General features: G+C 37.6%; 1 protein-coding gene across 2 annotated transcripts; it reads right to left on the reverse strand.

Moving 5' to 3' along the window:
• Positions 1-309: 309 nt before the first annotated feature.
• KYAT3 (kynurenine aminotransferase 3) lies at positions 310-56,443 on the reverse strand. 2 transcript variants are annotated; one of them, XM_054592096.1, is made up of 14 exons: positions 56,116-56,443; positions 52,126-52,225; positions 29,531-29,589; positions 28,811-28,955; positions 25,407-25,556; positions 22,184-22,270; positions 21,043-21,168; positions 20,821-20,941; positions 13,774-13,850; positions 12,698-12,787; positions 9,023-9,209; positions 5,037-5,113; positions 4,683-4,769; positions 310-490 (listed from the first exon to the last, which is right to left on the reverse strand). In XM_054592096.1, exons 2-14 carry the CDS (start codon positions 52,222-52,224, stop codon positions 428-430), a joined length of 1,368 nt encoding a protein of 455 aa, XP_054448071.1. In that variant the 5' UTR covers position 52,225; positions 56,116-56,443; the 3' UTR covers positions 310-427. The 2 variants fall into 2 exon arrangements, with proteins under 2 accessions (XP_054448071.1, XP_054448072.1); XM_054592097.1 differs by lacking the exon at positions 52,126-52,225.
• Positions 56,444-71,149: the final 14,706 nt, after the last annotated feature.

A 71,149-nucleotide genomic window follows, 5' to 3' on the forward strand; every position in this document is an offset into this window, starting at 1 on the left:
AAGTAAAATTGGCTAACATTAGTTGAGTGTTTGTTTGCCAGGCTTTACATAATTTAGCCCATTTCCTTCTCACACACCACTCATAAACTTCATATAAAGTACATGCTATTTTTATTCCCCTTTTATGATGAGGAAACTGAAGCACAGAGAGGTTAGGCATACACCAGCATCTCACAGTTCTTATCTAAATGCTATATTGATTCTCATAAAATACTAGTGGAATGTGTTTTAATACAGTTTAACTGAAAAAAAAATCACATCTCCTGAATATTGTTAGGGATTAACTTATTTGGAAAAACAATGGAAATATTTCTTTAAATTTCATTTTTACTGAAATATTTGTTTTGCAAAGTTCAGTAAGTGGCAGTACTAATAACAATTCCATACTAGGTCATTTAATAGAAACATTAAAGCAACTTTGCATTCATCAAGACTTCTGTTTATTCCATGCCTTGATGATTTCTTCAGCAGCATCCAGTGTACTGTCTTTCTGTAAATACATGAAATAATCATTATTACATATCAAAATAAATCAAGATGAAATAAAGATTTAAATAGAAAAAAATATACCAAAGTCAGTTTATCAAGAAGAGTCATGCAGTGATTTGGGACCAAGTGCTTCTCAACTCCTGGTACATTGAACCGGGCCCAGGTGAGCTCCAGCCTGACTTTGGCCTCTGCCACATGACAGAGCCCCAGAGCATTCTTTAGGGGGCACACCTTCCCAGAAAATCTAGTCACTGGAAGCTTTGCCCATATTAAGCCATAACCCCAGCAGGAGCACCGACAAAGCCTGGGAAATGATGTCTGCACTGTCTTCCCTCGTTTTGGTGGCTGAGTACACAGGTCCGAAGCTCTTTAAGGAGCCCAGTAGGAAATCAAACAAACTAATTATTATAATGCTATATCCCATTGCTATCTGGCTAGAAAAGTGAGTGAACCTCAGAAGAATTCAATAGTAGAGGAACTAGAGAAGTGTGATGCCAATCACTACCTCATACTGTTTTATGATGCTGGCTGCCAGTTCTGGGCACTTTATTGCTACTATCCTGATACCAAAAGAATTGACAACTTTTTTTTTAGATTAAAAACATTTAAAAAATTTTCAATTGCAGTTTACATTCAATATTATTTTGTATTAGTTTCATGTGTACAGTGGTTACATTAGTTACATTAGTTTCAGCGGTTGGACAATTATATACAAAGTATACCCCTTGATATTGCAGTACCCACCTGGCACCCAACAGAGTTATCACAGTATTATTGACTGTATTTCCTATACTCTCCTTTACATCCCCATGACTATTTTGTAACTACCGAGCCGTACTTCTCAATTCCTTCACTTTTTTCACCCAGTCCCCCAAGCACCCACCCCTCTGACAGCAATCCTTCTGTTCTTTATATCTATGAATCTGTTTCTGTTTTGTTTGTTTATACTGTTCTTCAGATTCCACATATAAGTGAAGTCATATAGTATTTGTCTTTCTCTGACTGACTTATTTCACTTAGCACAATATCCTCTAGGTTCACCCTAGTCTGGATATCTGATCTCAAGTAAAAAGAACTTTAAAAGTGCAAATGCAAAGGCAGACCTCCAAAAGGAAAACAATCAAATTAACATATAAATACAGAAACAAATCAAAGAGTACACTTGATACTCCCACTCTAAATCTGTGAAAGTGTATTCTGGAACTTTTAGTGGTTTTGGTTGTTTCTTATCTAACCAAATAGGTAAAATTTCACTGCAGTTTTAATATTTCTTTTACTAAGAATGAGGTGGAACATTGTTTCATAGAGTTGACAATTACTGAGGATTTTAACCATGACCATTTTAAAGTGCTGTTTTTGGCTTATTTTGCCCTAAATTCAATCTCTTTTTAAAAAAATATCGATTTTCTTGTCATGTCTTGCCATCCTTTTAATTTTAGTCTTTCCAATTGTGTTAACTTTCCCTAGGGACTTCTCAGTGCTGCTCCACTATCTTCCGATATTAAATGTTGGTGTAAAGGAGCTGAGTCCACATGGATCCTTGCATCCTGCCCCATGGGGGCCTTGACTTTTTGTCTAGATGCCAAAGGCTCATTTCTTTATCTTTAAAGTCTACTATATTAAACAGGGTATATCTCAGTGTTTATTATTCTGTGACAATTTTTCCTCAGATACAGCATTCTTTTTCAATTTTTAGATATTTGTTTTTTGAAACAAACATTCTCAAAACAAAGCTATAACATTCTTTCCTGGTTCCATTTGTTTTGCTTCTTCTTCTTCTTCTTCTTTTTTTCAGTGACTACATATTTTATTTGTCTTCCATATATAATTTTTCTAATACTTTTAAATTCTTTGTTCTTTTTCACTTCTTTTTGCTCACTCTTTTCTATCCTTAATGTGCTTACAAAAGTATTTAGTGTTCTTTGGGCTGTTTCCAATCTCAGTATAATTGCCAACAGCTTTATTTTTTCCCTTGAATTTCTTATCTGAGCTCTGACAGATACCATTTCATTTTCTTATATTACCTTACTCTATCTTCCCTGTACTTTTAAAATCTCTGGAGGAACCAGACTAGCGCTAGAAGAGAGTAGAAATTCTCCTATGCTCACATGAAAATTTAATATGATTGATATAGAGTTCTTTTAGGCTTTATTTCTTCTCAACTAATTTATTTGGCTACCTCCAATTTAATGTGTCTCAAACAACTTTTAGCAAAAATGACAAGGATGAGTGAGCAAATCTATAGCCCAACCAGAATCTCTTTTTCACCCTTCCTCACATAGGTTCTAGATGACATGCCTGTATGTTTCCACCCAGTCTCTTCCATGATGCCAGATGGATCTGCAGAAGCTCTCACTGCCAGCACACTTACTGTTCCTATTGTTCTGAATAATGAGTATGCAACCTGATGGCTCTGTCTACAATTTGAAGGTGTAGAAGCATGAGCCTGTTTAGGTGTCTTCTCTCTATCATTACCTTCACTGTTTTTGGCAACTCTTTATCATACTGAGGAATTTGTGAATTTGTTTTGCATTCTCCTAGTTGTTTTTTAAAAATACTTTCCACAAAGAGAAAAAGGAAGAGCTGTGTTTATCACTTTAAAACTGGAAGTCTAATGTTATTCTTTTCCTTCTATTAGTTCTATTTGAATTCAAATAATATACCTCTCTTCCTAGATCCACTGGAAGATGAGAATTTTGCCAGCCTTACCTTTTCTTTAGTTGACTACACGTTAGTCAATTAAATGTTGACATTGTTAGGTTGTTAACAATTATATTCTGTTATGGATAAGTCTTTCATAGACTATGGGTTGTTTCTAAAAGTTGAACACAATGTTTACATCAAGGTGACTAGCTCTACAGGTCAATGTGTTGGAATAGAGAGTGCCTTGATGTCAGTATGATTGTTTTCAGTAGCAATCCCATTAAATACTTCAAAAATTTTTTTGACAGATCTGATGATGAATTCTTCTAGCTTTCATATATCAGTGATGTATATATCATTTTTCAGTTTTAATGGATATTTTCCTAGATATAGAATTCTGGAATGATCTATTTTTTATTGCAGCATTTTGAAGATGTCATTTCATTGTATTCTAATCTCTGTTGTTTCTAATAAAAAGTTGACATTCATATCTGCTCCTGTACATGGGAAGTATAGTTTTTCTCTGGCTGCTTTCAACATCTTATCATTATATTTGTTTTTTAGCAGTTTGATTATGGTGTGTCTCAGTGTGGGGTTTTTTATTCTGTTGTGGTTCACTGAACTTTTAGATCTGTAAGTTGCTTTACACCAAATCTGGGAAAATTTTGGCCATTATTTCTTCAAAAAATATTTTTCTGCTACATTTTCTCCTCTTTTTCTAGTACTCCAATTACATGTACACTGTCACTTGTTATTGCCTCATAGATCTGAGGATCTGTTTAGTTTTCAAAAATAATTTTTCACTCTGTTCTTCAGATTGGATAATTTCTATGAGTCTATTTTCAAGAGGACCCTTTCTTCCTATCACCTTCAGTGCTCTGTGTTAAGCTACATACACTTTCATATCAGCTATCATCTTTCAGTTCTTGAATTTCCATTTGATTTTTTAAAATAGTTTTAATCTGCTCACTCATTATGACCATATTTTCCTTTAACTACTTGAACATAGTTATAATATCTGCTTTAAAGTCCTTTTCTGCTAATTTCTACAACTGAGTCACTTTGAGATCTGTTTCTATTGACTGCTTTTTTCTTATATTAAAAGTCACAGTTTCTTTTTTCAATCCTTACTCACCTGAGGATATGTTTTTAAAAAAAATTGATAGGTGGGGGACAGAGAGAGAGAGAGAAACACTGATGATTGCCTATCATACACATCTTGACCAGGAATCAAACCTACAACTTTTTTGGTGTACTGGATGATGCTCCAACCAACTGAGCCACACAGCCACGGCAGGTCACAATTTCTTATATCTTCACATGTCTAATAATTTTTGATTGCATGCTAGACATTGTAATGTTACATGGTAAGAAGTCTGATTACATTGTAAACTCAATGCTTGTTCTGGTAGGCAGTTAATTTCATGGCAACAAGACAAAATTTAAAAACTGCTTATAAACACATCATGTCTGGCAATAGGAAAAAAACAGTGATGTATAAATAAGAAGGAAGAAGATTATAAGTGTTTTTTAGTAGAACAAAAACTTACTTTAATGAAGCAAAATCGCACAAACTTCTCAAACTGTAATTTGGTCTCTTTGTTACAGAATGCTGAAACTGGGATGGCTGACAATTTCTAAAAAGTAAATAGGAAGGTAAAATAAGAAAAGTACTTGCATCTCAAATATTAATTTTAGGACCATAAACATTAGAAAAAACTGATATTTCTAAGTATTCACAATTCTCCCACCCCCAAAAATGATGTTAAAATCCTCCAAGTAGCCACTAGCGGACTCTCATGTAACAAAACTACAGTTAACATTGTTCAAAGCAGATCAGCAGGTTTCCTTCATAAATTAACTATAAAATACATCACAATGTTGCAAAGGGCAATGAGCATTACCTTATTTTTAGTCATCCATTTCACAAATTTATAGTCATAAGGTTCATTGCTGTTTTTCATATGAGAGAGGTCTGCATCTAAAACAATGAAAATTAGATAACCTATGTATTATATCTGAGGCAATATGTATTTCATTTAAGTCTGTCAAAATTCAAAATTTTCTTGGAGGATATTAAATCTTCTGGAGTTGCATACTGCACATGTTGAGATGGGAAGCAAGATATTACAGATAAACTTTACTGATACTCTACGGCAGTACTTACACACATATCTGACCGGTCAGACTTGTGCATACACTTCTCAGCACTGGAAGAGAGTAGGAAAGGAAAAGGAAAGAAGAGTGTTGCCTTTCCATCCAGAAATAATATAAGACTCTATGATCATCATTAAGGAAATGACATCTAAATTTATAGAGTATTCATCAGGAATACCTACATCTCCAGAAAGTCATTCACAAAGGTAGAGTCCCTGTATTGCCATCTTTCTTTATCTCCAACCCCTAGGTCAGTGTCTAGCACATAAGTAAAAAAAAAGTGTACTTGTCAAATGAATTAATTAATATTACTCATTATTTATGAAAGGGAAGTGTCTGTGTAGATCTTCCAAGTGATATTCTTATTGTTTACCTCTTTATTCTATATGTTATGCTTTTAAAAATGTTAAATTTTTAAACAAATTTAAAAGGGGCTTCAAATATATATTCCTATTCTCATCTCTTGCTCCAATCGTGCTTTAAGGTCTGGACTAGATATTTTTCCAGCATTCAGCTTCAGCAATCAGGATTTCATATTGTTTAAATTTTATTGACTTATACTCTTAGATCTTTTTGCATGGCCCAAAGCTACTAAGATTGATGGTTACTATAATCAATGAAATTTTTGCTTAAAACAGACTTAGTTATTTTTTCTTTTATTGGCTAAATACTACTGGATCTCTTCAAATTAATGGTGTAAAAACCTCGACATTGAAGAAAGTTTTATGTTAAAAAAAATCTTAATATGTATTTACTTCATGATTTTAATTTCCAATATCCCCTGTTCTTTAAGAATGTAACAATTCCATATGACAATGCTAATAATATGCTACCATTTATTCAGCACTTACTATTTGCTAAGCATGTGACATGATTCTCTTATTTATTTGTCCCGCAATTCTAAGAAGTAGCTACAATCCTCACTATACAGATAAGGAAGTTAAATTAATATTTCAAGTATTTTATATTATGTATGTGTATTTAATTCAGGTTTGGCTCGACAACACTGATCACTTTGAAAAATTAGAGTCTAACTATAAGTTATATGAAGAGTCCATGTGACAAGTATACAAAAGGAGTGATTACCTATTGCCATAGAGGAAGAAAAGGAGAATTTTAACTAACTGTAATTGACACTAGCTATACTATTTGTTCTTGTAAAGCTTAGAAAAGGTAAATTTATTGCAATGGTGCTTCAAAGGAAAGAAGGGAATAAATAGAATTTTAAAGATTTTATAGCTATAAGAAAGTTCAACTCTGTTTCTTTTGAATACTACAGTCAGAGATCCTCAAAGAAACTAAATAAAGTATTTATTAAAGGTTTACGTTTGAAACATGTTATAATAGCATTAGGGTATTTAAGTAACCTATGAAAATCAGAATTGGTTGTTGTATTCTCACTATCTCCTCCATAATTTTGGACCTTATTATAAACAAATGCAATAATTTCCTTATTTGTTATCTTGTATTCTAATAAAATGTTTCCTTTTATAGTTCTAGGATGAAACTCACTGGTCTAGAAAGTTGCCTAGTATGGCAGAAAAAAGGCAAGTTTCCTAGTTAGGATGTGAATCTCTGGGTTCAGAGCCCTGACTTGCTACTTACTAGTTGATTCTTTATTTCATCTTTCTCACCTATCAGTGAGGATATAATAGCACCATTATATTTCACAGGGCTTTAGTGAGAATATAACAGTCATAAAGCTCTTACCATAATACCTACTATATCATAAATGCTGGAAAAATATTAATCCGTTAGCTATTGCTATGAATTTTAAAGGGAAGTAACTATAAACCATGTTCATTAACTTTATAGTTTATTTTTATTTTCAAGCCACCATTGAATGAGTTTGTTGCTTCCTTTTGTCTTTAGCAAATGGTGGGACCGACATCTAGTATATGGGAGAATTTTTACATTCAAATTAATCTGATCAGATGAAAAAGTAAAATAAAATCAGCTTATTTTTATATGCAGAAGAGTCTTAGGGACATTACATTTTCTCCCACAGGTGAAGGAGGATAATAAACAAGGAATTCTTTTTTTTTTCCATCAATACAAAAAGATTTCTAACCAAAATCCTTTCTGCTCTGAGTACTAACACACTATTTCAAGCTCGAAGGCCTAAACTAGTATTGCTTGCAGAATAGATTCACTAAAGACAAAATGGGAAACTATTTAAGACCCTAATGCAGTAATCCAAGCAAAAGTCGCATCATTGTCCTTTTGATGTTTAATGTCACAATGTCATAAATCCTTTTGAGTAAATTCTTTCTGGAGAAGTTGAGTACCAGGGAAGAATTATTCTTATCCAAAAGGCTGTTAGGCTTCCTTTTATTCAACAATTATGTAACTAATTCTATTTTTCTCTTTGCCTTTGCCCAGTTAATGTTACTTATAATACTAAATGAACCTAGGTGACTGAAATATTTACTCCCCCCCCCCATTGTAACAATGATTTTCTATTACAAACATTTCTATTCATATATTATTGCATGAAAGACTTTTAATAAGAGTTAGCTCAAATTCTTTTGGAGAGCAGATAAAGTATAAATCAATTTCTTTTAAACAAAGTAATTCATGTCGAAAATCCTGTGGATTTCCAATTCAAAAGCAAAAATACAAGTAATGAAAACTGTGCTATTTCTTATTATCATTTCATGAAATAAGCTGCACATTTAGACCCAATATAGAAAAACTAATTTCTGAACCTCAGAGTATACAACATTGTAAGGGGGTTTAAATAAAAACAAAACTTAGGAGCCTGGCAAATATAGCTCTCTGGCAAGACGGCAGCAAGAATCTCTGGTCACCACGGCCTCTGCTTCTTTCACAACAAATGAAGACATAATAATAATCATGGTTTTATTATAAAAGCAAAACTTCCCAGCTTAATAAAATTTGGTACAAACAAAAGGCTTTCAAGTTCAGTGGTATATAACTTCATTATAATAAAACCTTGACAACATTTAAAAGTATTTAGAATGGCTATAATTTGTCTGAATAAATTATGCTTTTAAATTTACTATTACTCACATTATAGTTTTTTGGAGAAAAATAAGTTAGATATAAAATGTTAGCATGCTTCTAACTTTAGATTTGTATGGCATGTCAGGATTATATACAACAGCTTCAGGTAACGTAAAAGACCATTGCTTTTTGGAAACAAGATCATTTGGAATCTAGCTGTGTGATTTCAGGCAGGTTATTTAAAACTTTCTAAGTCTTCATGTTTTTAAAAATAGAATTAACAATGCTTTCTTCAAAAGGGTGTTTGAAAGTGATAGGCATGTAATAGACAATAAATATTATTTTCCTTCTTTAGTTCATTTCAGTATATTCTAAAATGGCAAATAATCCCTGATAGCATCAACGGTCTAAATATCTTATTTTTTTCAAGTAAAAGGAAAACTAAAATTTTACTCAAAGGGACACGGGGTACATAATTATTTCATGAACCTGTGTTTTAAGTTATACACTAGAACAAGATGACAGCAAATTCCATGTTTAATAGAATACCTAAAACAACTCACTCCATAATTATGTAACAACACTCACAATTAAGGCCAAGGACTTAAAAGTCCAGATGACTGTAGAAAAACACTGACATTGTGAAAATCCATTTTTTCATAGATAAAATGCTGATATGGCTTCAACACCAGTCTTTTCTCCATAATTCTGATATAACTTGACATATTAAGTTTCCATGTATTTGATAATAAAAGCCTTTACAAACCTAGGGAAGACACATCAGCAATGATGAAGTAGCCACCATCAGGAACTATGGGTTTCAGGCCAACACTTTCAAGTAAATGTACCATCCTATTTCTTTTTACTTCTAACTCTTTTGGCAAAGAATTAAAGTAACACTCTGGGTCATCCATGCGCTTGATGTCAATCCAAAATGCTTGAGCCAAGGCTTCCTGGATTTTAAGATTAAAAAAATGTGAAAAGGAAATATGGAAATGTTATTTATTACTGAATTTACTGGTATAATAAATAAAGACTGAGTAACAATATTATTGGCAAAAAAGTCATTCAGTGAATTATAGTTGAATTCCTGTGAACCTATGTTAAACTCTACGGATTAATGGAGGACTCAGTTACAAGTAGATGATTAAATGCAATGTGAAGAACTGAGAATAAGCTATGAGAATGCAAATTGAAAAAGAAACATTAGGTTAAGATGACACACTTGGAAATGAAAGACATCGTGTTATTTTGTACTGAGGTGAGCTGTAGAATAACTTGTCAGATGTAAGACTAAATGAAGACTAGAGAAATGATGAACCAGCCAGCCTTTCCCCATCACCTCGGAGGACGTAGTGGAAATGAAAGCTGTCCCACTGTGTCATTCCTGATACGTGTGCAAATCCCTGTTCTAATCATTCATATTCCAGGAAAAGGGTCTAAGTGCCACAGGTATAGAATTAAGTTTTTGGGGCATGCAAATGACTTCTCTACCTTGCTTCAGAAAAGTCAGAAAACATAGAGGTGAAATTGGGCCCAGAGAAAAGCCAATGTTAATAGGCAGGTGTCTGAGAAGGTAATAGGCCAGGAACAGGTAAACATGTCTAAATCAGGGTGCACAAAAAGAACATGGACCTATCCAAGCAGAAGTGCTGAAGCTTGGTGGGCAAGTGTGAACTGGAATGACTTAGAAATATTAGTTCTCAGAGTGAACCAGGATATCCAAGCAACTAACCAAGAACTTGGGATAGTTAGGAGAAGAAAGACAAAGTGGCCAAATTTTAAGGAAGTTAATCACAATCAATATATATCAAACCCATGAACAAAGCCAAAGTGGGGAAGGATTGAGGGAGGGAAGTGGGGGAGGGAGGCAGGGGAAAATGGTGGCGGGGAGGTTGAGACAAATGTATTTGAACAAAAAATAAAAATTAAAAAAAATTAATAAAAAAGATATATCAAGAAGTAAAAGATAAATTCAATTACTTAGTAGATAAACTAAAACTAGCCTTGTGATAGATGCTGGGGCAATAATGAAAAACAACATAAACGTGGTCCTTGCCTTCATGAGGCTTCTGATTAGTGTGTATTGGTGAGGGCAGGAGGAGAGATGAGACAGAAAACAATCACATGAACAAAACAGGACATAATTCGTTCTTCTGGAAGAACTCAGAGAAGTCTAATGTGGCTGAGGGTAGGTAGCAGGAGAGAGAGCCAAGGCAAAAGAGGACATTGAGAGGCAGGTAAGGGCTAAATCACAGAGAAGATGGCATGCCGAAAGATTTCAGCAGATAAAAAGGATTAACAGTAATAATTCCCCAGCACAAAAAACAAACAAACCCCAAAACAAAAAACCTTGGATAAATAAGCGCAGGTTGCTTCAGCCTAGGAATTCCACTGTGGTTCTGCTGGAAACTTGGGTCAGTTTCCAAACATGGTAGTCTGAAGGCATGGGGAAAAAAACAAAACAAAACAGGCCACTGGTATGGAGAGTAAGATGGTTCTGAAAAGGTGTTCCAGATTCTTAGCTGAATCTTTCTTTTCCTTAGGTACTTATTTATTCCCGATAGCAGGAGATAATACCCTAGAAAATTCAAAGTCCAGGAGGCACAAATATATATCCTCACTGTAGATTTATACTGGACTCCTCTCTTTTTCTCATAACCCACATGTAATACATCAGCATCTACCTTCAAAATGTATTCAGAACCCAATCACTTTTCACCACTTCTGCCATCCCCATATTGGTTCATGCCATTGCTATCTCTCTCCTTCATCACTTCATCATTCTTCTAACTCAACCAAGCAGCCAGAGTCCCTTTGATAATACAAGTTAGATCATGTCACTCCTGTGCTCTAAACTCTCCAGCGGCTTCCTATCTCACTCAGTCTTTACACTGACAAACATGCCCCTTCTTGATCTGGCTCCCAGCTACCTCTCTGATTTATTTCCTCCTACACGTCTCCCTTGATCAACCTATTCAGCCTCAGTGCTTTTCACTGATGTAAACATGACAACCAGGCTGCAAACCTCAAGGCCTTTGTGCTTATACTTAACATTGTATATTTTCCCCTTAGCACTTTCTTTCTTTCCTCTTCACTTCTTTATTTTTCACCATTGCATCTATCAACCTCTGACATATTATATTATTAAAATATTTATTTGTTTATTATCTATGTCTTCCCATTGTACTATAGGGTCCATGAGGGCAGGAATCTTTATCTGCTATGTCTTCAATACTCAGTAAATATTTGTTGAATAAGAGAAGAGTATTTTCAGAGGATAAAATGAGTTTAACACTATGTAATAAAGCAAATGTTGGAATTAGCCTTTATCATGGTATTACTTTAGAGTCACTACATATTTTATTCTTTGGCCTTTTAACTGCCTTCCGAAGAGTAAATTTTTTCAATGTTCTGATTATTCATAGAATGATGGTATTTTATAAGTATTTTTTTAAAAATAGAAATATAGAAAAATATACATTAAAAAATCTTTTTAAAAAAAGATTTTATTTATTTTTAGACAGAGTGGAAAGGAAGGTGTTAATACCCAGAACCTGTCAATATGTTACCTTGTCAGGTAAAATGAACTGTGTAAATAGGATTTACATTAAGGATCTTGAGATAGATTATTTTGGAATATCTGGGGTCGAATGCAATGACAAAGATTCTTATGAGGGAAAGCAGGTGGCAGGAGGATATGTAGTGATACAAGCAGAGGTTGGAATGATGTGGCCACGCGCCAAGGACGTGAGCAGCCCCTGGAAGCTGGGAAAGACAAGGCATGGACTCTGCTTTAGAGCCTCCGGGAGGAATGCGGCCTTGCCGGCACCCTGCTTGTAGACCTGCAAAACGCATTTTAACTGCTGTCCCCTAGAACTGTAAGATACACAATTTGTGTTGTTGTAAGCCATTAAGTTGTGGTCATTTGTTATTGAGAAATAGGATGCTAATACAGTCCTATACTATTAAATGTTTAGACAGATTATGGTTTACTTAAACCAACTGCCTGTAGGTGGAAAATAACTTCCCCTATCTCCTGCAATAAATGGCCATGTGCACACAGAGCTTCTCACACGTGCAGGTAACAGTTATAGGGCAAATTCCCAGAAGAGAGAGTGTGGCTTCATAGAACACGCACGTCTGCCATTTGGCTTGGTGCTGTCACTGCCAACAGTGAGAGTTTGTAGTACTTTGTAATCCCACCAGCAGAAAAGGAGTATTCCCAGTTAAAACTCGATGTATTAATATTTTAAAACAACAACAAAAACTATTCTTAAGAGCAACGACTATGTGTCTGCTCCTACATTCCCAAATTCTACTAGAAGCTCTACTCAGTGAGGAAATGAAAGAAAGAACTAAAGCAATTCAAACACACAACATATACATAACACTTTTACCAAAAGACCATGCCTCAACCCCAAGTTACTATAGCACCTACCTGTAAAGGAGTTGCACAGGTATAAACGCTGTTTTGTTGAACTGTCTGTAAATGTTTTATTAAATGATTAGGACCAATGGACCAGCCAAGCTGGAGAAGAGAAAGATAAAAGCAAATTTCAAACTAATCGTATTTATCAAATCTATTAGAGTATTTAAGCTTAATGCAATTATTAAATATATTCAATTCTAAAATGTTCACACTACGAAAGGGAGTTCAGTTTTAGAATTATTTCAGTACTTCTTTTTGTGTAAAAGTTGCCAACTGGAGTCACTAAACTCTGCTCTCAGAAGGTAAGCAGTACCTGCAATCACTATCATCTTCTTCCCTTTTACTTCACTATTTCTGATATTCCTAAGCTCTGAAAAACGGCACCAGAGCTTGTTTGAATTACATATAGATCAAAGTAACTCTGAATGAGGGCCTAAGGGATTCTTCCATTATGGCTCTGCAGGCATCATTTTTGATAATCCCTGTTTCTCAGTCATGCTTAGAAGTGAGATTTGAAGATAATCAAGTTTCAACTGGATAAACTGTTGTGCTTCAGAGTGCAGTGGTTAAGTGCATGGATTTAGAAGCCTGCTTGTGTTCCCTGCCTTGAATTTATTAGCAGTGTAACCTGAGGCAAGTTCCCTAAATTCTCTGTACTTTAGTTTTATTGTCTGTAAAATGGAGATAACAGATTATACCCACCTCATAGTGTGGTTAGGAGAATGAAAGGAATCAGTTCACGTAAAGCACTAAATCTGGCATGTAGTAAAAGTGCCAAAATATTGCTTTTGTTATTTGTTCTCCTTTTATATTAATAGGTAGTAATTTGAACATTCTTTGCAAAGAAAAAGTGTCAGTTGGTTACTTATAAAATGAAAAATTACCTAGTTTTCTTACTTTTTAAAAAATCATTAAGTCTCAGAGAAAATAAAGGTCAACATGAAAGCTGAATGAGTAAACCGTAAGCAAAAGATCAGTAAGTATAAACACCTGCGTAAATTAAATATATGTGCATTTAATATACAAAAACTCTGCAGGAAATAAACTACATGCTTGTTTTTAATCAATTAAATTCTTCATCTTACCTTCCAACCAGTCACACTGAAAGTCTTTCCAGCACTTCCTATGGTTATTGTTCTCTCCCACATACCTGGAAAAGTGGCTGAACAGGAAAAAAAAAGTTAAATAATTGCTTCCCAATCAGTCTACATTTGGTACAATCTAAAAATATAAATGTATCATAGTACAGTCAGTATAGTTATTTCAATAGGTTTTTAAAAAGATGTTACTTTTACTCAAGCATAGTTGAAAATGTTGCAATGTTTGAAAACACTGTAATACCACACCAATATGATATGTAATATATTGAATAATTTTAAGGAGCAAAATTAATTCCAGGGGCAGGATTGGCAGAGGTGCCAGTGGGCAGTGTTCTGGGCTCATTCAGTGCAGCGGCCACACAAGCTGTGGCACCCTGCACTCAATGTCAACAGTAGCCGTGTGTTCAAGGCAGGCATTCTGTGGCCTGCTTTGGTTGTGATTCTGGCTATTTAGCTCACCTCTATTCTGCTCCACGCCAGCAATATCAGTACACTGGGGAATTTATAAGAAAGGCAAGTTCTTGGACTGCATCATAGACCTACTGAATCAGGAACTCTGGAAATGGGGCCCAGCAATCTGTGTATGCTTGTGTGTATATGTGTGCATATATGTGTTTTGCTACCAACATTATAGGGATATAAATCCCACACCATATAATTCACTCATTTAAAGTGTACAATGTAATGTTTTTAGTATATCCACAGGGCGGAGCAACCATCACCATAATCAGCTTTAGAACTTTTTTGACCCCAAAAGAAGCTCCACACTTTTTAGATGTCAGCCCCTAATATCCCCCTTGCCTGACACCAAATATCTCTGTAATGCACAGCAGTCTTCCTATACATAGAAACATTAGAGAGCACTTCAGCCCCATACATAGAGGCCACTCTAAACAGCAAAGTCACCATAAAAAGGACAGTTGCTTATAGTATAAGCCGAAACAAGAAGGCAGAGGGCTGCCTTGTTGACCTCAACTGGGAACATGGATGTCAGGTGACAAATTTTTGACCTTTCTGCACATGTTTGAGAAAGAAGCACTTTAATGATTTTGAGGTTACAAACATATTTTAGTGAGTAGGTGAATTCACAAATAGAGAGTTCATGAATAATGAGAAACAACTGTTAAAGCTTTCAAGTTGATTGGTATCTTTAATAAAATTATTCATTCATTCATTCATTCATTCATTCATTCATCTACTCGTTAAACATTTATTAGTAATGATCAGGCACCAGGGACTAAGCTAGGTCTGGAGGAAACAAAGGTGAGAAAGATACAGTTCATATCTTCAAGGAGCTTAATATCTAGCAGGGGTGGCAGATGAGTAATACAACCCTTGCAATACAGTGTGACACTGTAATAGCAACTAGCATGGAGTGTTGTGCAAAGATGGAGGGTGTTAGGAGTGGGCGACTGTCTGCCTGGAGCAGACTTGGATGATGTCTGCCAGGCAGGAAAGGGGAAAGAAAGGTCAATTTTGGGCAAAGGGAAGGCAGAAAACAAAGTCCTAGAAGTTTAAAATGCAAGAGTTTGTGTATTTTGCTGGACAGTGGTATATTATTTCTCTGCAGTCTTCTGAGGATGCTACCTACAACATTGCTTTTTGGACTTGTCAAATATTTTAATTGGGAAGTTCCTCACATGCAATCCCACAAGTTTTTGCTTGTGTTTTGGAAGTATAATAGATAAGATGGATGCTCTTGTATCATTTTAAGTGTTTGTACACACAAAAATAAATATTCATTTCTGGGAGGGGGGCAAGATGCTTTCTTTAAGTAATCTTCTTGTAAGCAAGTAAGGTGCCTACTAAAATGTAAGGTAGCTAAAGAAATTTCCAAAATGAATGTATACATAATTTCAGTCTATCATGAAACACTTGCCAATATTTGTAAAGGTAGGAAAACTGTATAAATCAAAAAAGTTATAATTGTATTGTTTGTGAAATAACAAAAATGAAAAGATAAATCAGGAAAATATTCAGAGGGTCCATTTGAGGAAGGAATGTTCTAATGTTTGATATAAATAATTACATTCATTTAAGTTCTGAGACGTTTCTAGACTTCCAAAGTATTCCAAAAGAACACTATGACTGATGTGCCACTCTCCTGTTTGACTCTGTATAATGTAGAGTGTCACTCGCTTTAAAGGAATAATATATAACTAAAATCAGAAAGGCCTATCAGTAAGAACAATATTTGGAAATAAAATCTTTGAAAATAAAAATTACCCAGAGAAACTAATACAATCCTAACATGTTTTCACTATAAGTAACATATGAAATTAAAAACTACTCATGTCAAATGTTGGTTTCATGCACAAACTATCAAATCTAATTTCATATTTTAAGAAAGAGCAATTTGTTGATGGCTATTTTAGCCATATAAAAGTGGATGTAAGCTGATCAGGTAAACAGCTTACAAAGCATTTTACACTAATTTTCCAGATATCAATGGATTAGTATACAAATGTCAGTGTATTAGTATATCTCTTCTATCAGAGAGGTTTCTTTTGTTGACTGAATGTTTTTTTACTGAAACTTGGAGATATCATTTGAATCAAGAATCTGATCCAATGAGAACACATTCTACTATTTAAAAAAAAAGGGTCCTAAGTAATTTTAAAACACTTAGATGTTCATATCCTCTCAATCTTAGAGATTTGGGGAGCCACAGAAGTTAATGTAAACAGGCAGAGCGTATGATCACAGCACTGTGACTACAGTAATCTAGAGTACAAAAAATATTTGCAGGTCTGATTATTTAAAAACTATATCCAGTATCAGTAACTTTAGCTTGCAGTTACATCTGAAAGGCAACTGATCTCTGCACTTCTTGTTTATGACCTGTGGACCTTAAATCAGCCACAGAAGCTGTAACAGTTATTCTTAGGCAACCTAGGCTTCAACAGAAGTCAGATCAAGATTAGAGCCTTGATAAAGAGCTCTACACCAGGGAAAACTGCCTCTGTGACAACATGAAGATGATGTTAATTTCATGATGTGTGGCTGCAGAGCCTTATTGTATTATATTAAAGAACTACTATTGCACTCTACAGATTGATGGAATAACTGTTTTGTATATTTCATGTAACAAAGGCTACTCTATTTGATAGAATAAGTTTTCATGCAGCCAAACTGCATTCTCTAAATAATGAAACAGTGAATTCATTTTTTTCTTGTTTTAACTTTATGGGGTGTTATAACAACTAAGGAATCTGAGTTAAAAATATGTCTTAATATCTCTTGTGAATGATATTATCAGTTACATTGTTACCATGAAGAGCTTACAATACAACATAAGGTTTAAATATAATACAAGTTTAAAAAATAATTTCAAGATTATTTAAAGTACTTTTTTGGAAGGAATACTGCTAAACTGAATTAACTAAAACTCTAAAGCTTTGAGTCATTCTCGCACAGGCATGAACATATGTTATCAGAAGAATAAAAATCATATTTATTTATTAGACAGATGTCTCTCCTCTGCTTAATCTAAAATAATTTAATAAATTTAACAAAATAATTTAATTAGTTATTTTATTCAAAATCTTTAACTATTTTAAATAAGTCAAATTTAAATATTTTAAATAAAATAATTAAATAATCCAATAACATTTATTGTAAAAAAATCTACCAAAAAATTAATTGTCCATACTGGCCTGATTTTCCACTGGGGAATGATTTGAATGACCCAAGGCAGAGGTTACCAACAAGGCAGGTGAAGGTGAACTCTGATGCAGTTTTGACACAGAACCTCAGTTTGCTGTATTCAGGCACCACACCTTGAAAATCTCTGGCCACCTAGTCTGTTTACATATTTTCCCTCGTAATTTGATCTTGACCATCAAACCTATAATTTCACTCGTCTTTGGACATCTGTGTCTCACAGACACTGAAATTTAACAAGACTGAAGCACAAGAAGCCGGAATTTCCTTGGCTCAACTCTTCCCCACAGATCTGCTCCTCCTCCGTGCCTCTCTGTGTCTGGCTAAGGGCCTCATCACTGCTGAGGGGTCCAGGCTGGAGCTCTAGGAGTCGTACTGACTTGTTCCCTTCCCACCTTCTAATAATATACTCTATGCCCTATGGTTTCTCCTTGTAAACAGCATGCAATATCATCTCCACTGCTGGGGCATCTGCTTTGCTTAAGATCCTCACCTGCAGCTGGTTCTTACCTTTATAAAACAAATCCAATCATGTAATCACTTCTCCTGCATTGTTACACCTTTTGCAGTAGTTCTCAAAATATGCTCACTGGTACTCTCTCTAGTGATCAAATTAGCGTATAGAACTTAAAAGATCAACTTAATTATCCTCCACAAAATTTTCTTAAGCACTGTAGATAAATGCTACCACTCATCTAATAATGAATGCTATCAATAGTGAAACAAATGAGCATTTAGTAAATGAATATTAATGGTGGAATCAGAAAAACTCAGACGTGTTTATTTAAATAGCTCTTTGTTACAATAAATATGCACAGAATTGTGATTTTTTTATATTGACTTCTAATTATTTAATTTCTGTCAGGAAATCTAGTTTCAGGATGGAATGCTCTCTACCACTGTTTCATGATGCAAACTTCGTGGATTCAAGGTGCTCTACCACTAAAGTAAGTTTCAGAACCCCTGACCTCCTGTAAACAATAATGCATATAGAAGAAGCCGAAGCTGCCATCCCAGAGGAACTGCCTTGCGTGTCTCATGCCTTAAACCTTCAAAATGTTAAAACAAGGCAAAGCAACCTTTGGACTGGGACTAAGCAACTTTGTATCCCAAAAATCTGTTTGCAAAGACAAGAAAGCAGTTATTAAGACTGCTGGACTAATGACTACTGAACTGAAAATTAAAACATTGTTTAAAATTAACATGTTATATGCACCAATAGAAATGTTTTTCTTCTATTGATTTAATTATTCCCCTTCCCTTTCTCCTAAGTACTCATTGCCTTTGTCTCTTAATCAGAACATTATTTGGGCTTTTGCCTGAATTAATGATTTCAGTATAGCTACTCTACTGACCTCAATAAATGCTTGTTGCTTCTCACTTTGAAAGGCCATTTTGTTTTTAACATTCCTCAACAAAGTTTAGACTCTATACATATACAATGTCCTTCAGAATCACCCTACTTTGCCACTTTCACATCTATCAGTTACTACAACACACCCTTATAAACCACTTATCTTTCTAAGTTTATCTTAACCTTTCATGCCTTTTTGCCTCAGTACCCATTAGTTTATCTGATGGAAATTTTCTTCTTACGTTTTCGCCTAATTCGGTCTTTTGCCCACTCCTTCGTTGAGCCCCGCAGACATTTGCTTTCTCCTTCTGTGTCTCTACAACAATTTGCAATGCACTATAATCATGATAATCATGATGCTCGCAACAACTATTTATATATAACTGTACTCATTTTTAAAAAACTTTATTGGTTTCTGCCACAGTGATTTTATTATTCTTCCCTTAGCCTTTTCACACCTCCTACTCATTTATTCAACAACTACTTTCTAATCATCTACTATGTGCAATGACCCTATTCTGGTAACTGAGTATTCACAGAAGACCAAAACAAACTAAAATCTCTTCCTTCTAGCAGGTTATATGTAAAATATATAGATCCTGATATTTGCTATGAAGGAAAAAAACAAAACAACAGAAAAAGGACAAAGCAAATATTGGAGGGAGAGGTATAACTGTGGTCATAAAAATTGACACCTGAATAAAGATTTGAGGGAGGTGAGGGACTGAGCTATGGGTCCACCTGAGGGAAAAGTGTTTTCAGGCATAGGAAGGGCAAGTGGAAATAGATGATATAAGTTTGGGTTACCCCAGCAGACAACATTGCCTTTGTGGATTGGCCCAGTAACAGCGGCCAAATCCTAGGCAAGGGCCAAGCAGTAATAGCTTACTGTCCCTGTAATTTCTTCCTGTTGACCTGACATTTTGGCAACTTGCTCAGCAGAGATAGTCCAGTTCAAGAACACAAGTGAGCTCCTGTGTTTTATGGGCCAAGTTATAGCAGGATTCTTGATGAAAGCCAGTGATATAGGCCGTTCTAATGTTACTGCTGGTATTTATCTAATTATTAAGAAGGGAAGGGGGGAAAGAAAATTAGATATTGAGCTTAATAAACTGGAGAGCATAAAGCCTGCTTGTTTCACCAGGAAGCTACAGCTTCACGCCTCAGGGGATTAACACTCCTCTCTCCCCCACTCCCATACTGAATTGTGGGGTGCAGGGGTGCGCGTAGAGGTGCTTGACCAAAAAAGACTATCATTCTAATTAGGAAGTGTAAACCTATGAAATGCCTGTGAAATCTTGGGGAGTGATTGGTTCTTTTGAAAAAGCACTGAGTCCATCCCAAATCCAAGCTAATATAATCCCAGGGGAGCAAAGAAGCTTTCTCACCCTCTCTCTCTCTCTTTCTCTCTCTCACCCCCCTGGTACCATTCTCAGCCCAGGCGTTCATGCTCTCTCTCGCCCAGGAGGAGCACATGACCATATGGGTCTAGCAGCTATTGGGACCCGCAGCAGATGGTGCGGGCTCCAAAAGGACTGAGCATTAATATGAAGAAGTAACCCTGGACACTGGCTTTTGTGTTGGCCCAACTAGAGACAAGACTGGACCTTTTCCATGGTGCGACAAAGGGAGATGGGAAATTAGAAACCTGGGGGCAGCTTCTATTCCCACATGAATAAACCTTGCCACAGCACAGCCTCCCTCGCCTGGGTCCTTGGAATGCTTTCCTTGTCACCCCATGGAAGAGCTTAATTCCCACCTACAGCACAACTTCTCTGGTTTCATAGCTTTACAGTGTGACACAAAATCTCTTCCCTTAAGTTTGTACTGTTAGGCATTCAATCTGTTCATTAACTCACTCACGTGCCATTTATTCAAATCTCACTTTTAAGTACTCATACAGATAGACACACATTACAAAGATTATTTTAAAGCTGTTCTGGGATCCTTTCCAACAGTGGTGCCATACATGGCTGAACACATTTATATTTGTTACTCTATGTGACAATCAGTACCTATTTTTAAATGTTTATTTCCAGTATATACAAGCCATTCATAAACCTCATCACTGATGCAGAGTGTGTCATATTTGATGCAAAGGTCAGCAATTACTTGGAGTTCCTCTTTGGTGTACACCTATACATATCAAACAAACAAGAGCAGAGCAATTATTATTCAATGTGTGAGAAAATGATGGATCAGAAGACTGAATAAAGAGATTTTAAAAACTCACTTACTTTGCCAATCGGGTTATGTGGAGTATTTAGTATAATAGCTTTGGTTTTGGAATTAAATTTACTTGCCAGTTCTTCAGGATCCAATGTCCAGTCAGCGCTAGACCACTTTTTGCTATCAACAGGTTTCTAAGAATGAAGAATGAAGGTGTGATTTCATTAAATTAAATCATGTTTGCTGTCTTACAAATAAATAACCTAATAAGTAAAAAAATGAGAAAGGCGTGTCAAATATAACTGAACAAATGACTAACAAAAAAAATAAACAAAAATAACTAGACTTTAGTTTAGCCTTAAGAGCCCAAGAGGACTTGAGTCTTATGCTCACATCTGTTAAACAGAAAAATGAACTCTGCCAATATTAACAGTTGTTAAAGTGCTTATATTCCTTCAAAGGAGACAGCTATAACTATGGTTAACATGTCTCATACTCATACTGTAAGACTTGTAGAAGATTCTGTGATTCACTTTAGTGTTAATTAGTTATTTTAATATGATTAAAAAAAGATTTTATTTATTTATTTTTTTAGAGAGGGAAAAGGAAGGAGAAAGAAAAGGAGGGAAACATCAATGCGTGGTTGCCTCTCACGCGATCCCCACTGGGGACCTGGCCTGCAACCCAGACATGTGCCCTAGTCTGGGAATCAAACCAGCAACTCTTTGGTTCTCAGGCCGTCACTCAATCCACTGAGCCACACTAGCCAGGGTTAATACGATTTTTAAAAAGACAATGGTACTATATTTTATTATATTCCTGAAGATAATAGTAGAATTAAAAAAACACTTCATTCAGAATTCAACAAGCATTTATTGAGTGCCCAGCATTACCCTGCGCTGTTAGTCACTGGGGAGCAGGCCTATAAACATGAGTCAGAAATGGTCTCTACCTGGTTGTGCTCAGTCAGAGGGGGAGACACAGTGCCATAAAAGATAATATTACATACATGTGGATGCAAATGTAACAGAGACCCATGATAAAGAAATAAAAGTTCCCCTCTTAACATTAGTTGTTGGATAACTTCAGACAAAGTAGAGATAATATATGAAATCCCAAAATGTAATTAAAGTAGAAACTTCATTGGTGACAAAGTAATTGATATTTTCAAAATTTCTTAAAGCATGTGAATGGTACTGGCAAACTTACAGATTTTAAAGAGATAAAAACAGGTGTTCCTCCAGCCATTCTCACCATGGGCTCATAGCAGTCATAGAAAGGTACTGTTATGATGACCTGAAATAAGACCAAGTGAGAGCACAACATATCAATCACTGATTCCTTTAATAAAATTGTGTAAATACAATGCGTGAGGCACCGTACTACATGCTGAGATGCAGCAGTGAAAAAAGGGGGCCTTGCCTTCATGGAGCTAACATCCGCGGGGAAGAGACCTTGGGAATAAACTTGTTGGGAGCCTTAACTGGGGTGGTTGTCCTCTGAGGGAGATCTACAGACAGGCTGCACTGGGGACCCTTGGAATTGTATGCAAAGTTTTATGTGCATAGGTAGATTTTTGAGGGCAAAAGGGCCATACCTCTCATCACATTCTCAAAGGGATGTTCCAGCCAAAAACATGGTTTATTTAACTATCAAGTTAGAAAATAAAACACCATAGGGAGGCAGAAGCCCAGCAATAAAGAAAGAGAACACTGCAATGCTCTCTGTTGTGGAGTACTAATTTGTAAGTGTTTTCTGGAGAGTACAGCTGCTTCCCTTTTCTCAAAAGCATCCTGAAACGAAGAGTGGATGCAGGGAGACCAGTGAGGATGCCATCGTTACTGTCTGGTACCACATTTTCCCTGTAGATGACTTATGTCTGGATTCTTTTTCGTACTTCCTGGAATGCACTCCTGGTCCCTTTGGCCCTGCATGACCCCTCCCTCTGTCTCTCATGGGCTGGCTTTCAGGACAGCTGGCCAATCCTGCCAGTCTAGCCAGTGTCCCTCCCACAATCTGCCAGGCTGGATCTAGCATTCTGGCTTTTTGCTTTTCTTTAAGGAGAGTTTGAACATGTAATTTATAACCATTATATACATTCAGTTTTTCTTTCTATCTTTTATAAACCCAGCAATATTTCACAAAAATTCCACACTATTACAGTTTTAGTATTTATTATTTTAATGGCTAATTGAGAGCCTTTGGAATTCTAGAATAATTTTATCATTTGTTTGTATAAATAACAATGCTATGTCCATTTGTAAGTATAGTTTCTCTATTTCAAAATAGTTTGCTGAATAAATTCAGATGACTGCTATTGCTATATTAACGGGTATAAACATCCTTATGGTACTTTCTATATATAGCCATACTGCTTTTGAAAAATCTGGCTACAACTATTTATAATTTCACAGGCCAACATTAAGATGTCTTGTTTAACTCTTTGTTGGTTTAATTAATGTTCCCTAATTACTGTTCTAAACATACATTTTTTTTTACTGTTTGTATTTCCTATGATGTGAAATACCTGTTCAAGGCTTTTCTCTTTGGTTTTAAAAGAGGTCCTTCATTCTGTAGCTCCTTTGTTTGTCTTAGTCTTTCGGCTCTCATTGTGTACCTACTACCTATTGTGCTGTGTTAGGTGTTAGGTATTGTTGAGGACAAAGAAATGAACCAGGAACTGATCTTTCCCTCAAGTGGACTGCAAGTTTTTAATTAGTCTGTGAAATTCTCAGAACTAGGGTGACCTGTCTTTGCAAACCTGGTGAGAAACGTGGTGACTGATATGAAACGAGAGCTAAAAAAAAAAAAAAAGAAAGGAAACTACAGTGGGAGGCAGGGAGGTAGAACTGAGAGTACTTGACACCCTTCACTGAAATTTCTTCATTGTTACAATGGAAATAATTCCCTCCCTTTTTGAAGACTACTTATTGAGCACTCACTATTCTAGGTGTTGGCAGTATAGCAATAAACCAGTTCTGGAACTAACATTCTACTGAGAGTACTTATAAAACACCAGAAAACAAGGAAGTAAATTAAATAATTTCAGATAGTATTCAATGTTATAAAGACAGTAAAATAGGTCAATATGCTAGAGGGTAACTTAGTGTGTGGTTTCAACATATTAGATAAAGTAATCAGGGAAGACTAGAGAAAAGAGGGCCAAGGGCTGAGCCTCGGGGCACTCCAACACAGTGCAGAGAAGCAGAAGCAACGGGATTAACAACATTGAAGCCGGAGGTGAAATTTTGACTATTTTTATAGGAGTAAAGGATATTTTTTATATAAAATTATGGCTACTTTTTAAACATGTTTTCTTTAGCTTACTGTCTGGCATAGTACAGGGAATGAGATATAAAACAATATTACTCAAAATAATAGTGGTATTTTTTTTTTTTAAAGTACAGATAAAGTGCTATGAGAGTTCAAAGAAAGGAACTGACAATATAGATCATGGTGAGTATTCATTCCTCAGACCCAGCTTAAGCAATGCCTCTCTGGAGCTTGCCAGACCTACTACATTAGCAGAGTTGGTCACTTCCCTTTGTTACCACTACAACTTAATGCATTCTCTGCTTCTGACAATCATACTGCATTCTTCTTAAATTGTTTACAAGTCTGTCTCCACTTCTAGACACAGAGTTCCTTCCACATATAAACTGTCTTTTAAAAATCTCCTCTCCCCCAGTGCCTAGCAGGGAGGAGATCCTCAATAATTTTTGTATACATGAAAGAGGTCAGAAAATCTTGAAGCCAGGGTATTAGACTGATAATGGGAAAACAGGGGCAGAGCTGACTGAGCTTAGTGCCAAAGTGGATCTTACATCACGAGACTACACAGCAGAAAGCACTCAACCTTCCTGTTATACATTCTTCACACTATCCTGCTAACAATACTGGCACAAAAGGGCAGTGACTAAATATATGTTGATTGAGTTCAGATTAAAGGTTATTTTAGCAGTGAAAGCTAAGATTAATTTTCCCCATCACTGCTGGCCCCTTCCACCTGCCCTTATCTAAATAAGCTGTAGAAGTGAAAATAAAGTATGTGCAACAAAATGGATGAATCTCACAGACAAAATAAAAGACAGATTCAAAAGTACATACCCTATGACTCTATCATATTAAGTTAAAGAGCAGGTGATGGAAGACAGAAGAGTGAGTACCTCTGGGAGAACATTGACAAGGAAGGGGCAAGAGGGTGTGGAAATGTATACTATGTTCATCTGGTTTATGGTTACATGGGGATAAATACATACACACACATGTAAAAATTTATTGAGCTGTACGTTTAGGACTTGTGACCTTTAATGCATATGTATTATACTTTGAAAATAATTAAAAATAAGAAAGAGCATAAAATAAGTATAAGATTCAAAGGCAGCACAAATGATAATGACTATAGGTAACATGATTGTGTTAACATACTTACTTCATCCCCCTCATCAATTAATCCTTGAATGGTATTAAAAAGAGCTCCATAAGCTCCCACTGTCACAAGGATTTCTTTATTTGGATCAATTTTATTTTGATAAAACTTTTCATATAAGCAGGACAGAGCTTTCACAAGTGATGGATGACCCTGTTGAATAAAAAGGAAGGAAAAAAACGTGAATTATGGGACCTACTTCTTTGAAATAATTGGGCTCTAACTATGTAAGAATTTTTAAAATTTAGGTTTTATAAATATCCAAAGAAGATACGTACTTTTAATTGGCAGTTAATTAAAAATTTTTTTCCTATGTTCAGAAGTTCCTATATCAATGAGTATGGAGACTTCCGAATGATTGAAAATTTTCTATTATGTGATCGATTTTAGAATACTAAATTTCAATTTATTTGCTTTGAATAAAAGTTGAGTTCAACATCAAATATATTTTTGACAGTACATTTTGATAGTAATCAGATCACAAGCATTTTTGATACTAATTAAATCATAATGAATAGAGTTACATATTTTTCCCAGGTATAATGAGCCAAATATCTGTATTAACTATATAACCCTTCCAAATTGTACGAGAAAAGGTTATTCAAACACATGGACTAAAAGGGAAAAAGTAAATTCACCAAAGCAATGCACATTAGTGTTAATGTGTTGATAGCAAATGTAAGGAAGAAGTGGAACACTATTCCTATAGATAGACAAGAGAGCAGTAGTTACCTAGGAGAACAACTTGAACATGAGGACTGAGGGTATGGTAAATGCACAAAGTCTGAGATGTGGGGAGGCCTGACTTCTTGATTAGCTCCTCCTCAATCTCCTCTTCCATTTTCTTCTGTTCTCTTCTTTCCTTCTCTTTCTTTTCCCTCCTTTTCCCCCTCCTTGTGTTTTTAGGCATCAAAGTCAGTATTAATTTTTTTTCTATCCAGCCTCTACTTTCTTGTTTCACTTTTGGGGAGCTGCCCTGATTTTCTGTCACTTGCCAATAAGTGTCCAAGTGCAGGTAATATGCCTTTGTTTGGAAAGCTCCTGTGCTCTGGAGGAATAAACTGGGTCAGGAAGCGGGAGAAGAGGGAGGCTACTTGGATATACCCCAGGTTCGTGAGGTAAAAGGGCCTAAGCCTCCTTGTAAGTCGCCCGCCCCAGTTCAAATGAAGAAAGGGAGGCATTTTTTTGGGTCAAAAATGCATTCATTTGTTTTTATTCCTTTGAGAATATTGGCTAGTATGTCCCAGGCACTCACTGAGTTAAAATTAATAAACACAAAGCTATAGAACATTTTTTATATATTTTGAAATTAGGAGATACCATAATATTAGAGAAACTGGGTATAATTAACAATAGAAGAGGTATTAGAACATACGCAGTAAACTGAAAAACAATAGTGAAAGAAAAAGACCACATAAATTTCAAGCTCAAGAAATACACAAGAATTGTGGAAAGAGCAAGAGAAGTTTGTCTCTACTCCCAGAAATCCAAAATTTCCTTTTGATACCAGTTCTAACAAATTCTAGCAAAGGGTGACTTGAAAGCAGTTAGAGTAAGCACTAAACATCTTTTCATAGAATGATGAGGGTATGTGATTTGAAATATTGTTAATTACAAAAATAATTCACGCTTCATATAGTAAATAAACTAAGCCAAGACATAAAGAAAAATTATCATTTCTCCTCAACATCACTTCCTTCCCTTCCCTTGAGGTGACTAATGACTCCAGCCTGGTATTAGTTAAAAACCATTTCCAGCGCTTATACCAGTATGTGAAGGGGTGCCCCCCAAAATGGAACTTATTTATAAAAAATTGTGTATTTATTCTTACATTTTTTAAACTTCAGTCACTTTCAAACTACTCTCCATTTGATGCAATATACCTATAAAGACTCAGTTTTGATGCTTTGTAGTGCTTCTGCTGCTTTTTTTTTGTTTGTTTGTTTCACCTCTTCTACACAGACAAAACCTTTCCCTTTGAGGACTTTTTACATCTGGAGAAACAAAAAAGAGCTGCTTGGGGTGAACTGGGGTGAATAAGGAAGGTGGGGCATCAGGGTCATGCCATTTTTGGACAAAAACTGCTGAACACTCAGCATGGTGTGGGCAGGTGTGCTACAAAAATAAATCACCTATCATGAAATGGGCAAACAAGTTGAGTCTTCAAAAAAATTAACTGAGGCCAAATGCAGCCTCTCACAACAACGCCATCTGGTGCACTGATACAGGTGGGTTCCTAGAACACACACCTAGTGGGGGGACGCCTGAACGACCAGGAGTCAACACTCCAGAAGATAATTCCAGTTTTTGGGGGACCCTCCTCATACATATACACATTGTACACATATGTTTACAAAAACTAGGAAATATGTAAATTAATGGGCATGGTTATGTTCTAATAAAACTTTATTTTAAAAATCAGGAGTGCATCAGATTCAGCCACAGGCCATAGCTTGACCAACTCTGCTATGAATCAATTAGGGAGAATTGTCATTTTAACAATATTTAGTCTTTTAATCCATGAACATCATATATCACTCTATTTATTTAGGTATTATTTAATTTCTTTCAGGAATGTATTACAGTTTTCGGTGCACAGATTTTTAGATTTATTTTAAAAGTTCAATTCTAAATATGTCATGGTTTTGGATGCTATTGTAAATGGTATTTAAACATTTTTTACAGTCCAACCATCTATTTTTAGTATATAAAAATACAACTGAGCCTTGGCTTGTGTGGCTCAGTGGACAGACTGTCGGCTTGCGAAGCAAGGGGTTGGTGGTTCGATTCCCAGTCAGGGCAGATGCCTGGGTTGTGGGCAAGGTCCCCTGTAGGGGGCACGCAGGAAGCAACCACACACTGATGTTTCTCTCCCTCTCTTTCTCCCTCTCTCTTCCTCTAGAAATAAATGAATAAAATCTTAAAAAAAAAAAAAAAGAAGCACCATTGATTTTTGTATCTTGGACTTGTTTTACAACCTTGCTCAATTCACTTAGTAATTTTTTTTAAGAATCTAGGAAACCTCTGGATATCACAGAAGGCTGGGAGTTGGACTGAGGTAGAGTCGAAGAAAATAACTAGTTGCAAATAAAGGATCCTTAAGAGGCCAGCACTAAAGCTGTACAAGTGTTTATGGGAAAGAAACCCATGTCTTAAGAGAATATTCTCCCTCCCTTGTTGCCATTCTACAACAACAGTATGAATGAAAGGCCAAGACAGGACCATGGAGGGGCTAGATGTAGAGGACATGGCTCCTCCCAGGGGGACTCCTTGTGTAAGGTTCCTTGGTTACTAGATTGGGATGGTTGGTCCCAGAAAGTCAATTATACAGATGTGACAGAAATATGTTCATACCTAATACAATATAAAATACAAGCCCATGCCCCACACAATTCTCCTGTACTTACAAAGCCCCGTGTATACTGATTCATGCTGTCAATAGCTGCAACCTTTGATAAGCCTTCCTTCACATATGGAGGAGGGGATATATCTGGAAGGCCTTGGCCGAGATTCACAACAGAGGGGTCTGCAGCCAACTTGGTAAATTCAATCCTAAGATAAACAAATACTAATATTAATAAGCACTATAATTACAAAGCTAACTTTTTATACTTTATAATATTATTATAAAACTGAAAAATAAGACCCGCTGTAGTCCAACAGATTAAAAAATTAAGTTTTCAACAAAAATTTTACCATCTACAAAATGACTTCACTTAATAAAATGAGAGATAAATAATGTTTCTTACAAATCTTAATTCTATGACACCCATATTTTAATCATGTAGATATTTTTCTCAATTATACCAGCCCAGCTATATTCTCTCATACACTATTGGAGACTACTAATAAGAAAAGGTTAGAAGGTAAGTTCCATGAGGGCATCAAACAAAGTTGTCTTTTCTCTGCCTATTTCCACTGCTAAGTACAGGGCTTGGCACCTTTGCTAAATGAACAAATCAGTGTATGGATCATTAACTTCCTTCCATTTCCATTTAATGAAAGAATTAAAATAAGTTGATTTATTTATAGACCATAGACAAAGCTAAATATTCCCACGTAAGACTTTAACAACATGTACGAAAAAAACCTTACCAAATTATTATTGTTGATTCTAAGGTACTCACCACACATTACTATCAAGGTATTCGATTCGTTTTGCATTTTTAAATTTCGAAGATATTTCCTGAAAGGTATAAATGTTAAAAGAGTGTTTAAATTTCTTTAATCGAAATTCAAAAATGCCAGAAAATCATGGATAACTCTTCACCCTATTGTCAACCTGGGGAAAAAAAAAAAACAGCACCATAAACATAAATGCTAGGTACGTATAAAAAATTCTGAAGAGGAATTCATCTCCCACCTACTGTGCTAAGGAGTGCTTTTTCTTACAAAATTTAGATGTTTATCTTCTCACATAAGAAACAAAATATCATCCTTGCCTAAAAAAAGAAATCAATTCAAAGATCTGAAATGTACTAAAGAGAATAATAATGATAAAAAAGTCAGTTTTAAAAATATCTTGAGTCTGAATGTCATTTTACGGAAGATGTACTAACAGTTTCTCCTATGGTATACAGGAAGAACTCAACAAATGGTTTTAAAACCACTTAATAAGGGGTTTCAAATAACAACGACAACAACAACAACTAATGTAATTGAGTACTGGGTATGTACCAGGTACTATTCTATGTGTTTTTACATAATTAACTCACATAATATTCATAACAACTCTACATATGAGAAAATGGGGTACAGAGAGGATAAGATCATATAACTACACATCTGCTCAAGCTTTTAAAAGCTGCTTACATTTAAACCCAACCAGATGAACTCAGGATTTGAACCCAGGAAGTCTGATTCCAGAATACATACTCAGAACTATTTACATGCACTGTCTTTTATATAACGAGACCTTCTGAAAATATTATTAGAATTCTGCTTCTTAAAAAATTATATTAGATAGTAGATAAGTTCTACTTAACATTGAGCAGCCTAAGGAATGTCACAGAAAAATACTCAAAGTCAAAATTATAGTACAGCATACAACTTTTTAGTTTTTTAGATTCGAGGATTATTTATACTGTCTCTCAAAAAGACCGAATTAGCTTTGAGTTCATTGTTAACAAGCTGCTGGAAATAAAAAATATGATTGGCAGCATATTTATAAAGATTATCCTAATAGAATATTAAAGTAATTTTAATTCAATCTGTGGGGAAGATAATGATAATGGTTATTAAATAGATCATTGTTCTCATTCTATTCCCAATAATGGTGCCAAGAAAAATACCTTTTTGCTCTCATATTTTTAATCTTTGAAGTTTCAGTGAAGTAAATCACATCTAAATTCTCCAGAGGTTAATGTGCTTTCCAGAACAGCATTATGATTAAGTACCCACCTGAATGTGATGCCATTCTAGATACTATAATTATAAAACTAAAATGTCCCAGAAAGATAGAAAAAGATAATTTAACAATTGCCCTTTGCCATCTCTAAAAAATGTCTAAAACTTAATGATTCATTCAGTATGTGACTACAAACACAAAGTACAGATACATATATTAAAAAGTAAGCACAGCCTGCAGTAGAAAACTTCAACACAAAGTCTAATTTTACTTAAACTACTTAGATAATTGAGGGCAGGTGCCCTCTCAGATTTAATTTTCTTTCAAATCTGTGGCTAGAACAGCCTCCTTTCACTACTTTCCCTACCTCCACTCTTTCCCAACTCTATGCCTCAACCATTCCAATATCAAATATTCTATGTTCTCTCTCACTTCCATAGCTCCATATGTGATCATTCATCTACCCAAATTGATCTTTCCATACCAACGTTTCTCAACGTCTTTTTCATCAGTGTCCCCCACCCAAGGAGACAGTTTAGACATTTGTTCTAATCATCTCCCCACTGCCTCATTAAATATGAAGGAATACAATTTTGTCACATGGAGTTGAACTTTGCACAGTCACAACATCGTAATAGCTAAGCTTTATTTCACCTGCCAAGCACCAACTTTCTCTCCCTTTGGGGCAATAATATCCCTGTTGAAAATACATGTTCTATACTCAGTCTAATCCCTGGTCCCCGCTACCCTGTCTCTGTACTTAGCTCACAACTTGCATTCCACCTGCTACCTTCAGTTCTCCTCCAGAAAGCCTTCTCTGACTCCCCGTGTCAAGGTTAGGCACTCCTCCTATTAAATGGAGTACTTCCCAGGATTTACAATAAAACACTGTAATTTTTCTGTTTGTCTATATCATCCTTCCTTAGATTGTAAATTCTATGAGAACTATTGCTAGATTATTTGCTGATGGGTGTGCAGGAATTAATCAGGTTTCTGTAGAGAGACAGAATCAATAGGTCTGTCTGGAAAAAGTTCAGCCATTGTTAATATAATGATAACAGTCTGCACAACATTGATGTAACCTGGCAGAAAAGGACAGTGGACTGGAGTGCACATGCATGAACAACAACTTAACTGTACTAGTCAGCGGTGGTGGTATTTGGCATTGAGTGAGCATGCATACCGTGTGGCCATCGCATTCAAAATGACTGAGTAGAGCAATGAATCTTCTACTAATTTTGCATTAAACTTGAACATTTTTCTCTGGAAACTATCTGGATGATTCAGAAGGCGGCAGCTGTGGGCAACTGGTGATTGGCAGCTTCATCACGACAATGCACTCACTCATGTGTCATGTCTTGTGCAGTTTTTTGGCGAAGTATCAAATCACCCAGAAGACTCAGCCCTCCACAGTCCAGATTTAGCACCATGCAACTTCTGGCTTTTCCCAAAACTAAAATCACCTTTGGAAGGGGAGAGATTTCAGACCATTGATGAGATTCAGGAATATATGATGGGACAGCTGATGGTGATTGGGGGAACTGTGTGAGGTCCCAAGGTACGTACTTTGAAGGGAACTGAGGCACTATTGTCCTATAGACAACGTTTCTTCTATCTTGTATCTTCTTCAATAAATGTCTCTATTTTTCATATTACATGGCTGGATACCTTCTGGACAGACCTATGGGTTCTGTTTCTCTAGAGAACCAATAGTAAGAAATTGGCTTATGCAATTTGCGGGGGTTGGCAAGCTCAACATCTGCAGAACAGTCCTGCAGGTTGGAGACCCAAGAAAGAGTTGATGCTGCAGCTTGAGCCTGAAGGGAATGTGTGCAGGCAGAATTCTTTCTTCCTGGGGGTTGCAGAGGCAGACCTCAATGTTTTGTCTCTTGAGGCCTTCAACTGATTGGATCAGGCCCACCACATTATGGAGGGTAATTTGCTTTACTTAGTCTGCTGATTTAAATGTTAATCAGTCCGTTGATTTACATCTTAATCGCCTCTGAAAAATACCTACACAGAGACATCTAAACTCGTGTTTGAATAAATCTCTGGGTTCTGTGGCCTAGCTAATTTGACACATAAAATTAACTGTTGCAGTGCCCAACATAGTACTATGCCTATCACATTGCAAGTTTTCAACAAATATTTAATGAATGAATGAAAAACCTACACATTAGGAATGAACTTATGGTGTTCCTTAGCTTCAGTTACGTACTTCTAGTGTCAGTTAGCTTAAGTTAATTTATGCTTCAGTAACAAATGATCCCAAGTTTGTAGTGGCTTAAAACCATAAAGATCTATTTCTTTTTCATGCTACACATACACAAAGGTCAGCTGCTGCTCTGTTCCATGTCACTGTCACTCTGAGACACAGGCTGATCAAATAGCCTACATCTGCAGTACTGCCAGTTTGATAGCAGAGGGAATAAAATTCTTACAACCTGCTTAGAAGTACACACACTACTTCTACTCATATTTTATTGGCCAAAGCATTCATGACTAACCCTGACACCAACATGGCAGAAATGAAGTCTGGAGGTATAATGAGATCAGCAGTTGTTATGGACTGAATTGTGTCTCCTGCAAAATTCATACATTAAAGTCTTAACCCCGGTATCATAGTAGGTGACTCATTTGGACATAGGCTCATTGCAGTTGTTATAAATTGAGGTCATTAGGGTAGACCCTACTCCAGTATGACTGATGTCTTTCCAAAAAGGGGAGACTTGGAGACAGACTGGCACACAGGGAGAACGCCCCATGGAGGTGAAGGTGGAGAGTGAGGTGATGCTTCTGTAAGTCAAGTAATGCCAAAGATTGCCAGTAAACCATCAGAAGCTAGTAGAGAGGCATGGAAAATATTCTCCCTCACATTCCTCAGAAAGAACCAGTCCTGCCCAACATCTTGATCTTGGACTTCTCACCTCCAAAGTGGTGAGTTAATATATTTCTGTTGTTTATGCCACTTAGTCTGACATGCTTTGTTAAGGCAGTCTGATGAAACTAATACAGTGGTGAAAATGTGTAAGACACTCCACAATGTCCAAAGACATCAACGTCTACCAGTAGGTGCAAATACAGTCTAAGAATTACTTTCCAGAGTAAATCCAGTATTAGGAAATTAAACCTGGAATCCTATGGGGAATTAATTACAAGCCCCAGTTGTATAATGAAACATCTATAGGGCCTGCATAATTTATGGACTAGATAACTCCATGAAGTGGATTCTGCTCCAGGCAGACCAGTACCTGGCATACATATACTGTTCTACTATGTTATAAAAACAAACTGCTAGTGAAATAATAAGTATTTTGTTTTGAGGCTAAAATATGCAGTTCTATAAAATCAGGACTAGATGCCAATCTTGGCAGACATGAGGAAAGCTTATTGTTATTAATTCTTTAACTGTTCGCTGCAATAGTGCTGGAACAGGGAACTTTGGAACAAAGAAAAATAATATTATCCATTCTTCTATGACCCAAACACACTAAAATATATACAACTTACAGTTTAAATTGTATACATTTTGAGGACTCTGCCTGTAAGACCTGATGTATTTAGGTAGGATAGAACAGGTATATGAAGTCTTCTCAAATGGTAGGTTGAAATTGGGCAAATCAAGGCTGTTGATAACTAGGAAGTAGGAGCCATGAGGCAAGTATGAGACAGATAGAATGCAAGAAAAGTCCAGAAACAGAAATAACACAGCTAATGGTTGGTGAGGTGAAGGCAATAACTGGAGTGAGAAGCAGATGGACTCAAGTATTTCAAGACTAGGTTGGAGCAGAAAGTGAGTATCCACATAATGGGTACCCCTTTAACATGGTGCCTGGCTGCTGGGGTAGCCAAAACATCTATTATGTTTTAGCTCTAAGAGTTAGGTACTTGCAATCATTCATTTTTTTATATTTTGCTTTCTCTCTTAAGAGTATCATAAACATTTTATGAATTTCCTTAGTCATAAAATTTTCACTATTAATTGGTAGGTAGTATTTCAGGTTGACCATGTATCGCACTTTGCACATTCTCCTATTGTTGGGGTATTTGTTCTTTCTAGTGTTTTGCAATTGCAGGTTGTGTATATCTGCTGTGCATTTAATATATGGTTCCTGTTCTGTTTCCTTTTGTTTTAAAGTCTGACGTGGACAGGGAATGGTCTATTGTAACATAAGTATTAATTATCACAAGAAAGATGACACATATGTTCAATACTATAGTCATCTAGTTCTATCTAAACTAACCAAATATAGTAACTTTTGACTTGCTTTTGTGAAATTTTATATTAATATATGACATATATTTTCTTAGTCATAAAATTTCCACTTTTAATTGGTAGGTAATATTTCAGGTTCATCATGTATTGATTATATATATAATCAAACCATATATATATATATATATATATATACTCTCTCTTTGCTTTCATTCCTTAGCACTGATACTACTTCCTAAAGTCTTTTTGTTTAAATACAATTCTATTTTTTAAAAAAACCAACTTTGTGCCTCTTTCCCTTTTCAAGGTAATTTACTGAGACATTACCAGTTTGAAAGTCTGCTAGAAATTTGACAGTTTCCCAACCTGCCTAAAAAGAACTTTGTTATTCTCCTCCCTAGCTTTGAGAGTAAGAAACAAACAAGTGTATAGATGTGTTTGAAGCTCCAGTGCTATATTAATCAGATCTGTTAGTTGCACAGAGACAGAAATGCAATCTGAAACAGTTTAGGTGAAAAAGAGAAATTTATTAGATAATTCATGTCACCATGAGAAAGACGTGAAGCCAGGTTCAAGGGTAACTGAAACCAGAAGCCGAACCTCACCAGGGCTCTGCTTCATCTGTGTGTCTACCCAGTGTCAGTCTGTTGATTTTCTCCACATGAGATTAAACAGCTGCACTTCCCAATTTCACCATCATAGAGGGATGGAGAGTGGCTTTTTCTATCTACCCAACTCCCTTCCCCCTAGTACCATCATGAATTTTCACATACTTCTCCACTTAATTTTCTTATGACACTCACTACTATTTCAAATTATTGATTTTTACCTGTTAACCATGTCTCTCTCACTAAAAAGAGACACTCAGAAAACAAGGACTTATCTTGTTCGGTGCTGTATCTCTAGTATCTAAAATGGTGTAAGGCTGGTAATGTGTTCAAAAGCATTTTCTGAACACACAAAGGAAGGAAATCATTTTGAATTACTTTAATGGCATACTGCCTCTAATCCATCATCTGCAGTGCGTCAGAGTATGTACTTGAAACAAAAGTTTGGGGATGCTCCTGTCTTGCTCTAAAATCTTCAGTGACTCTTCTGAATCTGTAGAATGTAATTCAAATTTCAACCTGGTATTTAAGGCCCTTAATTCCAGCCTTCACTCCCACCATGCCATCCATTCCCTCAAATACAGTGATTCAATAGCTTAGGACCACTTGCTATTTTCTAGATGCATTCAGCATATTTCTGTTTCCCATGCTTTTATTTACATTCTTTCCTGTTTCATATGATCTCCTCCTCAATGCCTACTGTGGCAGCCTCAGAAACGACCTTCCCAAAGCTACCACATCCTAATCCCTGGAACCTGCAAGTGTTAGCTTACATGGCAATATATCATTACAGCCTTGCAGATGTGATTAAGTTAAGGATCTTGTGATAGGGGGATAGTTTTGAACTATCCAGATGGGCCCTAAATTTAATCACAGGTATACTTATGAGAGGGAGATTAAACATACAGAGGAGAAGGCCATCTGAAGATGGAGCAGAGAGACATTTGAAGATGCTGGCCATGAAGATTAGAGTGAGGTGGCCTCATGCCAAGGAATTCCAGTAGCCACCAGCAGCTGGAAGAGGCAAGGAACGGATTCTCCCCTAGAACCTCTGGAAGAAGTGTGGTCCTGCTGATACCTTGATTTTTTACCTAGTGAAGCCAATTTTGGATTCTGGCCTTCAGGACTGTGAGAGAATAGATTTCTGTTGTAGTAAACCATCAAGCTGGTAGTAATTTGTTATAGCAGCCACAGGAAAGTAATATATCTACCTGTATAATATTTAAACACAATCTACCTGACAGGATATATCTTAGATTGGGTGTCTAAGAAACATTTTCAGATTCTCTGTTATAATTACTTGGTTTCCCTCCACATTCTCCCCCTAGACCTCTCTCCTTCTGACAGTTTCTATGGTATATGTGTATATATCTTTTCTAAGTTTTTCTTTTAGAACCTTAACTTTGTCTCATTCCTTATATCTTACATATTGCCTAGAAAAAAAGTATATCTCTGTGTCCATTTATATCTTTATATTAATATATTAGATTTTCAGTAAAATATGTATATTGAATTAACAGTAGTTTTGCTTAGGGCCATACTTTGTATGGTAATTGAAGACATTAATAGTATGGCTCAAAAAATTACTACTAAATGCTTCCAAAATATATTCCCTAATCAGTAAACTGGAGGTAAAAATAGTACTTACAATATAGGACAGTTATACAGGTAAGTACTTAAAAAGTATTTATTGACTTTAAAAATCTATACTATCTGATATTACAGAAAACCAGAAAATGCCACTCAAAAATTCACTACTTTGACATAACGATCAGTTTGAGTTGAAGGCAACTGAGAAGAAACAGACATAAAACTCTCTGCTCTCACCCCTTTTACTAGAAGAGCAGGAAAAGTCATTGCTGAGACAATTCTAGACTCTTTATCAGTTGAGAGCACCAGAAGAATCTACATAACAGACAACTCTTATCTTCCATTCTGAAACCCTTTTTCCTTTGTTTTTTCACTTCTCTACAAATTTATTGTGTTATGTTAGAATGCCACCAACCATCACTGAGTTCTACTATGCGTATGCACATGCTAATAGTAAATAATAGTGGTAAAACTCTGTTTTACTCTTGTGAATCTGACTTTTGACAGTCTAGCTTGCAGGGCGTCAGCCAGAAAACCTAGGAGGGTAGAGGTAAAAGTTGTATTTTTTCTTCCCTTACAATATCATTCAGTGGCTCAAATATCTCAAGTAGTGAGCCACAGGCCACGAGAAAGTATTTATAACATATACACCTTACTAAAGATTTATTTAGAATACACTCACATAAAGAACTTTTACAACTCAATAGGCAAACAATCCAGTTCCAAATTGGCAAAATACCTGATAGCCAATGCACAGATTAGGAATGGCCAAAAGGCACATAAAATGTGCCCGGCACCATCAGTCAACAGGGAGATGCAAATTAAAATCACAATGGGGTACCCCTAGAAACCCATAACAGCTAAAATATGGTTACTGAGTGTTGGCAAGGACGTGGGGCAGCAAGAGATCTTATGCATTCCCTGATGGGAATGTAAAATGGTAAAACCACTTTGGAAAACTACTTAGCAGCTACTTGAAAATTAAACATAGATCTACCGCACAACCCAACTGTTCCTCTATTAGGTATTTACCCAAGAGAAATGAAAACCCATGTCCACACAATGGCTTGTACAGAAGTGTTCATAACAGCTTTATTCGCAGTAGTCCAAAACTGGAAACAATTCAACAGCCCATCAACAGATGAATGAATAAATAACACTAGTATATCCACACCCAGAAAGGAATGAATTACTGGTACATTAAAACATGGGTGAATTTAAAAAGCATTATGCAAGTAAAAAAAAACAACAACCATAAACAAGAGTAGATACTACTTGACCTCATTTATATAATTTTTTAAAAAGCAAACTAATTTATGGTGATGAAGCTCAAATAAACTCAGTGAAGGATGGACGGCAAAGGGACAGGACAAACCTTTTAGAGGTGATGGGAAAGTTCTGTAGGTTGGTTGTAGCAGTGGATTCATGGTGTAATCACTGAGTGTTACACTCTGAATGGATGCAGTTTATTGTTCCTTGATAAAGCTGATTTTAAAAAGCTGCCAGGAGGATCCAAGATGGCAGAAGAGTAGGTGGAAGTTACATTCCCCTCCTCCCAGGACCAAACTGGAATGACAACTAAAATACAGAATAATCAGTTTAAATAACCAACTGAAGACTAGCTGAAGAGAAGTCTTATAACCAAGGAATTATAGAAAAAGCCACACTGAGACTGGTAGGAAGGGTGGAGATGCAAAAAAGGCTGGCCCCGCTCCCACATGTGGTGGCAGAGACTCTGGAGGGATAGCTCAGCTGCAAAGATTCCTACTGAGTAGCATGGGGTTTCAGCCCCACAGCAGGCTCCTCAGCCCAGAGCACCAGAGCTGGGAACAGGCGCCCATGTAATGTCTAGCTGTGAAAATCAGTGGGGATTCTGTCTGCGAGGAAGAGACAGGAAATCTGCTAGAGACACAGGCACCCTCCTAAAGGGCCAACACACAAAATCTCATTTGCAGTCATTCATCATGGGCTCTGGTACAGGGAAGGCAGAGTAAACTAGAGTTGTGTGAGGAGAGACTAGGCTTTGTGGCTCTGGGGAGAGAACTAGGGGGACAGCCACTGAGACCTCTGTCCTGAGTCACACTCCTGCACCACAGATGCCATCTTTCTTTGGTGGAATCATCTCTTCCTTAAACTATGAGCCTGGGGGAATGCAATAGCCCCACCCCCCGGACTCCATGTCACCCCATGGTGCAGAGTTCACACCCTGCTGAGGAGTCAGCTGCCTGGGCAGGGGTATACAGGTCCTGGCAGAACCAAGGATGTCAGTGACTGAGTTGTGCGGCTCTCAGGCAGGGGCCATTTCTCCCTCCTTCCCCCAAGCCTGACCAGCACTCCCCCTCAAAGGAGATCCAGTAGCGCCACCCTCCCAACTCCCAGTGGCCCCAAGCGGCTGAGCTGAGGCTCCTGGCAGAAGCTAGGACAGGCTGAGTTGTGTGGCTTTGGGACAAGGGCCATTTTTCCCTCACACACCTGACTGATGCAGAGCCCTCCCTTCACATGGCCAAACTTTGGTTTGTTTCAGCCTGATAAACTTTGCTGGCCATACCTGATTACTCCTGGAGGCCCTGCCCAACAACAGAAGTGTATGAGCACTCAGTGGGTGGCAGCTAAACTTAGTATACCCTGGGATATTTGCTGAATAGCCTCGAACACAGCACTGGCACCAAGTCTGAACCTGTATAGACATGGCAAACACCACTCACCCCATCTGGTGACTCATTGATAATATACCTCCTGCAACTACAATACTTCCAGAGGCTCTTCAGTGACTGAGCCTAACAGGCAGTCAGCAGGCAGAGGCAAGCAGAGGCAAATCTGTGTTCCTTGAAAGTTTTGCTGATCTGTCCCTTGGCCTGTTGCTGGTAAAACCCAGCCTTACTGTGCAGCTTTACCCAGCCTTACCCAGCAGAGACAGCCACAAACTATGAATTGCTTTGTAACTCCAAACTGGTTGCCCAGGGCCTGTCGCAGGCAGTGTTTGACATTGGCCTACACAAGAGTCCCTCCCAAGAGGACTCAGAACAAACATATCCAGTGGCCAGGTTTAGACAACATCAGAGCAGAATCAAAGTAGCTTCACAAGCAGCATATCTAAAGGGAGATCTCAGTAAACTCCAGACCCAGAGGAGGCAAATTCTGCTCCATGTGGTGAGCACATGCACAGCAGCTCATCCACTATGGTCAGAGTTGATCCTCACAGCCATACAAGGGAAATTCCTAGAGTACCCAACACGGGTGATTAAGGAGATTGTACCACTGGGTCCTGCGAAACACCTTCTGCATAAGGCTACCCTACCAAGACAGGGAATCACAGCAGACCTAACTAATATATGGAAATAAACACAAAGAGGTAGCCAAAATGGAGAGGCAAAGAATCATACCCCACACAAAAGAATAGGAAGAATCTCCAGAAAAAGAGCTGAATGGAGGCAAACAATTTACCAGATACAGACTTCAAAAGAAAGGATGCTCAAGAACTCAGTGGGAACTACAAGGAACTTAGTAAGAGCTACAGTAGCATAATAAAGGACACAGGAACCACATAAAAGAACCACTCAATGAAGACTACAATATCTGAAATGAAGACTACACTAGAAGGAATAAACAGTAGGGTGGATGAAGCAGAGGACTGAATCAACAATTTGGAAGACAAAGTAACAGAACACAGCCAATCAGAGCAGCAAAAAGGAAAGGTAATTTGAACAAGTAAGGATAGTTTAAGAGTTCCTTAGGACAACATAAAGCATACCAACATCCACATCACAGGGGTTCCATAAGGAGAAGAGAGCAAGCAAAGGATCGAGAACTATTTGAAGAAATAGTGATTGAGAACTTTCCAAACCTGGTAAAGGAAAATGACAAAAAATCTAGGAAGTGCAAAGAGTCTCAAACAAGATAAATCAACAGATGCCCACACCAAGACACACCATAATTAAAATGTCAAAGGTTAAAGACAGAGAGAGAATTCTAAAAGTATAAACAGAAAGACAATTACCTGTAAGGGAGCTTCCATAAGACTATCAGCTGATTTTTCAGCAGAACCATACCAGGCCAGAAAGAAATGGCAAGAAAAAGTCAAAGTGATGAAAAGCGGGAATATACAACCAAGACTACTTTACCCAGCATGGCTATCAATTAAAATTGAAGAAAGAATAAAGAGTTTCCCAGACAAGCAAAAGCTAAAGGAGTTTGTTACGGCCAAACCAGTATAACAAGAAAGGTTAAAGGGTCTTCTTTAAGAAGAACAAAGAAAACAATACAGAGGAATTGTTTAACATAGTTAAAAGAATAAAATGGCAAAAAATTCATACCTACCAATAATCACTTTAAATGTAAATAGCTTAAATAATCTAATAGAAAGAAATAGGGTAGTTGAATGGATTAAAAAGAAAGATGCATATATAGGCTCTCTACATGAGACCCTTCTCAGAACAAAAGATACACACAGACTGAAAGTAAAGGAATGGAAAAAGATAGATATTTAATGAAAATGGAAAGGAAAGAAAAAGCTGGGATAGCAATATTTTTATCAGATAAAGCTTTAAAACAAAGGCTATAGTAAGCGACAAAGAAGGACATTACATCATGATAAAGGGAGCAATCCAACAAGAGGATATAATCCTTGTAACCACTTATGCGCCCAACACAGGAGCACCTAAATATATAAAAATTCTCGATGGATATAAAGGGAGAGATCAACAGTAATACAGTCAGAGTAGGAGATTTTAACACCCCATTGACATCAATGGATACATCTTCCAGACAGTAAATCAATAAGGAAACAATAGCCTTAAATGACATACTAGATCAGATGGATTTAATTGATATATTCAAATCATTTCACACCAAAGCAGCAGAATATAGATTGTTTTCAAGTGCACATGGAAATACCACATGTTAGGATATAAAATGAGTCTCAATAAATTTAAGAAGATTGAAATCATATCAAGCATCTCCTCTGATCATAATGGCATGAAACTAGAAATCAATCACAATTAAAAAAACTAAAAACATGCAAAGAAATGGAGGCTAAATAATATGCTATTAAACAATGAATGGGTTAACAACAATATCAAGAAAAATTAAAAGATAGCTTTGAAACAGATGAAAATGGGAACACAACAACACAAAAATATATGGAACATGGTGAAAGCGGTCCTGAGGAGGAAATTCATAGCCATTACAGGCCTACCTCAAGAAACATGAAAAATCTCAAATAAACAATCTAACTTGACACTTAAAGGAACTAGGAATTAAACAATATGACTCTACATTTAAAGAAACAAAGCCCAAAGTTAGTAGAAGAAAGGAAATAAAAAATATCAGAGAAGGAATAAACAAAATAGAGTCTTTAAAAATGCAAAAGATGAACGAAGCCAAGAACTTGTTCTTTGAAAAGATAAACAAGATTGACAAACCTTTAACCAGACTCACAAGGAAAAAAGAGAGAGAACCCAAATAAATAAAATCAGAAATGAAAAAGGAGAAGTAACAACTGACACCAAAGAAATGCAAAAGATTGTGAGAAAATATTACAAAGAACTATATGCCAACAAATTGGATAATCTAGAAGAAATGGACAAATTCCTAGAAACATACAGTCTTCCAAAACTAAATCAGGAAAAAGTAGAAAATCTGGACAGATTACAATTACTGAAATTGATGCATTAATCAAAAAACTTCAAACAAACAAAAGTCCTCGACCAAACGGCTTAACAGGAGAATTTTACCAAACATTCGAAAAAGAACTAAAACCTGTCCTGAAACTATTTCAAAAAATTCAAGAGGAGGAAAGACTCTCAGGCTAATTTTATGAGGCCAGCATTATCTTAATTCCAAAAACAGATAAAGACATTACAAAGAAAGAAAATTATAGACCAATATCCTTGATGAACATAGATGCTAAAATCCCCAAGAAAATATTAGCAATATATTAAAAAGATCATACACTATGATTAAGTGGGATTTATTTCTGTGATGCAAAGTTCGTACAATATCCACAAATCAATGGGATACACCACATAAACAAAATGAAGGCTAAAAACCACATGATCATATCAACAGATGCAGAAAATGCACTTTATAAAATCTAGCACCCATTTATGATAAAAACTCTCAGCAAAGTGGGAATAGAAGAGACACACCTTAACCATAACAAAGGCCATATGTGACACAGACACTGCCAACATCATACTCAACAGGCAAAAACTAAAAGCATTTCCCTTAAGATAGGGAACAAGACAGAGATGTCTGTTTTTGCCTCTCGTATTCAACATAGTACTGGAAGTCCTAGCCGCAACAATCAGACAAAAATAAATAAAAGGCATCCAAATTGGAAAGAAAGAAGTAGAACTGTCATTATTTGCAGATGACTTTTACTGTAAATAGAAAACCCTAAAGGATTCCACCAAAAAACAATTAGAGCTGATAAATAAATAAAGTAAAATAGCAGTATAGAAAATAAATATCCAGAAATCAGTTGAATTTTTATACACCAATAATAACCTATGAAAAAGGGAAACTAAGAAAATAATCCCATTTATGATTGCATAAAAAAAAAACCCCAAACAATAACCCAGGAATAAATCTAACCAAGGATGTAAAAGACCTGTACTTGGAAAAGTATAAGACACTGAAGAGAGAAAATGAAGACAGAAATAAGTGGAAGTATATACTATGTCATGGATACAAAGAATATCATTAAAATGTCCATACTACCCAAAGCAACCTATAGATTTAACACATTCCTATCAAGATACCAATGGTGTGTTTCATAGAACTAGAACAAATACTCTAATAATTTATACGGGACCACAAAGACCCCAAATAGCCTTAGAAATCTTGAGAAAAAAAAGACAAAGTTGGAGGAATCATACTACCTAATGCCAAACTATATTACAAGGCCATAGTAATCAAAACAGCATGGTACTGGCATAAAAACAGACACATAGATCAATGGAACAGAATGGACAGCCCAAAAATAAACCCATGCCTTTATGGTCAATTAACATTTGACAGAGGAGACCAAAACATACAATGGGGTAAAGATAGTCTATTCAATAACTGGGATTGAGATAATTAAACAGATATGTGCAAAAAAATGAAACTAGACCACCTTCCTATACCATACACAAAAATAAACTCAAAATGGATTATAGACTTAAATTTAGACTATAAATCATAAAAGTCTTAGGAGAAAACATAGATAGTAAAATCTCAGACATTTCCTGTAGCAATATTTTTTTATATATATATCTCCTTGGGAAAGGGGAACAAAAGAGAAAATAAACAAATGGGACTACATCAAACTAAAGAGCTTTTGCACAGCAAAGGAAACAATGAACAAAATGAAAAGACAACCCACTGAATGGGAGAATATATTCACTAATGATACATCTAATAAGTTGTTAATATCCAAAATTTATAATGAATTTACAAAACTCAACACCAAAAAAACAAACAATCCATTTAAAAAATGGGCAAAGGTCTTGAATAGACACTTCTCCAAAGAGGACATACACATGGCCAATACACATATGGAAAGATGCTCAACGTCACTAATCATAGAGAGATACAAATTAAAACCACAATGAGATATCACCTCACATCTGCCAGATTGCCTACCACCAATAAATCAACAAACAAGTGTTGGTGAGGATGTGGAGAAAAGGGCACCCTTGTGCACTGCTGGTAGGAATGTAGACTGGTGCAGCCACTGTGGAAAACAGTATGGAGGTTCTTCAAAATAAAAATGAAACTGCTTTATGACCCAGTGAATTCACTTCTGGGACTATATTTGAAGAAGCCCAAAACACCAATTTGAAAGAATATGTGCACCTCTATGTTCACTGCCGTGTAATTTATGATAGCCAAGATTTGGGAGCATCCCAAATGCCCATTATGTGAGTGGTAAGAAAGCTGTGGTACATTTTCACAATGGATTATTACTCAGCCATAAAAAAGGAAAACTTATCTTTTGCCATGGGTGGTCCTGGAGGGTATTATGATATGTGAAATAAACCAGGCAGAGAAAGAAAAACATCATATGATTTCACTTATATGTAGAATCTAATGAAAAAAAAAACTATCAAAAGAAATAGAAACAGACTCATAGATACAGAGAACAGACTGACAGCTATCAGAAGGGAGGTGGTTGAAGGGCTGGGTGAAAAAGGTGAAGGGATTAAGAAAAAAATAAATAAAAAACTTACCGTATGGTGATTACCAGAGAGAAAGGGGTGCGGGGGGATGTAGGAAAGGGTGAAGGGGATATAATGGTGATGGAAGGAGACTTGACTTGGGGCAGTGAACACACAATACAGTATATAGATGATGTATTATAGAGTTGTACATCGGAAACCTATTTAATTTTGTTAATCAATGTCACCCCAATAAATTCAAAATAAAATAAAATAAAATGCTGCCAGTGTAGTTTCTTATAAAAACTGAAGACACTCTTAAATACAATCCAGCAATCACTCTCCTTGGTAATCACCCAAAGGAATGCAAAGATCGAATTCATATAAAACCCCACCCACAAATGTTTATAGCAGCTTTATTCATAAATGCCAAAACTTGGAAGCAACCAAGATATCCTTTAGTAGGTTAATGGATAAATAAAGTGTGTGACATTCAGACAAGGAATGCTATTTGTGGTAAAAAGAAATAAACTATCAAGCAAAGAATGTACATGGAGAAATCTTAAAGGCAAAATCATGGAGATAGTATATAAAGATCAGTGGTTTCAAGGTTTGGGGGGTGAGAATGAGAAGAAATGCACAGAAAGTATTTCTGTATGACACTATAAAGATGGATTCATGTAACTGTACACTTGTCAAAACCCATAGAATGTATAACACCAAGTGTGAACCCTAATGTAAACTATGGACATTGGGTGACAAGAATGTGTCAATGTAGCTTCATTGACAGGTACCAGTGTGGTGGCTGATATTGATAATGGGGAGGCTATGCATGTTAGGATTCAGTGGGGTATACAAGAACTCTGTAGCCTCTGCTCAATTTTGCTCTGAGCCTAAAATGCTCTAAAAATGGTCTATTAAATGTAAAAAAAAAAAAATTAAGAGGGGCCAGGGTATTCCGAAATCATGTCTTCTTTCTCCATTTGGACAAAGTGCTCCTCAAGCAAGCTGTCTAATAGAATTCTCTCACGTTTTCAATTTTTTTCCACGGTAGGACTACATATTCAAAAAAAGACAGATTACATTTGACGTTCCTGTTAAGGTGGAAGAGCTGAAAACTGATGTGGAAATGCAAAGTAGGGGCAGTTGACTTAAGACACACTAGGGGAACCCCCGGTATAATGAACTCAAAGGCACACACATTTTACTGGGACTTTGAAGCAACACATATTTAGGTGTTTTGTTTTGGTTTTTTACAATTACTTGTGCTTGATATGTTGTAGCTCTTCAGTATTTGTTGACTAAGCAAGTGAGTCAAAGTGAAAGAATTTAGATCCCCTCTACGAGATGATATATTGTGGGAAAAAAATTGTGCTTTAATAGAAAATATGCAGGGGATGTAGTACAGCCTCACAGATCTGATTCTTGTGGGGCTAGAATTGGGCTTTGAGATATTCTGCACCTTTTTAAACTGAAGGTAAAAGGTAGGCATGCAAACTCTGGTCCAGGAGTTTTGACTGACCTCCCTCTAATGGAAAACTGGTTTTGCCTTTGTTTTCAGCTCAATTTCTTTTCTATATAAAAATTTATGCTTTTGATTTTTCCTTTGAACTGGTTATAACTTCTGCTTTGTTCTCTTATTACATAAATAAAAGTCTTTAATGCATGTTCATTTTTATACTTGTATCATTCATGATTTTGTCTTTTTCTGAAAATTGCCTTTCAGCAATACCTTTAGAGAAACAAGCTTGTAGGAAACAAGGGTTTCTCTAAATCTGCCAGCTGACAGAGAAGGTGAATACATAGCTGGAATACCAGGAAGCTGAGTGAATGGAGGCAGAGTTTACCAACCCCCAAATATGCCTTTGGAGTATTCAGGTTATTTTTAAGAAAAGACTTAGGAAAACCTCTGCCTTTCCCTCAAACTGCCTAGATGAATTGAGATAGAGGACCTGCTCCAGGAAGGGAGATATAATAAAAAACTACAGTTTAATATAAAGTAAATGTGGTAGACAGGGAGGTACCTAGGAAGGCTTTGGTAAAATCCTCTCTGTCTCCCACTGTTAAAGACAACCTAGCAAACATTTATTTACCAAACATTTGTTTTTCCAGCTCCATGTGACAATCAGGTTAAACCAATCAGGACAGTTCATGGAAATTTGGACTCAAGATTGAGATCGGTAGTTTCTGCTGGGTACTCATACCCGGAAAGGATGGAAAGCTAGATCTGGAGGGAGGCTGTGCACAGCTCCTCACAGCCCAGCCATGCTCTGTGCCCTGTAACATAGGCCTGCGTGCTAATTAAAATTTCCAAGTTGTTTAATGCAAAGAGCTTTCAAGCCAAATTGATCTTCGTTCAAAATTAAACATCAAAGCTGTATGAACTGTGTGAGAGTAGGCTGGTTGTTTTGTTACTGTCCAAAAAAACAGATCGTGGTCCTTGTCTTCTTGAAGGAAATTCAGTCAAGAGACAAAGTGCAGCAAAGTAAGCAAGAATTTATTGGCAGTGTGGAAATACACTCAGGAGGGGCTGAGTGGGCCCCCCAGGAGAGGGAGAACACCCCAATCAATTACAGAGCTCAGGTATTTATGAGCTTTTTCTTCCTGGACTTCTTTGCTCCTGTCCCTTCAGCTTCCCCGTCTTGCTTAGCTGTCTACGCATGTGCTATGTGACCGAATCTGGTGACCTAAAAGGCTGAACAATGTCCTAAGATTGAATCAAAGATCTGGTGACCACAAGCCCAAGTGTGGTGAGGCCTGTTTCAGCTTAACCCTGTGGAGGTCACGGTCAAAACCTTTACAGCATAGGTTGAATATCACACACCCTTATGAGACACATGTTATAACCACACTGATGGCTTAACCATTGTGGGTTAATATTAGTCACATACAAACAAGCAGCTAGTTGTGATCTTGAACTTATGCTCCCGACACATGTAATGATATTTAAAGATTTGCCTTAGGACCTGTAGACATGTAGGAATGCACGAGGATAATCTATCCCCTTTCCCTTCCTTTGCCTGCCCCAGCTCATGTCTAACTAGCTACCTTTCTTAATAACCTGACTTCTCTAAAACTCAGTTTCCTCATTTGTTAAAAAGGAAAATGAATACCTACCCCGTGCAATTGCTATGATGATTAGATGAGTCAAATCCACGGTGGAAAAGCAAAGTTCTTGGTACACACCTTATAGTGCCCACTTAGAAGTTGGAAAAGATTTTCTTAGACACAAGTAGGACAAGTAACTTTATACCACAGAAAGTAAGAAGATTGTTGCATATAGACTAAATGCACAATAGATAATATTTTCATATCAAAAAAGAGGGCTGTGATTTCTTTGGAGAAGAACAGATTGAAGAAGGGAAAGTTTTTGTCTTAGTTACCATAAAAACCAGTTTTTGTGCTTCTCTGGTAGGCATGCAAATTGGAGAAAGTCTTTTAAAAAAATTAATAGACTTTTTTAGAGCAGTTTTAGATTTGTAGCAAAACAGAGTGCAAAGTACAGAGTTCCCATGCACTCCTGGCTCCCACATATGTAACAGCCTCCTCCATCAAGAATAGCCTCCATCAGACTGGTACATTTGTTACTACTGATAGCCAGCACTGACACCTCATCAGATGCCCAAGGTTCACATGAGGTTTTACTCCTTGTGTTCTACTTTCTATGGGTTTTGACAAATGTGTTACATACATCCACCCTTAGAGCATACAGAATAGTTTCCCTGAGAAGTCCTACTTAGGAATGCCGTTTTGAAGATAAGTAGATAATAAATTATTAATGGGAGAAGAGTAGAAAACCAATGGACTACAAGTTGCAATCTGAATGGCTAAGCTCTAAATGAAGACTAGTCTAACAAAGGGTGACACCATTAGGTAGTAGGAATTGGTGCTCTGTAAGTCCTCTCGCAAACAATTCCGTCCTCTTTCCTTCTTGCTTACCTCCCGCCCACCCACCCACCCATCTTTCTTTCTCATCTACTAGTTTGTTCTTTGGCTTTTCAGCACCAGGGGATAATATAAATGTTATCTTTCACGGTTCTATGCCATTGAGATCTAGGTGCTAAAACACGGGACAGATAGTGTGCTTTTCATTCTGGGTTCGTCTTGGTGCTTTTCTTGCTGTATAACAGTCATGTTTTTCTTTAACACTTAAAACATTATTTACTTAAAAGTACAAAAAAAATACAAATGGTTTTGGAAAACCAGAACAAATGATCCAGATAAAGTACAGCCCATCGCCCTTTATATTCCCTTCCTCAGAGGTAGCCTACATAGTAAGTTTTTAATGATATTAGTGATGGTGTGGATGAGAAGGATTTTCTTGTGAAAACAGGTTTACAGTAAGTAGTCAGGCTGGTTCTGGTAAGCCATTCTTGATGTAAACTTATCACTACTGTACTAGGTGCATCTCCCTGGCAACCAGGGCGACAAATGCGGGCGCGCAAAGGATTCTGAAGGGCCCAGGAGGGGTGGGGCGGGGTACACAGAGTCACCGCTCCTGGAGGGGATGGCGAGCGTCAGAGCCCCGGGGAGAGTAGGCGCCGGGTGAGGAGGGGTGGAGAAGAGCAAGGCTGCCGGCCGTGCGGGCTGTGCGGGCTGTGCGGGCGCCGCGGCGGTGCAGGCAATGCGGGCAGCACGGGCGTGCGGGCAGGCGGGCTGGCGGGCATGCGGGCAGGCTCCAGACCGAGCGAGGGGCGGCCTGCACGGCGTCCGCGGGCGGGCGGCTGCTGCGGGCAGAGCCTGGCGGGGGCACGGTCGGGTGGACGTATCCCTGGCTTCCTCTCTGCCAAGGGTCTCGCAGACCGTAGGAGGCGCGGGGAAGAGGCTCGGGCTGCAGGCCGCGGGGACCTGTCAGTGGCCCGCCAGCCGCAGGCTCTGTGGGCCAGTCAGTGACGGGAAGAAGAGGCCTATGATTGCTAGAAAATGGATTCCTTTCTTTTTGTGCCTTGCTTTTTAGGAAGTACATACTGTATAGTTTTAACATCTTCGTTTTTGTAAAGATTTTTGTTCCTGTGTTATTTTCAGCTCTTGAATCTATGTAGTAGTTGTAATAAATATTTAAACAGCTATTTTTGCCATATATTTTGCTAATTAAATAAAAGATTCCTTTTTCTACTGAGCTCCGCCTCCAGAGTTTTTGCCTGTTGGCGGGGAGCCTTGGACCCCTACTGGTTGGGTTCAGTAACACTACTACTCTACAGCTCTGATCAGTCTGCTCTGTCATTTGTCCAAGAGCAGGAGGAACACATTTATTTGTGCGACTGTTTTAACTGGAAAGGCTCTGATGAAATGTAGGGACCTTTCTGATGGGACTGTTAAAGATGGAAAGGGTGGGATTCTATCCCAGGTAATCTGCAAATATGAATAAAAGTATTGTGAGTGGTTGTTACCTGGGATGTACATTTGAATCACTTGGAGAATTTTTTCAAAATACACTTCAGCCTTAGAGAACACGATTCCCTCAGGATGGGTCTTGGGCATGAACATTCTAACTGAGGTTGGCAGATAATAATTCTACACACATAGCCTTAATTTAATACCATGCTTTCATCTGATCGCTCTGAGTGACATACCTACTTCCTTGGCTTCAACCTCTGCATGGAGGGCTTGAACTAAGGTAGTCATGGTGATAACAAGAGCTGGAACCCAAGACATTTATGATGTAGAAACAGTATTTACACAAGAGGGAGAAATCAATGGTCCTTTGAAAATTTCAAACTTACATGAAAGTTGAGAGATCACTATTAGCTTGAACAATATGAAACTGCCAATATTCACCCATTTTTTTTTACCTACAGAATGACAATTTCAGGATTCAACATAATTTAAAGCACTCATATACATGTTACCCAGATTCAATAATTATCAATATGTTGCCTTACTGGCTTCATCTCCTTACCCCTCCCCACTTTATCTTCCTTTTTAATTTTCATTGCTGAGTAATTTTAAAGCAAATCCTAGACCTTAAGTCATTTTACCCATATATACTTGGCGTATATCCCTAAAAAATAAGTTTTTTATACAACTTCATTGTGCTTATCACGTCTAATTAACAATAATTCCTCTGTATCATCTGATACCCAATACACACTCATACTTCTCTGTCTTTAACAGTATTTTTTTTACATTTTGATTGACTGAATTGAGTTCCTAAACAAGGTGAACACCTTGTTTTGGTGGCTGTGGTTCTTAAACCTGTTTTTATTCCACAGCAGTCCTTCTAAAACAGCCCTCTTTTATTTTTATCTCATGCCACTGACTTGAAGAAATTGGGTCAGTTTTCTGCCCCGGGTTATGATAGTCATGGTGGTAACAATAAGGCTTGTTTGCTCTTCCATAATGTTATATAATCTGGACCTCAATCTGCCATATTTCCCGTAATCTTGAAGTCACTGGGTCTGAACTTAGAGTCCTGTTCCTGAGTATACAGAGCCTATCCCTTAGTGTGCCAAAGCTAGACCGGGGTGAGAATGGTCTTGGTTATGACACAAGCTGTGTCACCTTGGGTAAGTTACAAAACTTATCTAAGCCTCCACTTTCTCATTTATAAGATAGGAATGTAATAATTCATAACTTGAAGAGTTCTGTAAAGATTAAATGAGATAATGAATACACAATGCCCAATATTGTGCCCAATGTACAGAGAGGCAAACAGTTGTTCAGTGAATGTCAGTTCTCACTAATGACAAGCTGTGACTTTAATTTATATAATGGAAATACTCATTCCAATAAAATATCTATAAAATATCTGAAAAGTTGTAATTTTTTGACATCACAGAATATGTACAATAATTTATCTGTAAGATTAAGCAATACCTACAGCAGAAGTGGAGAGTCTGAAGATTTTTGGAGAATAAATCATCTTCAAGAATTTAGCTCTACTGCCAAGGGAGCAGAGTCTCCTCTGGGCCAAAAACATGCTACAGAATAAAAGAAAAACTTTTAAAGAGGGTGCTATTTACATTGCTATCAGGCACTTATAGCTAACTGATAGACCATAAGTTTATATCAAATATATATAAAATTTTGACAGCTTTTCTCTATGATATAATTTCTTACCACTGGAATCATTCTAATAAAATCCTCATACAAATTTATGCATGTTATTTTAAACTAGACATCTGCAAGAATATTGTGAATTAAAAAAAATAGGGCTCTAACTTAGTCAAGAGCATTAAGTAAAAGTTCCATTTCTATTAGCTATAAAATCCAGAAAATTTCAGTCTAAAAACTATTCAGACTTGTCTGAATAAGTCACTAGGAAAAACAATCTATAACAGTAAAGTGGTTAAAAACAGGTTATTTAGAAAGTTGTTCGAAAGGATTGTATCGGGTCCCTGATAAATATAAATATATGAATGAATCTTAGTTATTTTCTCAGATGCTATTTCCCTCAACAATTCCATAAGTGGCAAGTCATTTCAAGGGTTTCCAGTTAATAATCAGCATGCATTCTAAGTTACTTCTATACCTGTCAGGAAATTATTATCAATCATGGGGAGGGAGATCAAAGCAAAATGAAATTCTGTTATTATACTGCCATTTAGAAGTGGGAGAAAACTCAGCTTTCTAAAGATATTAGCCAAAAACCAGACACTTCTCATGAGATTTTGCTCTGCAAATGCTGAATTGGGATGGCATTTCCTCTACCTCTGATCAAATTTTTTAAAAAAGACAAGACTAAGAATTCAACAGAACCACAGAAGCTATGAATCTCTTTAAGTTACCAAATGTTGAGATTACAGAAAGCTTTAGATATAAAAAATAATATATTGGATATTTCTTAAAAAGAGGAATATAAATAAAATCCTGACTGCATGATTAAAATCTCATCGTAAATAAGAGTCTCTCGGCCATTCTCCATCACATCAGCCTATTTTAATTCTCTGCAAAGCACTCTTTTTGTGTGTTTGTGTGTCTGGTCACTCACTCATTCATAAATTTATAATAGTTCACTACTATATTCTCTGGCATATAGTATGTATTTGATAAATAAAAGTATTAAATGACTGAATGAATACATAAAATCACATTATAAATTAATAATTTAAATGGATATTTCTAAGTTCTGTTATAAAATATTGATTCCTTTTGCAAAGTACATAATTGTCCCTTGTGTTTTACGCCTTTCATGTCAATGATCTGGTTTTCTTTTATCAAGACATGCCTCCGTGGCTGGTGTGGCTCAGTGGATTGAGCACCCGCCTGTGAACCAAAGGGTTGCCCGGATGGATTCCCAGTCTAGGGCACGTGCCTGGGTTGCAGGCCAGGTCCCCAGCAGGGGGCATGCCAGAGGCAACCACACATTCGTGTTTCCCTCCCTCTCTTCCTCCCTTCACATCTCTAAAAAATAAATAAAATCTTAAAAAAAAAAAAGACATGCCTATTGTGTTATTAATTGTTCTGGTCAACAGTAAAATATTAACTGGGTTAGGCAGTAGAGATAGTTTTAAGAAAAATTATTGAACAACAGGAGCAATCTTCATTAAGTATCATGGAGTTATTTGACTTAGGACAATATTTTTTTTTCAGCAAATAAAAATCCATTTATTTAAATTCAGTCTAATTTCTTCGGTATTAAGCAAAGTATAAGCAAAATGCTTTCTTGCAAGTAGACAAATGAGAGAAACCTCTTTTACTTTCTTGAGATAAAATTGAGGGAAAACAGGACTAGGAATCAGGATAACTGGCTTCCAATCCTTATTCTTTCTATTAAAAAAAAGCGGGGGTTCTACTGTTAGACAAGTCACTGACTCTTGTTGAGCCTCAGTTTCCCCATGTTTCAAAACAGGTGAATAAATGAATTCTTGGTTTGAAGGTAAACTGTAAGTCCCTGGCTGATCATGCCTGAGCTCAGACTGCAGCTCTTGGGAGATTTCACCCCAGGTGGTGAGTCATTCCCTCTGGTGACAAGGTGTCAGTACTGCTGGTCAAGCCATGTCTCCTCCCAGAAACACTATGTTCCTTTAGCTCTTGACATATGACAACCTTTCATTTTTCTCCTACCTGTCCTCAACCTGCTATGAAATGATGGAATTCCTCCATATTCAGAACGTGGCTTTCTTTTCTTCTCACTAGGTAATCTCATTGTGGAAGGGATTATGAGGGTGATAGGTGAAAAAATGGCTCCAAAGAAATCTAAGCAGGCTGATACAGTTTGAAGCTCTATTTCCTCTGCACTTTAAACAAACACATTTTAAGCAGCACTTTTCTAATGTAATTATCATTCCACATGTACAATAAGCTAAATAATAAATAAATAAATTTGGATGTCCTTGAAAAGTGGAGGGGGGATCAAAAGGCATATGTCTTTAATTCTAAACAATATTTTCACTGTATTTTTTCTAGTTTCTCCTTTAAAACAACATTCTGTGAAGAAAACCAGGCTATTGTGAATCACGGTGCTCTAGAAAACCTGAATATGGCATATTACACATAAGTTAAAACTCCATATTCAAATATGCATGACCAATAGAAAATTTAACTATTATTGGAGTAAATTGTTTAAAATGAAAATACAGAAATTATGTGTGGCAGATTTGGGGGTGACCTGAAGCTGAGAATGCTGGTAAATTGTTGGGGGCAGAATTAAGAACTAAAATGTAAGCAAAATGAACTGTGAAAAGATTGAAGCTCTTGACTTAGATCCAAACGATCAACTTATAACCACTCTGTGTATGGGAATGAGAGGTAAGAAGAGACTGAATTAATTTGACACAGTTCAGAACATTCAGGTTAGCTGAAAGCTCAAGGAAGATTTAATGTGAGGTGAGTCCAAAAAAGGTTAGTGCAAAAAGTCTGACCAAAGGATAGATCATTTGCACTTCATGCTCTGTTAGTCCACTGCTATAACCTATAAAGGTGAGATGTGACCCGGCAGAGGGCATCGAGGAGGTCAACTGGCTGATTTAGTGCAATGGGAACAACAAGCCTCAAAGTCATGTCATTGGAGCAAGAGTGGAAAATATTAGCTATATTTAGGTGGCACAATACTTAAGAAGACGTGACCCTGAGTTTTCTGAAAAGGGCTATTCTGTGAAAATGGGATTAATGTAATTATAAATTCTTGAGGGAAGAAGGATAGCTGACCGGTGTGAGTTAGCAGGAATTGTTTTAGCACAACATGAGGTAAAACTTTCTAATGGTTGATCTGCATCCTTGGTGTCTGGTGTGGACGTAAGCAAGCAGCCCCAATTCTTGCTTCAGGTACTAGCAGGGGAGCCTAAATGTCCAGGAGGTGGAGGAATGATTTTGTACTGGGTTTGGAGCTCTCCCTTCTAAAGCTGCTAGGATTCCAAAAGTGACAGATTGGACTGCTTTTCTCTTTTAACTAAAAACTTTACATACATACATACATACATTTGTTTGTTTGTTTGTTTGTTTGTTTAAAATCCCGGCTATAGATAAACTGGAGTTGGTGTTACCCATGCCGCGCTGTGTTCAAAATACCCAAACTGCAAAATCAAGAGCAAAAAGGGCAATCCATGACCGGGGTTCAAAGACCCCACCCGAGAGGCCAGTCACCTTGGTGCTATCCTCTTCCCAAAGGAAACTCTGTTAATTCCAGCGCGGACCCTCTGCAGCCTCCCCCGAAGTCCACGAGGGTCGGGATCTAGAACCCAGAACCGCGCGTTCCCGCGCGCGCCTCCCGCTCGGGGGTGAGTCCGATTCTTCAACGAAATCCAGACCGGCTCTTCCACCCCGCCGCCAGCGAGCGAAGCCCTCCTTCCGCGCCTCGCTTCGCAGTTCTCCGCTCTCCCGTACACAAGCTTCACAGCTTACAGGAGTTTGCCTCGCGCAGCCCACTTACCTTCGTCGCGCGACAACCCTGCCTCTGGAGCTAGTTCCGCCAGGGATCTGGTGAGGCGGGATTCGGAGGCTGGCGCGAAGCCTGGGCGGGGATTGACGCTTGGGAATGGAGTCCGAGTGCCCGATTGGCTGAAGGGCGTGCGGGATCGCGGACTGGATAGCACTGGACAGGAATGGGCAAGGAGGCGGTGAAAGTTGAGAGCTGGAGGGACTGCGGAAGACGGAGTGAAAGTGCACGTGGATGTAACTGTGGTCTGAGGGGCCTGTACTCCGGGAGCGACAGGGTGTGAGGACTGGATAGGGCCGGTAGAGGTGTGGACGGGTTTGGGTCCGTGTGATTGAGGCGGGTCAAAGTGAGGGGGTGGGGTGGGGCGGGACTTAGATGTGGCCCGGGATTGGGTATGAAATTTCGACCGAGACCTCTGATTGGCTGTTTGTGATTGATTGGGCTGGGGCGGGTTATAGGATGAGGATTGATTTGGCGGAAAGGCAAGCTCTGAGGCCGCAGGGTTAAGGCAAGGGGAGGATTGTAGTTAGAAAAATGTTGGAAGCTGGTGAAGAGAGGGCAAGGCTAGAGATAGTGTGCAAAAAGATGTATTTATCACCTGTGATGAGAATGAGGTAAAAAAGCAGAGAGGAACTTTACATTCCTAAACAGTAAAATAAATTTGATCAGAGAACAGAGAATAAAAGGTGGCACTTTGGATGAATATAACACTTTAAAAGTGAAAAATGCAAATCGGCTGAGAGGAAAAAGGAATACCGTGATTATCCTTTTTGGTCAGGCGGTATTAGCGAAAGGAGAGCTTCTGTAAAGAATGGAGATTCATGCATCCTTGTTGTCACAAAGGATAAGAGTTACGATTATTATGCTGATTAAGCGAAATAAGCCAATCAGAGAAAGACAAACACCATATGATCTCACTCATATGTAGAATCTAATGAACCAAATAAACGGAGGAACAAAATAAAACCGGAGGCATAGATACATGAAACAGACTGACGGATCTCAGAGGGGAAGGCAGGGGCAGGGACTCGAAGAGATTAGCCAGAGAACATATATGTATAGCTCATGGACACATAACCATGTGGTGAAGGCCGGGGTGGGAGGGAGGGAGAGGCTGGAGGGGTACAAAGGAAGAGGACATGGAAGAACATCTGTAATAGTGTAAACAATAAAAAAGGAACGGTGTTTGATAATTACATTTTCTTCCCCTCCTGTTTTAAGACGTTGAAAGGGTAGGTGGTGTGGTCATGGCAGTAGCATTGTTATTCAAGCCTAGAGAAAAGAATAAAGATCATCTTTGGTTGAAGAAATACACTGTTCACCTAGGTAAAAGGAGATGGTAAGGTGAGTGGAGAAATCGTTGTGTACAAGACATAATCTGCTCCTAGATCTTGAGTTGTTGTGAGAAGCATTCATTAGTCAATAGTGTCGAAACAAAAAGATCACCAGGAACATGCCAGTAGTCAGAAAGTCAGGTTTATTAGTCCTTGCAGTGAGAGAGAACACACACCTTGGGCAAATGTGGGTCATTTACATAACAGTATTAGAATGACTTACTATAGGATTTGGGTGATTTGAGGAGGATTCCAGAAAACAGATTCGTTCTGTTTCGGGTGCTGTCAAGATGTGGGGAACTTCTAAGATTGGCTATTGTAACACAGCTTATGAAGAAGAAGGAAAATTGCAAGGCAAAATCTGTAATTGGTAAAGAAGCAAAAGTTTTACTAGCTGGCAGAGGAAGAAGTATGGTATTTTTGTAGTTGCAATGACCTTGTTTTCGTCTGTGTTTAGGCAAGATTATGAAGTGATCTTTTCTGTTGTCTTACTTCATTGGGATCACAGAGTGACTTTGTCTGATGCTGGTGTTGTGTCAGGTTGTTATGTTTTACAGGGACACACTGTAGCTAGTTCCTAACAACACTGAAGCTGTAAAGGTGTCATCAGTTCCCAATACCAGCTACTGTTTTTCTTTTTCTCACATTGAACAGATATGACTTGAGTAGATAGTTGTTGCTGAGGCTTCTGGGGAAAATGAGGCAGAGAAAGTGTGTTTTAAGTTTTACAGGAGGAGAAACAATAGAAATACAAATAATGACTTCAGAGGGTGATAAGCACTATAAAAGAAGCACTGAGGGGTAAACACAGCAGATAGTTTGTACAGGATGGTCAGGAAAAGCTTATTATTATTACTATTATTTTTGGAGGAGCTGATATTTAAACCCAGAATTGAATGATGAAGAAGCAGTCTTGCAAAAAATAATTCTGGAAAGGAAAACAGCAGCTGAAAAGGTCCTAAAATGGGAACAAACTTGGCAGGTTTACGGAATAAGAGAGAGACCAGTGTATCTAAAAACATAGTGATGCAGGGGGAAAGTGCTTCCAGGCTCAGGTGGAGAGGAAAGCAGGGGCCAGGTCATGCAGAGTCTTGAAGACCACAGGAATTTAGATTTTATTCTGAAGCAGCCATTGGAAAATCTTAAGCAGAGGAATGACGGGATCTTAATACAATTTAGAAACGATAAGTCTGTCTGCCTTGCAGGTGAGAAGTGAGAGTAGGCAAGAGCAAGAGCAAGAGCAAGATCTGTTAGGAGTTTGTTAGTGCCAGAGATGAAGTTGGTGACTAGGATGGTGGCTGTGGAGCGAAAGAGGGCTAAAGATCTCAGTATTCATTATGCAGACATTCACTGATTTCCTTGATTTCAGCACTTCCCCTCCATTATCAACTGGACCTGGTATTGACTGAAAAATAATACTGACTAGGCGTTTTGTCACCAAAAAGGATTTATTCTGGAAAAAGAGAGGGTTGCAACCCATTGGCCTGAGTGCCAAGTTGCAGGGGTATTTAAAAAAAGGGAAAGGAAGTTAAGGGCAGAGGAAGTTAGAACTATAGAGGTTTACTATAAACATAATAGTTCTTCCTGTAGGGTTCTTGGGTGTGTGGTTCTTCCCATTACAGTAGTGTGTGGGAACTTCCTTAAGTCCTGGTTCCTCTCAGAGACCCTTCTGACTGATTGTTTTCTTAAAGTTCCATTTAGTCTTTATCACTGGTTTCTCCTAATTCAGTCACTCTGTTTACCCTCTCCAGCATATATGAGTAAACTGCTAATCTCCTGCTGAGGGGGAAGGGGGCGATTGGTGGGGCTGCAGCAGACTAGGGGTGCGAATCTGGGGATCTGCTTGCTTCTTTTGAAAGGCCTTTAAATGATTCTCCTGTATTTAGTCCTGAATCTTTGGAGAGTTCTGTGGGGGTAAATTGAGTTGGCTTTTTGGCTTCCTTCATGACTGGTCTAGGATTCAGCTTGTTCAAATCTGCTGTCAAGTATCACCTGCCCATTTGCTTTATAAGTTCTATAATATTGTTGCCACTATCATTTCTCTTATTGTTTTTGTTTCATGGGGCTTAAAAGAATCTCCTTACTGTTTTATTAGTAAGAGAATGTAATGTTTTTATTTGCCATCTCTTGTTGTTGTTATTGGTGTACATGCATGTCCATTAAATAACAGAATGACCAAATTCTGGACGTATGAATGCTTTGTTCATGTGCTAAGTCTTGTGTTATTCTTTATACTTATGTTGGTATTTAATGAGAAATATAACTGACTCCCTAAAATTAATAGCTAATAAATATATTTTCCTTATGTCTTCTGCTGATTTGTATTCTGAATAAAAAGACAGTATCTTCCTTATATATGATGGATAAGGCTGTTGTACTGTGAACGGTGATGAACAAAGACCAGTCGCTGATCTGGGTGAAGATGAGGAGCAGGACTCAGCAGCTCAAGGCTGAAGAGCACAAGGCTGAGGAGCGCCAGCAGGGTTTTCTCACCATATTTATTAAACAGGAGAAGAATGAGGGTGGACAATAACGCATTCAAAGCAAAAAACCAATGTTATCAGTCACGTGCACTCCCAGCTATTCAGGGCTCAAGTGTTTCTATAACCAAGGCCATTCCATGCCTCTAGCGAAGTCCAAAGAACCAGCAAGATAGTTCAATTCTTGGCAGCGTTCCTGCCAAGACATTCTGCATGCCAGCCTGCTGGTCATGCCAGGTTGAACATCTGTGTCCTTGTTCCCCTTCATATTGCCAGACTCATGCATGAGAACAACTCACTTCTCAAGGCCTTCCTCCACGCTTCCCCCTTTTTGTTTTTGCTGGACTTTGTGCAGCATGAGTGAAAAGACAGCAGCCCTTTGTTCTATTCATTCTCTTCCTTTGGATCCTCTTCTCCAGACTAGGCAAAGAATAAACAAAGTAATTAATATATATAGAAAAATAACCCCTGAAGTGCTACCAAATATCTTAAACTGTCTAAATGGATTTAACTGCTCAATGCTATCAGAAATACTTTGCAACAAATCAGCCCCAGATAACATATTCAATTGTTGATCAAAGGTCTTAATATGTCTTTGCAATTCTAAAATTTTGCAGTAACATTACTACTGTTTAACAAATGCTTTTTAACATTCTTCCACGGGAAATGAGTTTGATTCCAAAGAATACGGGTTACACAGAAAGAACTTATGTTCCAATCACATTTCAAATGAATTTGTCTTTGCAAGCTAACAATCTGATCACCTAACATCAAAATAGCTTGTTCCAAATCATTTAATTTAGCATTTAGTTTGGAGTCAATTTGTCTTTGAGCAGTCCCTAATTTTTCAGAGTCTTTATGCCAGTTCTGTACAAAAGTGACAGTCTGCACACTTTGACTTAGTGCCACTACAGCCATAGCAGCGGTAGCAGTCACAGCAATCAGTCCAATTATTAAAGCAATGAGAAGTCCAATCATCCTTTTAGTTCTTCAGTGTTTCAATCAGGTGCTGAAATAACATCATGGAAGGCGAGTCTTGCCATGGTCGATTAAGATTGACAGATAACCAAAGTCCTGTGCAAACCTTGAGAATATAAATGCTATCTCGAGCTTGATTAAAAGAAATAGAAGAATTAAGGCAAGTATATAAGGAGCAATTATGACAGGTTACGGAGTAATTATGTGAGTGCCACTGGGCAGGCCCTACCATTAATAGATAGGGTAGTCTAACACATGCTGATATATGAGTAGTATTCTTATTAAATTCTAAATTAGTTTGACTAGTACTAACAATCTTCCATAGGTGTCCTTTCCAAGCTGACATATAGCCTAAGGCCGAAACCCAGTTTCCACAAATGTCGTGTTGGACCACCAGGTAAGTGTGGAGCACTGGGGGCCATGCCTCCTCCGTGCCACACAATAGATCCATTTCCACTTGTTCTAATAGTACCAGTTCTGTTCCTATGCCATCGCAAATCTCCTCCTTGCCCTGCACCCCGAGCAGAGCCATGAGGGCTCCAATCAATTACACTTCCTTTGAAAGTATTAATTAAAACTGGGGCACATTCTCCTCTCTAGACCTTTCAATGCACCCATTCACTAATGTGTGCAACAGTAGTGGTCTGGCATGGAGGAATGTCGAGGTGCAAGACTTTCTTCACTTCTATTACCTTTAAATCCATGCCCTTGCAAAATGAGTATTTTTCTTTGGCCTCCAGCCTTCTAAGTGCTGTTTTTAACAATGGAAAGTCACACCTGTGCTTGACTCCTAAGACAAAGGGTTCTATTCCCAATACATATAGGTAATTCTACCCTTACTTTATAATAATTCACGTTCGTTCCTTCTTCATCTGGCACTAATGGTCCTCTGCTATCATGCGGCCCTGGCAGCCATGAACTTTCACTAACATAGATGGGAACAGTGCCATTCCCACCAATGCACTCTTCTGTTAATAGGGGGGTTAGGAATAGAAGCCTAATAACTATAGTTAGTAGCAGTACTTACTGGCAGAGACAGCAATGCAATCATGGCCAAAAACAAATTAGTGGCTGTTTTAGCCTGGCCAGTGCATTCTAACATTCTTTCCCCTTCATTTGTTAACCTTTTGACTTGCCCCCAGGTTGGAAGTGGGGCACCCTGGGTACGGGGTAGAGGAACTCGAACAGTGTCCGTCCCCAGAGCAAGATGTTGCATGTCTTCCACTGGAAGGTCCCAGTCGAAATAATCTCTGTCGATTCATTCCTGGGTTTAATGTGTCGGCTGGTAACCAGATCTCTTCTCCTGCTTCTGAAATGACACAAGCAAAACCCTGGCCCCATCTTTTGATGAAGTCTTTTTCCCATTGATCATTAATATTTTTGTAGAACACAGACTGATTAAGAACTGAGGAAGTTTCCCTGACCCAGTGTCTATCAGCTGCAGATTGATTGTTTGCTCCAACATTTAAAACATTTAAAGTAAAAAGAGCTGAATGAAGTCTCACTCGAGGTGATACTAATGATCCCTTATTTTCCTTCCCCCTTTTGTTTTTGTAACATTTCTTTCAAGGTTCTATGACTTCTTTCAATAATGGCTGACCTTGGGGATTTTAAGGGATACCTATAGAATGTTGGATATTCCATTCCTTAAAAAAGTTTTGTAATTTTATAGACAAATAGATAGGAGAATTATCATTTTCAATTTGTGGAGGAAATCCTAAAACATTAAATGCTTCATATAGATGTTGAATGATATGAGAAGCTTTTTCTCCACTTAATGTTGTAGCCCATAGCGTTCCTGAATAAGTATCAATTGAACAGTGTACATATGAAAGCTTCCCAAAAGAGGGAACATGAGTGAAGTCCATTTGCCATAACATATTAGCTTTATCCCCCCTAGGATTTACTCCAGGAGGATAAGAATTAGCCTGAATAATACCGCATTGAGGACATTACCTTAAAATTGTTTGGGCCTGCTCATGATTAATAGCAAATTTTTTAATAAGACCTGCTTTGTTAGTATGTGTTTTCTGATGAAATTTGGAGGCTAATTCCACTGATCCAATCAATAGCTGATCAATAATGTCATTGTTTCGTGCCATAGGTCCTGGAAGTCCCGTATGGGCATGAATATGAGTAATGAAAATTGGATTTGTTCTGCCCCAAAAGAGATGTTGCAATTCTGTAAACAACTTGGTAACCTCAGTAGTATCAGATGTTAATGTCACTGTTTCAATATTCAGCACAACTTATTCTACATACTGAGAGTCAGTAACAATATTAATGGCATCAGAGGTATCAGTAAGTAATAGAATAATGGCACTTAATTCTGCTTTCTGAAATGAATTATACGGTGTTTGAATTACTTTTGTGGTTGGCTCATAATAACCAGCCATACCTGTTTTGTTGGCATCAGTATAATATGTATCAGCTTTAGGTATTGGCTGCAGTTTAACTTTTCTGGGCAATATCTACTGAGTCCTTTTCAAAAATATGATTCTTTTATCCTTAGGATAGCTGTTATGAATACTTCCAATAAAATATAGAGTGCTATTTGCCAATTATCTGAAAGCTTACAGCTTTGACTGCTCTCTTCCTGTGTTAAGGGTACAACAATCTCCCCAGGATCTTGAGCTATTAATTGTCTTAATCTTAAATGTCCTTTGATAATCAAATTAGCAATCTTAAGGAGATAAGTAGATAACCTTTTAGTATCTTTGTGTGGCGAAAATAACCATTCCAAAATTTTTCTATCTTGCCAGATAATTCCTGTGGGAGAATGATTAGAAGGAAAAATAATAAGACTAATGGGTAAATAAGGATCAATCCTATCTAAAGAAGCATTTTGCATTTGTTGTTCAATTATTGCTAATTCTTCTTTGGCTAAGGTTGACAAAGTTCTGGGACTATTAAGATCAGGGTCGCCTTGCAAGCTTAAAAACAAATTTTGTAACATATAGATAGGAATACTTAATGAAGGTTTGAGCCAATTAATGTCTCCCAATAATTTCTGAAAGTCATTAAGAATTTTCAAATGATCCATGCTCAATTACACCTTTTGAGGAAAAATTTTTTGTTCCTCAATCTTGGTGCCTAAATAGTTATAAGGTGAGGTTTGCTGAATTTTTTCTGGAGCTATCATCAAGCCATACTTAGCTAGTTCTTTTGTAGCTATCTGAAACATCTTTGATAGAATAACTTTGTCTTCATGAGAAAATAAAATATCATCCATAAAATGAATGATTAAAACTTTAGGAAATTGTTTCCTTACTTCTTCTAAAGGTTGATACACGTAATATTGACAAAGTGTAGGGCTGTTTAATATCCCTTGTGGCAATACCTTCCAGTGATATCTCTTTACAGGCTGCTCATTATTGAGTACAGGTACAGTAAAAGCAAACTTTTCTCAGTCTTGCTCTAGCAAAGGGATGGTGAAAAAACGATCTTTGAAATCAACAATAATAATATGCCAACTTTGAGGAATCATACGAGGCTGTGGTAGACCCTGTTGTAAAGGTCCCATAGGTTGAATCACTTCATTTATTCTTCTTAAGTCAGTTAACATTCTCCATTTTTCTGATTTTTTCTTTAGGACAAAAACCGGAGAATTCCAGGGACTAGTAGTCTCTCCAATATGTCCTGCTTCTAATTGTTCTTTCACTAATTGGTTTAAGGCTTCCAGCTTCTCTTTAGAGTCCATTGCTCAACCCAAATAGGAGTGTTTGTTAACCATTTCAAAGGCAGGGCAAAGCTCTGAACAATGGCCCCTACTCTAAATTTGGAAAACTAAGTCATGATTGAGTTGACTGTGTCAACATAGCCTTCATGGGTTTGGAGACAGTGGGAATTTGGAGACTTGCTTCCCATTGTATAAGCAAGTCTCTACCCCAGAGATTAATATTAATGGCAGCAACATAAGGTTGCAACTGGCCAGTTTGTCCTTCTGGTCCAATGCAGATCAAAGTGTCTTTGCTTTGCTGAATTTCTGTTACTGTTCCAATTCCTCTGAACTGAACTGAGACAGGGACTAACGGCCAATGCCTAGGCCAGTTAGACTTGGAAATTATGGAGACATCTGCTCCAGTGTCCAACAACCCTTGGAAAGGTTGATCATTAATCATCACTGTTAATTGTGGACTTTGTCCAAGATAAGTGTGCCAAAAAATTGATGTATCAGTGCTGCCAGACCCTCCCTTTCTTTTCTCTGGAATAGCCTTGGGAGCGATATAAGGGAGTAAAAGTAATTGAGCAATTCTTTGACCTGCTTCAAGTTGCACAGGAGTGGGAGAACTTATCATAACAATAATTTCTCCAGTATAGTCACCATCTATGATACCTATATGTACTAAAATTCCTCTACTAGTTAAACTACTTCTACCTATAATTAAACCTACAGACCCTTTAGGTAGGGGTCCATAAATTCCAGTAGCTACCTTCTAAACTCCCAGCTGAGGAAGAATATGGCAGTCATCAGCTGCAGGTAAATTTAAGGCTGCACTGCCAAGGGTTGTGTGGTAGAGATCATCGACTGTCTGTCGCTGTTTATTTGAGTTACTGGGAAGTTGACTGGAAATTGGAAGTTCATATTGTTTATTCTTGGCCCCGAGCTTTCGGGCCCTTCCCCCAGTTTCCCAGCCACTGAATAGGCTGTCCAGCTTTATTAAATTTAGAGCAGCACTCACTTGCCCAGTGCATTCCTTTACCACATACTGGGCATAGACCAGGAAGAGGAGCTTTTGCAGGATTTTTATTCCTTTCTCTTTGTCCCTTTCTACAATCTTTTGTCCCATTTTTCCACAGGCAAAACAACAGGTTTTGTTTTTATTAAACGAGGTCTGCAACGCAGCAGCCCGTAAATTAGTCTTATGGGAATTGGAGCCAGTATCCATACAAGCCTTAATATACTCCTCTAGGGGAGTACCTTGAGCCTTTAATGGACGAAGAGCTCTTTGACATTCAGGATTAGCATTTTCAAAAGCGAAAATTTGTATAAGCAAATCTCTAAGGTCAGATTGAGGGACTGTTTTGTTAACTGCATCCTAAAATCGAGCCAAAAAAATCTACATATCGCTCCTTAGGACACTAAAATTTTTATGAAGGACTTGACGGTCTTGCCTGGGCTCTCAACTTTGTCCCAAGCTCTTACGCAGCAAAGTCTAACTTGAGCAACAGTTGCATCATCATATTGCAATTGCTGTCTAACTCCAAAATACCTTCCAGACCCAGTAAGTTGCTCAGCAGTTACAGGAACATTGCGGGCTTGATTTTGACAAGGAATCTGTTCACCTTCATCTCTCCTCCAAGTTTTGAATTGCAATAAGGCATTAGCTTCCAAAGTAGTTGTCAAAACTTCCCAATCATAAGGAATTAACCTATGCTCTGTAGCCAGCCCTTGCAAACGCCCTTTCACATAAGTAGATTGCATTCCATATTGGACTACCGCTTGTTTTAATTCTTTTATCACCTTGAAGGTTAATGGAGTATGAGCAAACTGAACTTGCCCTTTTGGATTCTGTGCATCTGGGGGAATTTGCTGAACTGTTCCTGGGAAAGCCGAATAACCCAAAGGGGTAACTGAGGTTTCCATATCACCTCCTTTTCGTCCCTCTAAAATAGCCTGTATAATAGGAGTCATGGGGACCATATTTATTGGAGCTAGGAAATTCTTCATAAGGAGGCACAGGAGGAGCTGAAGGGGTTAAGGGCGACTCCTCCAACTTAGGCTCCAACTTTTCGTTTTCCTTTTCTACTTTTTTCTCAGGAGCCTGAATTGCTTTTATTAACTTATGCATATCTTTTTAAAGACTTTCTATTGCTTGTCTTAATTTCTCTTTTTCTTCCTCTGACTCTTCGAGTCAGGGCTCCCGGCTTTTAACGCCGTAAATACTCCTTTATTTTCTCTTTGTGTGGCATTTTCTTCCACAAACAATATCTCAAGATGCAGCATTTCCCAGCTTTCTTGTTTTTGAGCTACTGGAATTGGAGGTAAAGGTCGAGCGGGAATTTCACCCACCGATTTATAGGCTCTGGAAAGCCGAGACTCATCAGTTTTATGATCTTCCATATCTGCCGCCGCGCGAGGCTGACGACGAACGGACTCTTCGGAGTCAGATTGCAGCGGCTCCAGAGCCAAGGAAACGAGATTACAAAGCGACCACACAGACAAAGGGATTCGCTCCCCTTGCCGGTGAGCATGGCATAAAGCCTGCAGAACTTGTCTCCAAACCTTTAAATTTAAAGCAGCCTTTCCCGATGGCTGAAACCAATAGCAATGCTTTTTAATCAAGGAAAACAATTCCTCAAACCTTGTTTGTTTCACTTTCACTCCCGAGCCCTTTAAGAGCGTACGTAAAAGCTGGAAATAATTGCATCTGAGCTGATGGGGAATTCCCCATGACTCTGCCCTCCTTTTGCCGTAGGTATTGCTTACCTCTGAGCGGCCGTTTCCCGGTCGATCCAGTCCGCCCGGTGGCTCGGTCACGCCGGGTGGGTGGTCCTGTTCGCTTCCTCTTAGGGCGCCAGCTGTCGTAGTGCGAACGGTGACGAACAAAGACCAATCGCTGATCTGGGTGAAGATGAGGAGCAGGACTCAGCAGCTCAAGGCTGAAGAGCACAAGGCTGAGGAGCGCCAGCAGGGTTTTCTCACCATATTTATTAAACAGGAGAAGAATGAGGGTGGACAATAACGCATTCAAAGCAAAAAACCAATGTTATCAGTCACGTGCACTCCCAGCTATTCAGGGCTCAAGTGTTTCTATAACCAAGGCCATTCCATGCCTCTAGCGAAGTCCAAAGAACCAGCAAGATAGTTCAATTCTTGGCAGCGTTCCTGCCAAGACATTCTGCATGCCAGCCTGCCGGTCATGCCAGGTTGAACATCTGTGTCCTTGTTCCCCTTCATATCACCAGACTCATGCATGAGAACAACTCACTTCTCCAGGCCTTCCTCCACATAAAGCCTCTTCCATTGTCTCATATAAAATACTCAAAATATTCTGAAATATAACAGAGAGAAGACAGTATAGTATGGTGGGTAAGGCAAACTGTCCAGTTCAAATCCCAGCTCTGCAATTTTCTAGTTGTGCAAGCTAATTCATGTATCTATGCTTCAGTTTCTTTATCTGTAAAATGTGGATACTAGAACCTTACTTATACTGCTTTTAGCTGATTTCATAGACCTGGAAAAACAGACCTGTGCTTGCTTCTTAGTAAGTACTATAAAACTGTCTTTTAAGAAAAAGGGAAAGAATCTTTAGAAGAGGGGCTGCTGGTTATTCCCCAATATTTAGTATTTTCTTGTCCCACAGTAATAGAACCTCCAAATTTCATTTGAGTACATGGGTGTTTGGTACAAAGACTGCATTTCCAGCCTCTGTTGTAGCTGGGTTGGCCATAGGATTAAATTCTGGCCCATGGGACATAAGTGGAAGCTGGATATGCTACTTCCAGGAAATGTCTTAGAAGGGTAGAGTATGCCTTCATCACGTCCTCGGTGCGCGGTTTCCCTGACTGAGTGGGGACGTGGTGGCTGCAGCCCTCTTGGACTACCAGGTGGGAACTGCACACTGAAGATGGCAGAGCAGGAGCCTGAGCCCTAACATTATGGAGCCACCGCTCCAGCCCTGGACTGTATTTACATGAGGAGGAAATCAATTTGTTTTAACTTATTTATATGTGTTTTTTGATATGCAGTCATGGTATGGCTGTGATAGGTTTAGTGACTCTTCTAGCTGGCTTATCAAAGGCATCCCACTTTATTTTTACATGAGCCTTTCAGGTGACAATAGTTGAGTGACAGGGAGGAGATCAAGGTGGAAGATACTGGCAATGCTACATTATCTGGAAATGCTTCTCAAGAGGTGCTGTCACTTGGGTACTAAGAATGCAAGAATGCAGCAGGCATAATGTTTTTTCCTTTATCTTATAACTGTAGAGCTGTAATAAGAAATACCTGCTCTAGGAAAAAAAGACAATTAAGTCTGGGTTTGAAGTTCCTAAAGCCTTACCCACCTTACATTCCTGCTATCAAGAGTTCTATTCTTGAAAGTTGCTGAGAGTATATCTTAAGCATTCTCATTACACACATACACACACACACACAATTTAACTGTTAACTATGTGAGGTGATGGATGCAGTAATTATATTGATCTTGGAAATCATTCCACAATGTATATGTATATAAAATCAGCACATTGTATACTTTAAATATATACAATTATATTTGTCAAGAGTTATATCCAGTTTTCAGCCTCATGTAGCTATTTTATTTTATTTTATTTGTTTTAGGGGTTTTTTTTAAGGGAAAAAAGTTCTACAAACCTTTAATCAGTAAATGGGTAAAGAATACCAAAAAGTCATGTAAAGCTTTTAAAAAAAAAAAAAAAAAAGAAATAGGCAAGAAATATACTAAAACAGGTTTAGTTTCAACAAATAGTAAAGGAACAATTAAAATAACATCATTGTCACAATCAGATTAATACATATTAAAAATATTGGTAATATCAAGTATTGGCAACTCTGAAAGGAACTGGGTATTCATAGACTCTTTTTCTTCATCTTAAAGCAGTCCCTTTAGCATATTTTGCAGTGCTGGTTTGGTGGAGGTGTATTCTTTCAGCCTTCTTTTGTCTGGGAAACTCCTTATTTCACCTTCCATTTTAATTGAGAGCCTTGCTGGGTAGAGCAGTCTTGGTTGCAGGCCTTTGCTTTTTAATACTTGGAATATTTCTTGCCATTCCCTTCTGGCAGTGTTTCTGTTGAGAAGTCAGCTGCTAGCCATAGTGGGGCTCCCTTATATATTATTACCTCTTTCCCGTTTGCTTGCTTTAGGATTCTCTGTTTATCTTTGATATTTCCATTTTAATGATGATGTGTCTTGGAGTGGGCCTCACTGGGTTCCTCTTGAATAGGACCCTCTGTGCTTCCTGGACTTGTGTGACTTTTTCTCTCCTCCTGTTAGGGAAGTTTTCCATCATTACTTTTTCAAAGAGGTTCTCTATCCCTTCCTCATCCTCTTCGCCTTCTGGTATCCCTATTATACGGATACTATTACATTTCAGGTTGTCCTGCATTTCTCTCAATGCCTCTTCATCCTTTTTGAGTCTTTTTTCATTTTCTTGCTCTTTCTGGGAGTTTTTTTCTACCTTGTCCTCCAGCTCACAGATTCGATCCTTGGCTTCATCTAGCCTGCTTTTGATGCCTTCTGTTGCGTTCTTCAATTCAGAAATGGTATTCTTCATTTCCTCTTGTCTCTTATTGATAGTTTCTATGTCCTTTTTCATGCTGATATAGTTTGCAGTAAGTTCCTTGTAGTTTCCCTGTAGTTTTTGGTAATTCTCTCTGAGCTCACTGAGCTCATTGAGCTTCCTTAGAACCATTGTTTGGAACTCAGATGATAGTTTACTTGCCTCTATTTCATTTAGTTCTCTTTGTTGGGATTCCTCCTTTCCTTTTGAATGCACATATTTCTTTGTCTTCCCATTATTTGTGAGACTCTTCTCTTTTGCTTCTGCTTCTTAAGTTGATCTGTCTTGATTTCCTGACTTTGTGGTGTGAACTTCTGTGGTAGGAGATGGCTGTTTTTACTTTCTGGATCTGCCTCTAGTGATGTCAGATGTTGTCCCTGTCTGAGCTTAGGCAGTCTGTTCAAGACTTCCAGGAATCTGCTGTCTGTGGCTGTCTCCTTCAGCTGTTAATCTATTCACTCTCCCATATAGCTATTTTAAATACAAGATTTATGTGTATATGTGTTATTAAAGTAAATTAATGCTTTCCAGCCAGATTCTAATAGCCATACCAATAGTTTAAATATTTAAAATATCATAACAGAAATTATATATTTGTACATAGAAAGGCTGCCCAGGTTAACCATGTATCTATCTATATGTCTGTTTGCCTGTCTGCCTGTCTATCCACATGCACATTTATATGCTGTATTTATAGCAATTTAATATTAGCATTGGTTACTTGAGTCACTGAGAAATTTTTTAGTCTCTGAACAATTTTTAAAAAGAGAAAGTGAATTTTGACTTTACAAATCTGATTGGTAGGAAAAAAATTCATTCAAAACATCAGGTCCATGTGTAGGATATAATAATAAAAATTGTCCATGTGGATATTTTGGCAAGTATTGTGCCCTTCAAGACGTGGACTAGGTGTGTGGCTTCTGGCTTATAGTATTAGAAAATGTCGCTACATAAGTGAGTATCACTCTATTAGAACTTGGTAGGCTTTGC

Source organism: Pteronotus mesoamericanus, unplaced genomic scaffold, assembly GCF_021234165.1.
Source record: "Pteronotus mesoamericanus isolate MK-2021 breed Mesoamerican mustached bat unplaced genomic scaffold, CSHL_Meso_final scaffold_31, whole genome shotgun sequence".
NCBI classification, from domain to species: domain Eukaryota; kingdom Metazoa; phylum Chordata; class Mammalia; order Chiroptera; family Mormoopidae; genus Pteronotus; species Pteronotus mesoamericanus.

What these genes read in the sequence shown, in the direction of transcription:
- KYAT3 (XM_054592096.1), bottom strand. Translation starts at nt 52,224, where the DNA reads ATGTTTTTGGCCCAGAGGAGACTCTGCTCCCTTGGCAGTAGAGCTAAA. An exon ending in TACCTTGATAGTAATGTGTG is followed by an intron (nt 28,956 to 29,530) that starts GTGAGTACCTTA and finishes TGTTTATCTTAG; the next exon opens with GATTGAATTTACCAAGTTGG. An exon ending in CCTGTGCAACTCCTTTACAG is followed by an intron (nt 9,210 to 12,697) that starts GTAGGTGCTATA and finishes CTTAAAATCCAG; the next exon opens with GAAGCCTTGGCTCAAGCATT.